A 71733-nucleotide genomic window follows, 5' to 3' on the forward strand; every position below is an offset into this window, starting at 1 on the left:
TCTGGGAGGCCGAGGCGGGTGGATCGCTCAAGGTCAGGAGTTCGAGACCAGCCTGAGCAAGAGTGAGACCCCGTCTCTACTAAAAATAGAAAGAAATTATATGGACAACTAAAATATATATATACAAAAAAATTAGCCAGGCATGGTGGCGCATGCCTGTAGTCCCAGCTACTCGGGAGGCTGAGGCAGGAGGATCGCTTGAGCCCAGGAGTTGGAGGTTGCTGTGAGCTAGGCTGATGCCATGGCACTCACTCTAGCCTGGGCAACAGAGTGAGACTCTGTCTCAACAAAAAAAAAAAAAATAGAAGGAGCAGGAGGCAAAGGCCTGGTTGGTTTTCCTCAGCTTTGGGTCTGCTTGCTAGCTTCCAAAGGGTGGAAGCCTCATACCCACCCAAAGTCAATGGGATTTTCTGGGCTGACTGACTTAAGAGCAGACTCCAAGAAGTTCCTTCTGGAACTTCAAACTTGATGTGGTCTGCAAACCTAATCCTCCTCAGCTGGGAAGATGCTGACCTGGGCAGATGGAAGTTTCCAGAAGCCCAGCTGTCAGACTCTCACCCAACAGGCAGACCCAATCCTGCACAGATAAGGTCTCTGCCTTGGCAGATGGCGTTTACTTGGGATTACAGATGAATTTTCTTCTGGTCATGATCTCAATTCCTAACTCACGTTCAACAGCTGAGTTAATGTCCTTCTTTGCCTCATCTTGGGCATTTTGTGGGTTCACTTGTGCCTTCGTTCAACACGTACACGCTGAGTTCCCACTATGTGTCGGTCTACTCTGGGCTGGAGCTATAACCATGGGCAGCACCGGCAGTGTCCCTATGTGAGTGAGGCCGTGGCACATGCACACACAGGTATGACCAGAGGTGTGCTGGTACACCAGCCCTATACGCAGGGGTGGGGGAGAGGGAGCCCTGCTCTGTACCACTGACAACTCCTATGGTGTAAATGGTCAACAGCCAATTTCAAGTTATCAATCTGGGGTTGGAAGAGGCGTGTATGCTCATCTCTCGGGAGCCTATGTGACCTACTCCAGCACAATTAATTTAACTGTTTATTTTGTAACCTTTACGCTTTGTTATTTTTTTTTTTGAGACAGAGTCTCACTCTGTTGCCCAGGCTAGCATGAGTGCCGTGGCGTCAGCCTAGCTCACAGCAACCTCCAACTCCTGGGCTCAAGCAATCCTCCTGCCTCAGCCTCCCGAGTAGCTGGGACTACAGGCATGCGCCACCATGCCCGGCTAATTTTTTCTATATATATATTTAGCTGTCTGTATAATTTCTTTCTATTTTTAGTAGAGACGGGGTCTCGCTCTTGTTCAGGCTGGTCTCGAACTCCTGAGCTCAAACGATCCGCCCACCTCGGCCTCCCAAAGTGCTAGGATTACAGGCGTGAGCCACCGCGCCCGGCCAACCTTTATGCTTTGATTCATGCCTATAAAAGATTTTTATGGCCCTCCAAAGTCAGAGCTGAAGTCATCTCAGTTTCAGGAGCTGATAAGCTGAGGATTGCCCTTCAGGTCCCTCTTCCCCTGACACTGGGACATCTAGGTGGAGGCCCGGCACCAGGTGGACATGGAAGAGCAGAGGCCAGAGCACAAGAGAGATGACACATGGGCCCCCACTGGAACTGGAGATTGTTTAGCAGTAAATACATGCTGACTTTCTATTGCACACCTGACGGCCCACCCAGGCTCTGCAGATGCTGCCATGAATGAGTCACGGCCTCTGCCTTCAAGGTGCATGCAGCCTAATGGGGAAATGGGTGATGACCATGCAGGGTGGGGAAGCGTGTGCCAGACACGGGAATTAGCAAGAAAGGTTTTCCAAAGAGGGCAAGTCTGAAAGAGTGGACGGAGGCAGCTGGATGGAAAAGATGAGAAGGAGGCAGTATCATTTCAAAAGTGAAAACAAGACCACAGTGCATTCGGGGAGCTGTGAGCGGCCCAGTGCAGTGGGGATATGGGCATGTATGGTCCCTGGGCCACACTGTGGTACAGGGAAGAGGAGAGCACTGAAGGGTGCTAGGAAGGCAAATGTCACGATCAGCCTCGAGTTTCAGAGATGACTCTAGTTTCCAGGGGAGGGTGGGCTGCAGGCAGCCACTGCCGCAGGAGTGGTGAGGACAGGAAGCTGGGGAAGGCTAAGCCCTTCCCAGGGGGGTGCTGGAGTCCCCACGGTCCCTTCCACCGCGGGACATCTCGTATCTCTTCTCTAGCCTGTGCGGCATCACTTAGCTTGACAGATTCGGGCAAATTGGTGCTTACTGTCACTTGGCCCTATCTCACAGAATCATTTATTTTGGGGGGCAGAATCTATTTCACTAACTTTATTTTGTAATGTAGTCATTTTTGTTGTTTTTTCTTTTCGATAAAATAAACACTTGCTACATAGTCTCTCCTGAAATTATGAATTATCTAGGGTTAACAAGACATGTATTATTTTATTAAGCTTATAAAACATTTAGCTTTGTTAGAAATAAGTTTTTATTTTTTTCCTCATTTTTCCTTATTATAGAGCATTTAAGGATAGTGAAACTGTCTTAAGCTTTCAAATTTGAGACATCTAGGTATGGCAAGTTGTGAAAAGTACATGGGTTAAGGTAGAATTTTAAATGTTAATATACACATATTCCATCATCTGAATCTACTTAACACGAACATTAGCCTTTCTCGCTGTTATTTTTTTCCCCTATGATTTGACCTGACTTTGTAGAACAGTGGTTCTACACCCCAGGATTCACTTGGCAGTAACTGGTATACTTTTGCTTGTCATGGGGGCAGGGGTGCTGATGGCATTTAGTGTCTAGAGCCCAGGGATGCTGCTAAACATCCCACAATGCACAGGATGTACTCCCAAAACAAAGAAATAACCAGCTCAAATGTTAGTCGTGCCAAGGTTAAGAAACTCTGTTGTAGAATACAACTCACTTCCTATTTTATAAATAGCTTCTCTGTCCACTGTAATTCTGAAAGCATAGAATTTGCTAGTTTGCAAATACTATTTTAAAAGAATATTTAACCTAACCATTATAATTACCAAAAGCAATGTTTGACTTTAAGTATCAAATGATAATTCCAGAAAATCAACTTAGAATGACAGCAATTAGCACATACACTATTTAATTTCCCTTGAACCTGCTCTACCAGTCTAATCTGTTTATATGTAAAGTTAATTAAGACTGTTTTGAAGTAGCTAAGCAAATATTTTCCTTGGCAATTTTTTCAGGACTACGATAGAAATTAAATGATACATAAAGCACCTAGTCAAAGTGCTTTATAAGCTTTCTGAAAATGTTTCTCACAACATACCAAAAACGATGAGCTTCACTTATTTGTTGAAATTTGTCATGACCATATGTTCAGTTTAAATTAAGTTTTACTTGTTCTCTCTCTTTTTACAATAATCTCTCATATCTCTTACAAACAGCAGTGCATATATATGGATGTATGATACAAAATTAAGAAGTCAGTTTTTTTTCCACACAAATTTTTGTTGTAAAGTATCAATGTATCATACAAAGATTTCTCCTAATAGGGAATTAAATTTTTTTAAATCATTCTAAGTTTACTAAGTGAAGAAATTTTTCAATACTTTACTAATCATTCATTTCCACATTCTATATATTTTCTCATGGTCAACAAACTGATTCAAATGATTTTTTAAGTTATCCCAGCCAGGCATGGTGGTTCATGCCTGTAATCCCAGTACTTTGGGAGGTCAAGGATCGCTTGAGGCCAGGAGTTTGAGACCAGCCTGGACAACATAGCAATACCCCATTTCTAGTTCTAAAAATTTAAAAATTAGCCTGGCATGGTAGAGTGTGCCTGTAGTCTCAACTACTCGGGAGGCTGAGACAGGATAATTGCCCAAGCCCAGGAGTTTGAGGCTGCAGTGAGCTGTGGTCGCATCACTGTATTCCAGGCTGGACAACAGAGTGAGATCCTGTCTCAACAACAACAAAAAAGTTATGCCACCATTTAAAGAGAAAAATCTCTACAATAATTTGAAACCATAGAGTTATCTTAATTTCACCACTGGCTGTGCTTTCTGGAAGTTCTAGTTCTTCCTTTGGCACATGACAATAGCTTTTAATCTTACTGGGATCTGGATTAAAAATTACATTCTTCCTCACCAACAAAATGTAATCCATTTCACGTTCACTCCAGATGCCGTCAGATTGACCCTTGTCATGAATTTGTGTCAGGAAATACATTTCTTCTGGAGGAACCTCTTCCGTGGGCCTTCCTCATTCAGCTTTTAAATGCCTCTGTGCCATTCACCCAAGGCCAATGGCATCATTTTCTTAAAGCTCACCTGGATTACTTAATGGATAATTCTTGCGAGGATTAGCAAAACAACCTGGAGAGGTGATTTTAGCATCTGATCTCTACTGGGGGTAGGGAGCTTATTTTCAGTGTTGAATGAGAAGATACTAAAAGCTGAACACAATAGTCATTTCTCAATGTTTTCGTTCAGGTGACAATTCTTCTGAGTCTCAGCCCCAATTTTATTGTCATTTTCAGCAATAAGAATACACATCTCTCCCAGGAGTTGAACCTGTTGTTCATCAAGATGGTCAATATCTGTCTCAGGTATCATTACAAGATGTCCTGATCCGTCCTAGAAGACAGGCCTGAGATGAGGGTGGCATCAGCGGTGGGCTCTGGTGTGTCTCAATAACTATAAATAAATGGCTCTCCCTCAAGTATATATTCAAGACTTAAAGAGTTGGCTTGAACCATCTTTGTGTCCCATGCCCAGTTGGATTCTTCTTTTACCCTTCGTTTCTATTAAATTAAAAAATCTCAATTCACTTACTGACTTGTTTGGAAAGGCAGCGAGCTCTGCCAGATAGTTCTGAATAATTGCATCCAGTATGGGCCAGAAATTATGGATCCATCTTGCAATGCTATCAGATCTGAGTCAACAAGACTGTCACATGCAAAAGTAGGAACATTGAATATTTTAAGCTGGGAAATAAAGACAAGTGGGTTTCTAATCCTCTGTGATGCCTCCGTTCTAGAAAGTACTTCTTGGTATTCTCTTGGAACATTTGTGTCTTTTAAACATATGCTTTTTTTTATTTTTCATTTTTTTTTTCCCCAAGAGATGGAATCTCACTATGTTGCCCAGGCTGGAGTGCAGAGGCTATTCACAGGTGAGATCATAGCACACGACAGCCTCAAACTCGTGGGCTCAAGTGATCCTCCTGAGTAGCTGGGACTACAGGCACATGCCACTGTGCCTGGCCTTGCACATGTGTTTAAATGTGTCATAGATTTCCTTTCTCTGATGAATGAAAAGAATTATTTAATGTTGGGAAAAAGTCAAATCCCGCACGTTTAAAAACTTGCACTGCAGTGCAGATTTCTTAAGGAATTCTGTTATTGAATCCACAGATTTTAACACCATGATATTTTGGCCCGAAAGTCTTAACTTCAAGCCATTCTGGATAGTGAATGTGTTGCTGACATGCACGTAAGTGTCACTCAGAAGCATACACACTTTATTGCATTATCAAGTCTATGAAGAAACATTTCTATCTCATTTCAAGAATGTGTGAGCGCACTTTCTTCCTGATACACATATGATTCCTTGGCTCAGGGAGCCAAGGCATGAGCTTACTGAGGGGTCTTTTGTGCCCACTGGTCACGTAGCTAAAATCAGTCTGGGTAAACATGTAAACCAAATGCAAACCAGCAATCTATACATTGTAATATCTATACATTTTACAGAAATAATGTAGACATGCTGATACAGGATTCCTCCAGGAGAGTTTTGAGCTTTAGACAGCACCTTATAAATCACCAGCAAGAACAGTTAATCCATATTTTGGCTGACGGTCTTTGCCAGACTTCCAGACCCTGCTGGAGTTAAGCACGGAACCTCCTCAGACCAGCTCTGTAAGCCCCACCCTTGCCCAGTCACCAAGGCCTTCTGCATCATCTGCAATTTGCACTTGACTCTGGTTGATAAAATTGTTTCCCACGGGGGTATGGGTTAATAATTCTAATACATGCATATTGGGATTGAAAGTTAATTGAGGCCGGGCGCGGTGGCTCACGCCTGTAATCCTAGCACTCTGGGAGGCCGAGGCGGGTGGATTGCTCAAGGTCAAGAGTTCGAGACCAGCCTGAGCGAGACCCTGTCTCTACTAAAAATAGAAAGACATTATATGGACACCTAAAAATCTATATAGAAAAAATTAGCCGGGCATAGTGGCGCATGCCTGTAGTCCCAGCTACTCGGGAGGCTGAGGCAGTAGGATCGCTTAAGCCCAGGAGTTTGAGGTTGCTGTGAGCTAAGCTGACGCCACGGCACTCACTCTAGCCTGGGCAACAAAGTGAGACTCTGTCTCAACAACAACAACAACAACAACAAAAAAAAAAAAAAAAAAGAAAGTTAATTGAATGGGTAGTGGATGGTAGGAGCCAGCCGTCTCACTGTTGGGATGGGAATTTACAGATAATCAAGGGAGGAGGCTAGAATGACCCATGTGGTAACGAAGCAGAGTTGGAGACATCAGTATGAACTCATGTCTAGCTTAATACAGGTGCAGCAGGTTACATATGGAAACATTTATACACATGTGTAGATACACTGGCTGGCACACACACATATATTTCTTTGCTCTGACTGTCTAAAAGAAACACCACCCAGGTAGCAACAAGCACACCCAGCACCCAAATTTTCTCCAGTAAAAGGCACCAGGGCTCTTTGCAGAAATGACCAATTCTATGACCAGGGCAGAAATACACAAGATGAGCTTGGAGCATTTTGTAATGCCAGAAAATAAGGAAGTGCTCAAAAGCAAACAAAAAACAATCCAACCCATATTATGGGGTGTGTTAAAGAGACACGAGAGCCAACTAAAAGAGCTCCCAGTGGCCAAAACTGGAACAATGTGAGCAACAAAATTAAGTAGTGCTGGATTATCACCCAAAGTACAAAACAGATACCCCAGGAGTCCATACTAAAATGAATAAATGATTGAATAAATTAATAAATGGGGAAGAGACAAATCTCCTGGGCAGAGAAATGTCAAATAATGTATGTGGCTACTCTGCCCTCAAGGGAGTGGAGCGTAACTCCCCGTTCCCCGAGTGTGGAGTACACATGGCGACTTCCTTCAAAGAGCGCAGTATGGAATGGGGGAAAGGGTAACTTCACAGTGGAGACTTGACAAGCACAGCCTCAGCCAGGTGAGCAAGGTCAACATCAACAGAAACAAACCATGTCTATAATATGTACTTGTGATGTGCAGAAAATAGCACTTTACCTCTACAGTCTTCCACCCAAAAACTTCTAACCTAGTCTCATGATAAGAAAAACATCAGACAAATCCAATAAAGGGACATTCTACAAAAAATCTGACTATCGCTCCTCAAAACTGTCAAGGTCATCAAAAACAAGGCACGTCTGAGAACCTATCGCAGCCATGAGAAGGCTAAGAAGACATTAAGACGAGATAACGTATCAGTATCAGCCCATTAATGGTAACAAATGTACTGTACTCATGTAAGATGTTAATAAAAGAAGAACACTGGATATGGGTATATGGGAATGCTCTGTACTATCTTCTCAGTTTTTTTGTAAATTTAAAACTGCTCTAAGCAAAAACACCTTTAAAAAATACAATCAGCAAAAGAAGAGAAAGTATTTGCAATATACAACAGATAGCAGATTCCTGTAGAGACTGTATAAAAAACTTTCAAAAATCAATGAGGAAGAGATAACAACACAATTTTTTAAAACTGACAAAGGCAATACATAAAAGAAATACAAGTGTCCAATAAACATAAGAAAAAATGGCTAATCTCACTAATAATCAAAGAAATGCATATTATGTTGAAATATCAATAAGATTATTTTCTCTCATCAGCTTAAAAGGCTGCTAATATCCAGTATTAGCAAGGATGTGGGGAAACAATGAAAACATATAATGCTTTTGTGATTAAATATAAATTAACAAGGGTGGATTTTGAAGAAAACTCAGAGGAGGAGAAAGGCATGATCCCTTTGACATACTGCAAAGGACAGTATGACTCAAGAGTGATGAGTGGATACCTAAATGGCCAGGAAGCACACGGGAGGGTGCCCAATATCATACATCATCAGTGAAAAGCAAATCAAAACTACACTGAGAAGGCCGGGTGAGGTGGCTCATGCCTGTAATCCTAGCACTATGGGAGGCCGAGGCGGGAGGATTGCTCAAGGTCGGGAGTTTGAGACCAGCCTGAGCAAGAGCCAGACCCCCGTCTCTACTAAAAAAGAGAAAGAAATTATATGGACAGCTAAAAATATATATATATATATAAAAATTAGCCGGGCATGGTGGCGCATGCCTGTAGTACCAGCTACTCGGGAGGCTGAGGCAGAAGAATCTCTTAAGCCCAGGAATTTGAGGTTGCTGTGAGCAAGGCTGACACCGTGGCACTTTAGCCCAGGTGACAGAGGGAGACTCTGTTTCAAACCAAAAAAAAAGAAAAACTACACTGAGATACTACTGCAGACCAGCGAGACTGGCGCAGATGTTGGTGAGGATGTGGAGCAACCAGAACGGCCCTACCCCCTTAGTGGGGCTGGCACGACCCACTTTGGAAAACTCTTGGGCAATATCTACTCAGACTAAACCTGTGCTTGTTTTAAGGCTCAACAAGTCCAATTCTCAGTAAATAACCATCACGTGTGAGGGCTTATGGCTACCAAAAGATTCTATTATTAATATTATTATTATTGTTATTATTATTCTATTATATTCCGCACGTGGGTGGTGGTTATTCAGATACAGACATGTGAAAGCTTACCCAACCACACACTTAAGATGTGTACACTTTGCTCTACATTAGTAAACGCGTAAGTTAAAAAGAGGAAATAGATGAGTCTTTGAAAATGGGAGAATTACTATAAAATGAGAGTCATTGGCTATACCTGCTGCATGGTGTGGAGATCATAATTCAAAAGGAAACATTAAAACAGGGAAGTAATGAACAAAATGTGGCCTATCTGTACAACGGGATACTATACAGGCAGGAAAGGAAATGAAAAATGGATGAGTTTTGAAAACATTATAAGTGGTAAAACAAACAAACAAACAAAACAACAACACACAAGGCACATACTGGATGATTCCACCTATAGGTTCTGCGTAGGGCTCTGAGGGCCACCTTTCCATTCCTGAGGCGGCTCAGGAGCAAAGACATAGGAGCCAGAAGAGCTGTTCTTGGTGCTGTTTGTCCTGGTCCTGGGAGAAAGAAGTCCCCGTGCTGCCCCAGAGGGCACATCTGGGATCTGCTGGGGATAGGGGAAAGGGCCACATGGGGGCAAAGAAGTGGCTCAGACACAGAAAGAAGGCCAGAGTACCCCCTTTGGCAGAGAGTCACCCTCAAACACGTAGCTCCCACTGATACCGTCTCTGCCTCCATCAGGGTGCACTAGAGGGGACTCCTGCGGCAGGGGCTGGGGGACCACTAGATGAGCCCAAGTCCCTCCAACTCCAAATTCTATGAGAACGGAAATACTGAGGGGCCAGGACTTAGGCACTGATTGATTCCTCCTAGTGGGTTTACAAGTAGCAGCCAAACTTGGAGGTGGAGACCCAAGGGAGAGGGTCTGAGAAGTCCCCAGGTTGTTCCTCTGAGATTAGCGTCTCCTTGTCGGGCGATGCTGTTGACGCTGGTGAGGGTGAGGCTGTGGGGCCCAGGAAGAAGGGGCAGCCCTCAGAGAAAGGGTCTGAAAGAAACCCAGTTGGTGCGGCTTATGAGGGCAAGCTCAGGATCTCGGGCTGCCGTCCCTGCCTTGCCCACTTAGGAGCTCGGGGAGCAGACTGCTCTTTGGCTCTAGGCCTTAATTAAATTTCACCATCTCTCTTGTACTTGTCCATCCTCTTATGCACCTGACTCTCTTATGGACCCTGTGATGATTTTAATAAAAAGTTTAAAATGGAAAATGAAGACACATATAAATTAAAATATTTAACAACTACAGGTGCTGATTATTACTTTCAAAGTTCCAAAAGTAGCAGCCAGCATTTATTGAGTGCTTACTATGCACTGAGCCCTGTGCTAAGAGTCAACACGTAGCTTGCTTAACCCTCACAACATTTTATCACGTAGCCCCTACTACAATTACCCCCACTTTACAGAAGGGGAGACAGAGGGCTTGGTGACTTACTCTTAACCACCACATCTTGTTGCCTCCTTTTAATAAATTTTAGTATTTTTATCATTTCCATCAAGAACGTTCAAAAATCAGTGCTTACAGCTGAAGTCTTCACCTGAAGGTCATGGTGCTTGTATTGGGGTGGGGAGGAACAGGTGAGTCCACTTGCCTCTGCATCTTCCTACTCTCTACCCAAAGCAAGGCCACGTGAGGATGGCTTTCCTGGTCCCAGGTGCCCACCAGAAGGTTTGGAAATCCTGGGTCTGCAATCATGTTTCCTGCTTACTTTTCTGCTTACTAGTCATGTATCTGGTCCTGCTACTTTCTCAGTCTCCTGGTTTTCCTCCCTATTTATCATACCCTCTCAGGGAAAAGAACACCTAGGGCACCTTCTTCTCTCATTTAGGCACCGCAGGCTTCCATGAGTCCTCAGCCAGGCTTGGCTGGGGAGTGGCCTGAGCCGTCTCTACTGAGAAGGGCTTGCCTGCTGAAGCTCGGGGGTGTCCCTCTTTATTATTATTATTATTATTATTATTATTTGAGACAGAGTCTCACTCTGTTGCCTGGGCTAGAGTGCTGTGGCGTCAGCCTAGCTCACAGCAACCTCAAACTCCTGGGCTCAAGCGATCCTCCTGCCTCAGCCTCCCGAGTAGCTGGGACTATAGGAGCGCATCACCACACTCTGCTAATTTTTTCTATTTTGCTCTTGCTCAGGCTGTTCTCGAACTCCTGCCCTCAAGCGATCCTCCCGCCTCTGCCTCCCAGAGTGCTAGGATTACAGGCGTCAGCCACCGTGCCAGGCTCTTTATTTGTCCTTGAAGGGAATCTGCATGATGTTCTACTTGTTCTTGTCACTCAAAATGACCATCCACTGCCCTTTATAAATACAATGAAAAACCAAAGACCTCTAGCAGCACTTTCCAAGGTTGGATACCCCAGAAGCAGAGCCTGAGACAAGATTTTGAATGCAAGTACTTTACATGGGAGCACGTCGGGAGGGGAGAAGGGAGACAGGAAGTATGGCAAGGAGCACTTTGCTGCCATGGGGACCCTCTGAGAGACATGGAACACACCTCAGGATCCACCACGGAGCGAGGCAGCCGGAGCCTCCCAGGGTAAGGCAGCTCTGCAGTGTTAGCCCGGGCCGAGCACACCAGAGGAAGGACTCTGGCAGGGAGAAGCAGGAGCCTCTGCAGTGGTCTCCAGGCTGGGCTGAGGGCAGATGGCCGGGGACCTTAGTCTCTAGACACAAGTAGAGAGAAAAGCAAGAGCCGATTGGCCTTGAGCTCTGCCCTCTTGTTTGGGAGAACAAGGAACCAGGGATCGGAATACACTGAGAAATTCAAGTCCACAGACTTGCCTCCCCATTTTTATAGCACATAGAGTCCCTCTCTGTACTCAGGGGAGCCCCATGCCCCAAGGCACAACTCCCAACGGGCCCCTTTCCATGAGGACAAAGCAAAACAACTTCAGCAAAAACAGCGGGTGAAGGTGAAGACCGGCGGGCGGAAACAGACCCCAGCTTCCCCGGGCTCCATTGTTCTCTGCGATTCTCGGAGCTTCGAGCTCAGCGCTGTCGGGCATGGTGGGGCCCGGCCCAGCCCAGCCGAAGGAGGCTTGGGCTCCGGGTTTTGTCATCTCTTCCTGCAGGTGGGAAGAATGGGAGCTGGTAGGAAAGGAAACCAGCTGAACAAAGAGACAGAGGAAACTCACAGGCCCCCCGGGGAGAAAACACAGCTCATTGTACTTAGGTGCGGGGAAGCCCTGTGAGAACAAGCTATTGCCTGGGAATGTGCCTAAATGCTGCAAGAGACCCCCTGCCTGTCACCACCAAACCAGGCACTGGCCCCAGAATTTGACTTTCCAGATCCCAAAGGGGACTTAAAACTTTGGGTTCAAAAGACTAGACTTTTTCCATATGCATTTAAAATTCTCATTAAAAAGCAAATATTAAATCTGGGAAAACACATGTGTTAACCTTATTGGTCAAGAAAGCAGTTTCCCAGGTAATGTAGCTGCTTTCCACAGCTGGGAGCAAGCTAAGTTAGCAAGTTGGGGGTGGGAATGGGTAGACTTTGCCAAAAGGTTTAAGCCACGAGCCTACACATGAGAGGTGCTCAGGGGCCTTGACTGTCCAGGTATTGAAGCTGTGACGCCACAGGGCTGGGGGGGGGGGGCATTGCTCAGATCTGAAAGCCTTTCAAAGGCAAACTCCAGCACCATTTTCCTGGGGTCCTCCCCTGGGGCATGACCAAGACAGAGACTGTGACAACCCCCAGAACACTGTGCTCCTCTTAGTATCTACATGAGACTTTGAGCAAGTCACTTATCTTCGTGCTCTCTCCGTTTCCCCGCCTGCAAAGTGGGGATAATGACCTGCTCGGGGGTTGCTGCGGGAATGCCAGGTGCCTGGTGCAGTGCCTAGAGCACAGTCAGTGCTCCACAAATATGAGCCGTGGCACTGCTGCTCTGACTTCCACACTCGCTGTCAAATGCCCATGCACACCCGCCATCCACCTCCCTTTCTCTCCTCTGAATTTCTAAGGATGGTTTTTGGGGGGAAAGGAATTGGTAGCTGATAGTAGTTTTCCATCATACTCCAAAGCAGAAGTCTTGAAGTCCTGCGATTTCTCTCTAAAATACATTATTAATCCAATTCTCGGCACCTCCACTCCCTGCCCTCATCTTTCATCCGGACGTCTGCAACAACCTCCTAAAATGTTCCTGCTTCTATTCAACAGGAGCAATGATGAACTATTAAAAGCCTATGACTCTCTCTCTCATTCTTTCTTCTTAAAACCTTTTAAAAGCTTTCCATTGTACCTAAATAGAATCCAAACTCCCTACACTGGCCTCAAAAGCCCTGTGCCTCCTCTCTCCAACTTCCTCCAGAGCCCTCTTTCCCTGACAAACTCCATTTCAGCCATGCAGGTTGTCAGTTCCGGAAACACATCGTGGTCTCTCTGGACTCAGGCCCTTTGCTTCAACTCTTTTCCCTTCATCACATGACAAGCTCCTTCTCAAACTTCAGGTCTCAGCCCAGGTGTCAGCTCCTCCCCAGACCTTCCCAGGCTACAGGTTCCATCTGCTGCTGCGTCATTTTCTGTCTTAGCTTCCTGTTCTCTTCTTGTATCAGTCAGCTACTGCTACATAACAAACCACCCCCAAAGACTCCACGTCTTAAAACAACAATCCTTTATTGTCACTCGCAACTGCATGGTGACTGGACACCCGTGCTCCTCATGGAAGGGCTGTGAGTGAGGTGGGGGCAGTTAAGTTCCCCCTCCTTGCTGGCGAGGAGCTGTATCTGCAGTACCTAGAACAGCACCTGGCATGTGACAGATGTTCAACCAGTCCCTTACTATGCATTGAACAGACTCGTAGACTGGGAGTCCAGGTTTTACCTCTAGGTGGCAATTTTTCTGAAAAACTAGCATGACAGCCCAGCAGTTGACTTTTCAGAAACAGCTTTTCTTCAGTATTGACTCAGACACAGACAAAAGTTCATAATGGAGTCTTTTATTAATCATGTGCAACTTCATACCTACTTGCTAGCAATTATTTGGATATCGCCCTGAGAATGACAACAGCCACCCCCTGGTCCAAATGGCTGGAAAAAAACCTATTAAAGTGGTCTTGACCAGGACAAGAACTGTGCAAGGCATTCTCTACCCTAGACACAGCAGAACTGATAAGGTTCAGAGCAGGACCTGGCTCCAAATTCCCCTGGTCCCAAACCTGCTATCCTTTAGGGAAGGGAGTGATGGGGGAAATGGGTAGCCAAAGAATAAGATGCAAAGGTTGTTGGGCCCCCTTCCTCGTACCTCCAATGGGGCACACAAGAGGTTAGCTTTCCTGGGGAGCCACTGAGAGCATGTGAGGACCAGCCACCTTTGGCGTGAAGAGTCCTGGCCGAGCCAGTGACCACCCCTGTAACTGGACAACACTGCTGATCTCTCTATGCCTCAGTGTCCCCACATGGAACATGACATTGAGGTCATCACCAACCCAAAGGGCATGTGAGTAAATCAAAGGAGATGAGCACAATAAAGCCCACACCTCTGTTGGGGATCACTCTTCCCCACCCAGGCTCAGAACCAGTGGTCCCCAAAGCTTTCAGATTGGATGCCCACTCAGCAAGCATTCCTAGTATGTGCTGATACTTACTTATACGTTATATACATGTACTTTTAAATATCATTAATGTTAGTGGTCCATTTTTTCACCCTCTTACATTTGTGTTATAGTATTATCTTGATCTGTATTTTTTGCAGTAATTTTTAATCCTCTTAGAATTTCTGTGATTGTTTTAGTCTAAGTAAAACTAAAAAATAATAGTTGCTTCCACTTGTATAGTCCTCACCAAGGTACTTTTCCATTAACCCATGTTTTAAATGCACCTAATGTTTTGAAGGCATCTAATTCCTGCAGCATGGGTTGGGTACTAATACTATACCCATTAAACAGATGAACAAATGGAGGCGGGCAGAGTGTAATTCAAGATCCCACAACGGGGGAGCCAGGGCGTGAACCTGAGAAGTCTGGCTCAGGAAGCTGATGCACACACACTGGGCATGTGTCAAAAGCTTTATGTCCCAAACCACCGAGCCCATGGAAGGTGTCTCATGATACGGGGGTGATACACAAACAAGGTAAGGACACCAAAGCCAAGATGTCACTATTTTTAAGATTTAGAGATTTTGTTTGTATCAAAATAGAAGTTGTAGTCTTTTCCCACCCACTTTGGCGGTCACTGCTCAGAAGGGCAGGGCAGTGGGCGCTGCACCGCTCCTTGACCACCAGGGGGCGCCATCACCCCGCCCACCCCGACGGGCAAAGGGCGAACCCCCAGCCGCGCCCCCAGCCTTCTGCAGGGCGCTTTTCATCCTCAGGAGCGCTCCGGCCCGCCCAGGCCGAAGGATGGGACTGTCCTCGGCCGCCAATCGCTCCCCGGGACGGGCGGGCCTGGCTGTTCCATTCAGCTAACACCCGAGCGGGCAAGGACAGTGAGGCCCTCCTGCGGCCACGGAGGCAGACGGTGCCGGTAGGGGGCGTCGCTCTCGTCCTCTGCCCCCGCAGGTGCACTTCCCGGAGATGCGTTCTCAAAGTCCTGCCTTGATGACTTCCGGGGAACACCTGCCAGGAGAGTCCGCCTAAACGGGCACGCAGACTGCTGCGTGCTCCGAGCGTTCCAAAGGCGCCGCGAACGGCGTCCGGCTGTCCCCGGAGCTTCCTCGCCTGGCCGTGACACTCCTGGGGGCGCTCGGGCCGGGTGGGTGCGGCAGGCTGACGCGGTGGAGCGGGGTCGAAAGAGTTCAGACATCCCCTTCCCCAGAGGCCAAGGGACCAGGTGTGGCACTGCACCCCGGGGCAGCCTGCGTCTTCAATTCCCTTCCCCCAAGGGCAGGGCGACGGGGGAGTCGGAGGCCTCATGCTCGTGCCCGTGGGAAAGGCTGTTCCTTCACTCCAACCAAGAGGGGTGTCTAGAGCATGAGGAAGAAAGCAGTGAACGAGACACAGTCCTGTTTCGTGGGAGCTTCCACTGTAGAGGGGAAGAGAGAAAAACAGATAAACAAGACAGTGCCCTACAGAGCTAAGTGACGTCAATGAAACAGGCCTTGCCCTAAGAAGGGGCTGGGGAAAGGCCATACAGCAGTTCCCCTTATCCGCGGTTTCGCTTTCTGTGGTTTTAGTTACCTGCAGTCAACTGTGGTTCAAAAAATATTAAATGTAAAATTCCAGAAATAAACAGTTCCTAGATTTTAAAGTTTGTGTCTTTCAGAGTAGTGTGATGAAATAGTGCACCAACTCTCATTGTCTTGCTTGGGACGTGAATTGTCCCCTTGTCCGGTGGATCCAGGCTGTATAACCGTTAGTCACTTAGCAGACCTCACCATTATCATATCAACTTGGTGTCACAGTGTTTGTGTTAAAGTCGCCCTTATTTCACTTAATAATGTCTCCAAAATGCAAACGTGGTGAAGCCAGCAATTTAGATGTGTGAAAGAGAAGCTGCAAAATGCTCCCTTTAAGTGAAAAGGTGAAAGTTCTTGACTTAATAAGAGAAAAAAAAAAATCACATGCTACGGTTGCTAAGATCTATGGTAGGAAGGAATCTTCTATCCATGAAAGTGTGAGGAAAGAAAAAGAAATTTGTGCTAGTTTTGCTGTCACCCTTCAAACTGCAAAGTTACAGCCACAGTGCATGAGAAGTGCTTAGTTAAGATGGAAAAGGCATTAAATTTGTGGGTAGAAGACAAGAACAGAAATGTGTTCCGATTGACGGCAATCTAGATCAGTACTGTCCGGGTTTCAGGCATCCACTGGGCGTCTTGGAATGTATTCTCCATGGATAAGTGGGGACTATTGAATCTTGATTGGGGTGTTGCTACATGGATGTATACATTTGTCAAAATTCTTCACACTGGACGCTTAAAGTAGGTGTTTCGTCATTGTATGTAAATTTTATCTCAATAAGAATCCTTTCTATATAATGAAAATAGTAACTGAGGAAGAAGACGTTAGCTAGGGTGGTCAGGATGGCCTCTTTGCAGGAGGGACATTTGAGCTGAGACCTGAAAAATGAGAATGAACTAGTTAGCCATGCCGAGATCTGGTGTCTCTTCCGGCCAAGATGTCATAGGAAGAGAAAACCATGCATTCAAAGGGCCCACGCTGTGAGTGTGGTACGGGCGTGGGGAGACAGGTGTGAGGCGGAGGGAGCAGGAGGGCAGGCATGTGAGAGGAAGTTGGGGAGTAGCCAGGGGCCGGTGGTGAGGGTCTTGACGACTGTGTAGGAGTTCTAAGTGCAATTGCAAGCCATTGGGAGACCAGATGGAGGAAAGTTAGAGGTGCCCGACCTGATTAACCCAGGGGTCACCTCCAGGCAAAGTCCAAATGAGGAAGCAGCCAAATTGAGCAGCCACCAGGAGATGGTGATAGCAGTGGCCCGGGAGGCAAGTGGGCAACTTGGCTCCAAGCTGTCCAGGAGGACATTCTAGCCACAGGTAGGAAACACCACAGGGAATGGGCAGGGCCTAGAAAAGTCAGGGAGAGCCTGGCTCACTGGAAGGGCCCCAAGATCTGAGGTGTTCAGCAAGTAGGCACCAGTGCATGCCCCCCAAAACGAGCCCCAAGAATACAGCTGAGAAGTGAGATGGAAGAAAAGGGACAAGGCCATGTGCCACCAGCAGGAAGGGCACTGCCAGGTCACTGGCTGAGGTCTGTAAATGGCCCCTCCTAGGAGTCCACAGGGTGGGCGTAGGGAGTCCTGGTGCTCCAGGGGGCAGACACACCTGCTTGGTCCGGGAGGTGCAAGTTAAGGTTGAAAGGTTCTGCGATGTGGGCAGGTGGCCGAAAATTCCACAGTGTGTCCGCAAAATGCCTTCACTCACTATTTCTGTCTGGCGGGTACCTTCGGGTTGACAGCCGTGTGCTCAGAGGAGAATGAAATGAACCAACTCAAAGCTGACCCCAGACATTCAATATTTGCTATGCGTGGGAGTTCTCATTGGCAGTTTGTTCCCCAAATTATACCCCAGACATCTCTGAGACATAATTACTTTCCATTAGCAAGACGTACCCATGCTGTCCTGTTTCTTCTGCCCTAATATTTGGCACCAGCTACCCTCTCAGAAGCCCGGGGCTCTCTCAGTGGAGAATATCGTAAAATTCCCAAATCTGGGTGCTGCTGGCCTTGGAGATGGTTGCTCAGGCGTGAGTAGGGGGCACCAGGGGCAGCTTCAAGGGGCTCAGCAACCAGCAGGAACATTCAAAGTCACGAATTACTGAGTTGTAGGGGTTCCTTATATAGTTTGCATTTTAACTGCTTATCAGATATATAGTTTGCAAATATTTTCTCCATTTTCATAGATTGTCTTTTGATATTGCTGATTGCTTCCTTTGATGTGTAGAAGGTTTTTAGTTTGATGTAGTCCCACTTGTTTGTTTTCACTTTTGTTGCCTGTGTTTTTGGTGTCATATCCAAAAAAACAGGGTACAAACCTTTAGTTATATGATGAATAAGTCCTAGGGATCTAATGTACAGCGTGGTAACTATAGTTAATAGTACTATATTGGCCGGGCGCGGTGGCTCACGCCTGTAATCCTAGCACTCTGGGAGGCCGAGGTGGTCGGATCGTTTGAGCTCAGGAGTTCGAGACCAGCCTGAGCAAGAGCGAGACCCCACCTCTACTAAAAATAGAAAGAAATTATATGGACAGCTAAAAATATATATAGAAAAAATTAGCCGGGCATGGTGGCGCATGCCTGTAGTCCCAGCTACTCGGGAGGCTGAGAAAGGAGGATCGCTTGAGCTCAGGAGTTTGAGGTTGCTGTGAGCTAGGCTAACGCCACGGCACTCACCCTAGCCTGGGCAACAGAGTGAGACTCTGTCTCAAAAAAAAAAAAAAAAAAAAAAAATAGTACTATATTGTTTGCTTGAAATTTGTAAAGAGAGTGGATCTTAAATGTTATTACACAAACACACACACACACACACAAAATGGCAACTGTGTGGTAAAAATGTGTTAAATAATGTGATGCTGGTAATCATTTCACAATGAATATGTATATCAAATCATCGGGTTGTACACCTTGAATATATACCATTTTATTTGCTAATTATACCACAATAAAACTGGAAAATTAAATAATTTTTAAATTCAAAAATAAAAACCAAAGTCATGAGTTAATGGCAATGGGTCCAATTTTAAAACTCTAGTAAGAAAAATGGATCTTGCTCTAATGCAAGAATAATTAAATTAATGTTAGCAAAATATTGGTATATAAAATATCCATATTATATTTTGCCTTCTGCCAAAATTTGTGTTTAGATTTCACTTCTATCCTAACAACATTTAAATTCCAACTTATGTCCAGTCCTGAGTTTGTGATAGCAAAAAAAAAAAAGGAAAGAAAGAAAAATCCAACTTATGGCCGCTGCTTAAAAACTTCTCATTAAAATTATGATAAAATTGCTTTTTAGGCAACATGTAGGGTGATCATATTTATCATCCACACTGGGACATTTTGAGAGTGGAAGAAAATACTGTTAACAATTACAGTAGAACAACAGAAAAAACTGGAAGTGTCCCAAGCAAACCAAGACTTACGGTCCCTACCAATGGGCCTACAGCTTTAAAACTTTTAAATTTAATTTACATACTTGTAAAATATATATTTATAATTCATTACTTATATAAAGTTAATTTACATACTTACAAAACTTACAAATCATAAGTCGTAATTCTTCTTTTGCATGGTTTTACAATGAAAATAGTTATGTCAATTTTACTCAAGTTCAATTTTCAGTAGAGTTTGCTTACATTTAAACATTCCAGCAAACTATTAGAATGCATTCAAAACTTCACAGTAAAGTCTTGTACTCACAGCAAACTCCATTCGGTAATTACTTTATTACCTAAAATAGTCAATATCAAATTATTTCATGAAATCTGTTTCCATTAAGCAAGCCAAGAACTGCTGGCTCCTTTAGCAGATGGCAATTATTAGAATTTTTTGGGTGATTTTAGATACTCTAGTTTCTCTAAGGCTTACTGCCTGATTGGGGGTCTTGGTCAGACTCCCAAAGGAACCATTTATGTTCTGTCTGTATCACCTACATCCACGTGATGGGCAGTACAAAAGTCTCACTGCCTTGAAGGGTTAACTGACTGATCATCTACTATCTCACAGCCTTGGAAGGGTTAACTGACTGATTATCTATTTCCCCCAACATAGTTAAGGCAGCAACCAAAGAGCTATCATTTTCGACTGCAAACACTAAATATAGGAAGTGGAAGCAACACTCAAAGGGAAATGTGATTTATTCAAACTTTCTCTCTTTCTTCTTCTGTATCTATATGCGTTGTTTGGGAAGGCATCATTAAAAATCTTGTCTTGGCTGTTAGCTTCCTCTAGAGGCCAAATTATTATGGTCATTATTCATGCTTCATGCCAGGTTTCCTAGGACGACAACTGTCAATCACATATTAGACTTTATGAACCAACCACATCACCTCTGTGTATTAGTCAGGGTTCTCCAGAGACGCAGAAACAGAACAAATAGGATGTGTGTGTATGTGTGTTTGTGTGTATATGTAGAAAGAGAAAGAGAGAATTTGTTTTAAGGAATTGGCTCACATGATTAAAGTTGCAGTTCGAGCCCACAGGCAGGCTGGAGGCAGAATTCCCTGTTCCTTGGGAACCCATCTTTTCTCTTAATGACTTCAACTGATTGGATGAGGCCCACCCACATCACGGAGGGTCATCTGCTCAATGTCTATTGATTTAAATGTTAATTTCATCTCAAAAATAACTTCACAGCGACATCTAGGCTAGTATTTGACCAAATATCCGGGTACCGTGGCCTAGCCAAATTGACAAAGAAAATCAACCTTCCCCACACTATAGGGTGGAACTGAAAGTCTGATACTGGGGGCCGTGGGGAGGCTGCCTCCAACAGAGGCAAGCCCAGGTCCCCAGACCCCGCAGCGTGTGGCTTGGCCATTTTACAAGTGAGAAAACCAAGACCTAGAAAAAGGTTCATTGAGTAGGCCCCAGGTCCTAAAGAGCCAGGGGTGGAGTCGCTGTGAAAATCCAGCCTCAGCGAATAGTAGTTTCCAGCTCTTTCCACAACACCTGGCTCCCCCGGGGCCTGAATAGAGACTCCTCACAGGGCGTTCTCATCTCACTTCCCATTGGGAGCATGACGGCCGGGCTCAAGCAGTTCAAACCAGAAACTCTGGGGGAAGAAAATTCACTTGTCTCCTGGGGGCACCGTCACATGCTTGTCTCCAAACTTCTGGCCACCCTGTCACAACTCAGAGCTCCCCACCCAGCAGACACACACAGACCCATCCACGAGGGGACTTCTCTTTGAAAAGTGCTTTATTTCAATAAGAGCTAAGTCAGGTGCATTAAAACATATCAAAATGTTACAAAAAATGTACGGCTCCCTACCGAGGCCTTGTCAAATTATGTTAAGATGCCTAAACGCATAGGTTTTTAAGTCCAGAATCCAACATTGAACCAGGTCACGTACCATCACTGAAAAGACAAGTTAGGATTAAGAAAAGAACACTCCACGAGGCTAAAACGAGTGGGGGAACCCTTAGGAAACACTAGCGATTACACACCAAAAACATCAGCCTGGAACAGGTCTGCGACGTGCAGGGAGGACTCCCAGGGTCTGGACTCCGTCTAGGAGGCTCTCCCCTCATAGCTTGTGCGGCTTTTGTGCTCAGTTAAAACACAAGGGGTGCTCTAACCTCCCCTTGCAATAAGGTAAAGCTTTCAGTTCCGTCTGAAAGAAGGGTACCACATTCGTTTTTATATGTACCTCTCCAGGACATCATATCTGCTCCCATCTGACCGAAGCAAGACTTCGTGTAAAGCAGTTTAAGTAGAAACTTAAAGGATGCTTAGGGTGATCTCCTGTCAGCCCTCGTATCAGGGTTTGGTCACCAGGAGACACTGAAATTCCCCCGTTCACATAGAAATGTCTCTCTTGGAGGTGTAACTATGACGCCATGTTCTCTGTGCTACAGAGCTTTGAAATAAAATGTGGTTTTTTGTTGTTCCGGCGGCGGTGTTGTTTGAAAGAGAACTGCTCTTTTCTTAAGAGAGTTCCTTGCCCCTCTGTGGCTCATTTCCCCTTCCGCTCTCCTGACGCTCCGAAATAGCCACCTGACGGCACAGAGAAGGATTCCTGTGAAGACATTTTTGCGTGGAGAACCGATTTTGGGGGGGTCATCATAGGCCACTGATATGATGATAAAATGTCTTTATCTGGAGGTTTCTAGGAGAGAGGATTGTTTCTTTTCCGGGGCGAGGAGGGAAGGGTGAAAATATTCCTCCTTGAAGCATCAGCACGTCTCAGACCCAAACCTGGACCTCGAGCCTCAGCATCTTTTGCATGGATGGGTGGCTGATCTGAGATCCTCTCGCCTCAGCCTCAACTCGAAGTTCAAGTCTGTCCAGCCTGGAGACGCGTGTGCTCCCTGCCAACATGCCCGGGCAAGCCTCCCGTGTGTGCTTCTCAGCCCCTCCCCAAGGTAACCCTTCCCAGTTAAGCCCTCACCTCCCCACTCATGTGATCCAGGATGTGATCTTCTGCTTAATCCCACCATCCCAGCCAGATGGGCTCAAGGTTTTCTTTCACTTGATCGCCTTGTAACATAAGCCCCAGGTGGGGAAGCCAGATGCGGCTAAACTGCTTTTCCCAAGTTGGGAAAAAAAACCCCACAGAACCCTATAAATTGGCCTTTTGTTCTTTACACCATTTCAGGTTCATTGCACACAATTACATAAACCCACACAGATCGGTGGAGGAGTTCAAAGCTGCAAGGCCATGTGATACCAGTGAGAAAATCCTATCCATACCGGGAAGAAATGTCTCTGTTTCAACCGCTGCTATTTCAAAGAACTTTTCCAAAAATTTCTAATCGGGTTATCAGGATGAGAGAAATGATCTCTAAACAGGGCGGGCCAAAATGGAAAAGTGGAAGTGCATTGTGTAAGATGTGATTGATTTCTCCTCGCTTCCCTGCCCTGACCAGCCCCTACCCCCCAATCTTTGAAAAGCTGAGTCTACCTAGCATCATTTTCTTAGAAAGTGATCTGGCAAAGGGGGCATTTTGCAACATTTCCATATTTAACACTATCGCAGTGCTAGTGCAAATTAAGAGAACTTTTACAAACTAGGAATAGCTGTCCAATAAGAGTTAGTGGTTAGTAATTTGCTTTGTGGAAATTCTCCCCAACCCCGAGGCCCCAAGGAGAATTATTGGGGCCAACGAAGGCTTTGAACATGAACATTCAAAATAAAAAGTACTGGAAGAGCTGCTCTCCAAATCATCTTCTCAAATGCAAAACTCAGGAGGTATGTTTGCATTCACAAAGCTGCTCTTTCCCATCTGTAACACAGGGAGCCTCTCCTTGTCTTTTTTGTCCCCAATTCTGTGCATTTTTCAGGAGCCTACTGAGATGTATGATTGAGACTAAGCCCCTCTGGGTTTCCACTCCATGCCCCAAGGGGCCGGTGGTAGTGTCCCCATGGAGGAGGGAGGCTTGCTGAGAGACCCCACAAAATGCCAGGTAGCAGCATGCCTTCTTTTTGCAGTCTACAATGAGACCACAGCTGTGGGCCTTCTACAAAAGCCATAGTAGGGGGCAGAAGGGTGCCCGGGGCAGGAACGGCTCTGCCGAAAGGGTCCACTTTCCTTTGGAGGCACCGGCCAGTGGCTCTCCTTTCCTCAACTGCCCAGCTCTGCAAACCTTCCTTGGATAGGGGGCGGAGAAGAGAAGGGGAGGGCCCCTACCCCAGCAAGGCTCAGAGACGCTGCTGTTAGGAGCTCCTGGTCTTGCCCGGTTGATCTCCTCAGCCAGGCACCCAGCTCCAAGCATCTGTCTGTCCCTCCTCAAACTGTATCAGCCACACTGCTGCACCCAGCTGCCTGGCAATCTTCCTGATGTGGGCCACAGTGGACAGACCATCTCTGCCTTTCCCCTCATTGGGATTGGCCCTAAAGATCACCTGCATGGCTGCTCAGAGAAGCCAACAGAGACATTCTGTCCTCCCTCTGCACCTTCACCTAAAGAGCTTCCCTGAGCCCCACCCTCGATCAGTAGCAGGTCGAGTCCTCACTCTTGGAGTCCATCTCTGCACACGAGGTGAGGGCAACTTGCAAGAACCCAAGAGGCTGGAAAGAATAAACCTCGACTTCAAACACACAGCCCCAGTCCAAGTGCAGGAAGACCCTTGATGATACGGAGATGGGCTGGGCTCAAGGCACCTGTCGTCTCTGCCGGTAGCCACCGCCGCCCTTCAGCACGAAGGAGGGAACTCGGAAACTTCCCGGCCACCACCCCAGAAGGAGGGAGCCATGCTCTGGCCACACTCGCTGCTCAGCATCACGTGCACACCTGGCAAGATCTTTGCTTCATGAGACCTTTGCTTCAACTTGAGGGAGCAGCAGAGAGGTGTGCCAGCAGCTTGGCACGCAGAGACACGCAGGCTGCCCTGTCTCCTAGAGGTGGCCATGGAGGTGGGACGGAGGCAGAATCCATTCTTTACAGGGGTCCACACAGAACATCACATACATCTTTGTTATTCAAAACAATCAAAGTTTCCAGTGTAAAAACTTGTGGGCTTATTGCAACGACCCCACTGATGGGTTGTCTGTTTCTTTCCATCAGACTTGCCCTAAGGGTATAGGGGCTGTTATTTTGTTAATTTCCAAGGTTCTCATATTCACTGATCCTTCTAGGCATATGGGGAGAATTTAACTAACATATAAATACCCCAAATGGTAAGACTGGAGAACCTCCTGCCCCTTCTAAACATCTGTGGCTGCTCCGTGGCACTTGAGGTTTTCTTTGACTTAAAACCCTTCAGATCAGCATCTCCTCTGATTTTCCTGCCCATGGGCAGCACTTCTGCCAGCCTCATGGCACTTGTGCTTGTTGCTTGGAATTTAATTACATGTGAAAATGTCAGGTAGGCACATAGACACGTATCGCGTGCGTGTTGCACGCAAGTGTAAAAACACACACACACGTTTGGGGTCCTCCTTAAATCAAAAGTCTTTGTGAGTGAATGAAAGGAGAGCAGAGATTCAGGGACGGGGGGCTGTCTGCTGACGTCTTCATCCTGCTCCGGGTAGCAAACGGTGGCTTGTCCGGAGCTGGAGAGGTTTACATTTAAACGTTTCCATGGAAAGAAGGCGCTTGGCCTCCTGTGGGTCTGCTCAGGTCAATGGTGGCTCCTGGGGTGTCTGGATCCCCTCACTCCTGTGGCTCAGATTGTTGCGGGGGTCTCTGCTATCTCCTCCAGCCTCTGCCGAATCATCAGCCGTAGCACGGTGTACCTGGGGACAAGAAACAGGCCCCAGTGGAGAGCAGGCAGCAACACGGCCCTCCTCACGACCTTCCTGACCACCCAGGTGACACCAAGGTGACTCTAGGTAACACCAGGTAATGGGGTGGGCCAAGTGTCCTGCCCCTTTACTTCCATTTTTGGCCGACTCTTTAGCCACTGTATTGCTTATGTTCATTTCCACAACAGGATGAGAGGGGATAAAGAGGCCAAGTCCAAATTAGACTATTTTACTATGATTAGAACATCTGGCAAAAGGAGGATGAAAAGGTAAAAATAACAATAATAAGCATTCCATTAACTGAGTGTTTACTATGCCCAAGACACTATACATAAGATTTTCTATACACAGTAGCTCTTTGACCCTCACGTAGGCAGGATTATATGAAATTGCCAATATTTGACCTTTTTAGAGGATCTACAAAAATGGCAACTGCATGTGCTTCAACCCTATACCAGAACCTGCATTTTGCAGAAGAGGCCATAGCAATGACGAGGCATGGAAGTCCACGGCTGGTGGGTGACTTCAGTTTTCCCTGAGCCGTGGCGCCACAGCCGTTGCAGTGGGCACTGTCGTTCAGGGTTACATGGGCATATTCCTCATGCTTAGGGCTTTGCACTGCACAGCAAAAGCTATTTTTATACTTTAGGACATAGTAAGTGTTCAATAAATGTTAACTGATAACATTCTAGTTATTGTTGATATAGCAAGTATAGCATTGGCTTTATTCTCCAGTGGCAAAAATCAATCACTTACTCTATCATATCTATGAGATGCAGTCTATTCTATGACTAAACATGGCAAAGTAATCATAAAATCCTCCCCAGAAAGAAGCTTTACTGGATTTTTTAATCCAAATGAAATTTCCAGAAAAGAAATGTTTAAAAGGGAGGAAGGGTGGGAAGAAAGGATTTTTGAGGTAGGCAGCTCAGACTATTTCCACTAAGACAACCTTCCTGGAATCCCAGAACCTCTGGGTCTTGGTTAGCGCTCCTTGCCCTCAATCAAAGTTAGGCAAGGGGTGGTGACACTAGCTAGCCCCAGGACTGCACCATCCCTTGCAGTCACCCCAGCCTCTGCCCAAGTCTCTGTAAAGAGTCCATTCATCAAACACCCCTCAAAGACCCTCCCGGGAGTGGGCATCTGTGTCCTGCTGGGAGCCTGATCATACACTTGGGAAACAAGGATAAAGTCACCTCCCCCATTTCTGAATCTAGACCCCAAAGAAATTTGAAACCAACACCTTCTTTTCAGGGTTCTTCCATAGAAGGGGGGAGACAAAAGACATTTTGATATTCCACATTGAAATGAGAAGCTGACACGAGAAGCAGAGAGACGAATACACTTAAGTTTCGTGTCCCCATCTGAGGTCCATATTGGTCAGCGGTCAGCCCCCCAGAGAAAGCCCATAAGACCTAGGCCCATGCAGCAGCTCAGCACAGTCCCTGCGAGGCACCAGAACAGAGAGGTCCCTGTGGTTGAGGCCCCAGCGGAAACCCACCCAGCACCCGGGAGGCCACACTCACTTGCGCATCAGCTTCTTTACTTCCCGATCTTCTTCCTCTTGGAGCTTCTGAATGAAGCTTTTAAGAACAGGCATCTCAAACTTTATATACTGGGCCACCTGGGGAGAACAAAGTAAAGTTCTGGGGTGCAAGCCCCTCCCAGTGTTATTCCAGTTATTTTTGGCATCACTCACAGGCAAGGCACAAAGCCTTGGGAGATCTATTTTTCCACTAACCCAGGATTTCCTTAAAGGTGGGGACCAAGCCTCATTCTTCTCAAAGCTGGCAGAGGGTCTGCGATGAAGATCGCTTCATGTACATGACACCACCCCATAGCTTCTCATTTTTCATCTCACGTATCCAGTCCATGATGGGGGGATGTCAAACACAGAAAAGCACTTTCTCTTGATACATCAATGTAGAGAAAGAACTGATCCCATGATATTTAACAAACCTCTTTGTTCTCCACTAAGAGCACTTAAGAAACCATGGTGCAGAGGGACGATTGGGGTCTCAAGGCTCAAACAGGCATCCAAATGTGAACTTGCTTCAGAGAGGCTGTGGGTGGCTCCCAGGTGAGTTAATGTTTAAAATCAGCTTCCTCCCCCCGGCACCACAATCCACCCCTCTTCTTCTATCAACCCTCCTCCACGGGAGAAGTGTATTTCTCCACCCCATGAAAACTGAACTCAGCTATGTGACTTGCTTTGGCCAATGGAATGTGTGTGGACATGACATACGCCAAATCTGAGTGGAGTTTTCAAGTGCACTCCGTGGTTTGGCATGGTTTCTTGTGCTCCATCGTCCCCCAGGAGGAGCATATAGAGGAGGAGGAGTATGCCCTGGAGCCTGAACCTCTGAATGAGATACACATTGCAGACTGAACTTAACCCACAGCCTGGAGCAGAGCCCCTGCTACCAGCCTACAGAATCACAAGCAAAAAAGTAAATGTCTGCTGTTTATAAGCTACTAAGATTTGGGGATGTTTGTTACTGCAGCAAAAGCTGACTAATACACTGTTAACTTCTTGATGTTGCTAAGAGAGTGTCCATAGGAAGTTCTCAGGCCACTTATAGTACCCTAGAAAGGCTCAAGAAATTTATGCCTTCTATGGAAATCACTTTCTGCCTGAGAATTCCTCCAACAACTCCCACAGGGCACACCCTCAACCTGCCTTCATGAACAGTTGGTATTGAACAATGGCAGTGAAAGGGGACACGGTCCTTGGTCAAAAAGTCATGCTATACCCCAGTTGCAGGTAACATCACCAAATCCCCCTCCTCCTGAGGGCAGACCACCCAAGCAAAAGGGGACTCACGTCATAGGTGACTTCTTCCACCTGGTCCTTCTCCATAAGGAACACTTTGGAGACCTGCTCACATGGGCCCTGGAGAATTCGGGCAATCAGGGGGTAATCGGTGGTCTTCAGCTTCTGTTTCTCTGGAACCACACACAACCAGAAGCAGCCATGAGTTTGGCTAGAGGCCTTTCTCATCTTGAGTAGTGGTCAACTCAGGGGCCCAAAGGGACAGACACCTTAGGAGACTGATTTGTCAAATGAACCACTTAACAGGTGCTGTTAAACACAACCTCCTCCTTCCCCCAACAATACTATGGTGCTTCAAACCCTTCAGAGGAATTGGGTTTATGTGTCTCTTGAGAAAATCTAGTTCCTTTTTTAATAGGCAGTTAGGTTTTAGAGTTTGTTTACTGACCATATATGGCATTCCCAGTGGGTTCATCCAGCAAGCCCATCAGCCTTGGAGGCAAACAACATTTGGAAGTTTCCAAAACCCAAACAACAAGCAAGGCAGAGGTATGTTTTTTAACTTGCTATTTTGAGTTAATTAGAAGTTTTAAAGTACACTGCGGTCGTCTGACTTACCACCACTGGTATGGACCACGTACAAAGCAAACTCCTCCGCCGAATTCTCAATCTGAATCAGGAGCAAAAGGTACTAGTTGAAAGCACATATTTAAACATCCTCACTTTGAGCTTTTCCCTCTTCTATAACACTGTGAAGCTAAATTGATTTTAGGCTCTTTTGAAGGGAAAGCTATATATCAACAGCTCTCGGAAGTGATGAGGAGATGGGACAGGTGGATAACTTTATCAATAATACAGCCACGTGTCACTTAACGACGGGGAGACGTTCTGAGAAATTTGTTAGGTGATTTCGTCGTGTGAACATCCTAGAGTGTACTTACATAAACCCAGATGGTACAACCTACTGCTCCTAGGCTACAAACCCGTACAGCAGGTTACTGTACTGGATACTGCAGGCAATCGTAACACAATGGCAAGTATTTGTGTATTTAAACATATTAGACATAGAAAAGGTATAGTAAAAATACGGTATTATAATCTTATGGGACCACCAGCGTATATTCAGTTCATCATTGACCAGAACGTCGTCGTACGAGGCGTGACTATGACAGATAAAAATAGCTAAAATTTATTGCAATGTGCCAGGCCTAGTTCTACACACTTCACATGTTCTAACTCATCCCACACTCATGACAGCACCGTGACAAGGTACCATCGTCCTCATTTTATGAATAAGGAAGGAGAAGCAGAGGCAGGTTAAGGAACTTCTCCAGTTCATTCAACTAGCAGGTGACAGGTGGGGACTGGAACCCAGAGATCAGGCTCTTAGGCAGCTAGGCTACACTGGCTTCTAGTAAAAATAAGATTACCTGGTCTCCAAAAGAATGATAAGGAGATTATGGAAAACAGAGTAACAGGATGTTAAAAGCATTCATGCACCATAATTTGCACATCTATTTAAGTATCATTTTTCAAAGTAGGTTCCCCAACTGTGTCCTAGAAGTCAATCTGTGCGCTGAGCCCAAAACCAGTCAGCAGGTCCCAGGGCCCTTCCTAGCAGCCCATAAAGGACCCGAGGGCTGATGCCTCTCAGACTTCAGCAGGCACCAGAATCCCACGCAGGGCTCGTTAAACAGGTGCCCTGGCTTCACCCTCAGGATTTCCAACAAGCTCCCAGGTGATGCTGGTGCTGTGGACCTTCCTTGAACAGTGAGAGTCTAAAGAACCCAAACCCACTGCCCAGTGCCCCCCAAACCATACACTCTCCACAGCTCCCCCCACTACCCCTCTAGGGGTCCCCAAAGCACATGTGTAACCCTGTCTGCAGCCACCTAGCAAAGGGAACTTGCCTTAAATTTGTTGAGTAGCAGCTTCAGAACCTGCGGGGTGGTCATGGTGCTGTTGATGCGGACGTTGGTGACAGAGCCATAGGCCGGCGTGAACACTGATGTCTGTCGATAGAGGAGTCCAGCTCAGGGTGGGACAAGGACGAAATACTAAAACCCACATGCAGTATAGGGCACAGTGACATTGGTTCTCAAAAATGGTACTCGAAATGTACTCCCGGAAAGCCCCCTGGCAGCCGGGCAAGCAGCAGGCTTTATAGACAAAGCAGCCCTTGGGGTTCGCCTAATTCAGTTCATGCTCTAGCAGGGAGCTCAAGTCTGAGCTCCCCAAATGGCAGAACTGGGGAGGGGGACCCAGACTCGATAAGTGAGGTCCTCTCCACATAAAACATTCACAAAGACCCTTCCACGGGGACTTCTACACGAGGAGGGCTCTGACCACTCTGCCACCAGGCACTTGCCTCAGGGCATAGGATGTGAACCAAGCAGCACGAGGGGAAGGAGGTGTCAGCTAACTTGGGGTGGGGTGGGTGGTGCACTGGCACCCCCAGATCTGAGGCCTGCAGCTCTGCCTGGGAGGCAGCCCTTAGCTCAGGGGACGGTCAGACCGTGCACCAGCCAGCAGGCACAGTGTGCAGGAAGAACAGAACACATAGATTGACCTGGGAGGGGTTAAAGAGGTGTGTTTGTGGGGTCTTCAAGGCTACAGCAGGGGCTGCTTCCTACAGCCCCCCTGAATTCACCCACCACCCTAGGGAGGTCTCAGAGCCTCTGACTAGGCACCCTTATCCCTCAAGAAGCCAGCAGAGCTTGCAGCCCACCTGCCACCCAAAGCCTAAACAGCACCACTTGGCTTCCCAGGGGTCCCACCTCAGACCACGTGGCTGCAGCCCTGAGGTGACAGCGGCCCAGGAAGGGGACTTGGCCCCGTCTCCCACCCCCTGTCCACTCTACCTTATGGTTGTAGTAATGGCCATTGATGGAGAAGCGGTGGCGTCTGATTCGCCGCTGATCACTGGGGGTCCTCACATTGCCCCGACGACGCACCCCAACATCACTGCGTGTGCGCATCAGCTGTGGGGTGTCTTCCTGCAGGGGCTTCAGACCCCTGGCGTCTGAGAGGAAAGAGGAAAATGAGCTGTCTGTCTGGACCCTGGACAGCTTGCACATGGTTCCCTCTTTGTGGCCAACGCTACAGCACCCTCTGCCTCAAAATATATATATTTTATACAAATAGTCTTTCTGCTGGAGGAAAAACATAATGCACAATTGATTGAGAAGTTATGCAGTGAAAAGGTTCAGAGCATAGACTTTGAGCCAGACTCCCTGGGTTCAAATCCCAGCTCCCCTAGTGCCTCATATTACTAACCTCCCCAAGCCTCGGTTTTTTCATCTATAAAATGGGGATGATGATAACACCCACCTCATGGGATTGTCATGGGAGTTTAAGTGACTTAATATACATAAAGCACTTAGAACAGTATCTGTCACAGGACAAGCACAATATCAGGGCTTGCAAGATACTGCAAACAAATTCTGACACATTACAACACGGATGAACCTTTTGGACATTATGCCAGGTGAAATAAGCCAGTCACAAAAGGCAAATACTGAATGATTCCACTTATATGAGGTACTCAGAGTACTCAAAATCATAAGAGACAGAGAAGAGAATGGTGGTTGCCAGGGGCTGGAGGGAAGGAAGGAAAGGGAAGGGAAATGGGGAGTTACTGTCTAACAGATATAGAATTTCAGTTTTACAAGACGAGAAGATTCTAGAGACAGACAGTGGTGATGGTTGCACAACATTATGAATGTATGTAATACCATTGAACTGCACACGAAAAAATGATTAAGAAGGTAAATTTTATGTTATGTGTATTTTACCACAATAACAAATTGGAAATAAAATGCTTAATAGGGCACATAAATATACAAAACTATGACATATTTCTGTCCTTGTGTGTACAAGTATAAAATATTGACATTAATCAAATAGTGAAGCACAAGTAGGTTAATCTGTTTTATTAAAATAGTTTTAATCTATGTTATATTAAAAAAGATATTGCAAATTGATAATATCTATTAAAATTACAAAGGCTCATAGCCTCAAACCCTGCAATTCCACTTGAAAGAATCCTTCAGACACGCTGATAAATATGCAAAAGGACACGTGTATAAGGCTACCCACTGCAAGCTTGTTTGTCACGGCAGAGACTGAACATGACTTAACTACCTATCAATAGAATGTGATTACATAAATTATCATTTTTCCGTAGAATGGAATAATGCAGTGCTGTGAAGGAGGAAGTTCTTTACAGATTTGTATGGAACAATCCCTAAGATAAACTGATAAGTGAAAAAAGCCATGTGCAAAATGCTACCACTTACATATTAATAAAAAGGAGAAAAAAAGAAATCACATCCAACCATAAAGGTATGTTGGTGTGTATTTGCTTATATGTGCATGGAATACCCTGGGGAGGATGTTCTTGGTTGGCTTCTAGGTGGGCAGATGAGGTGGGTAACTTTTAATTCTTTCTTTGTAATACCTTTAGTTTTTCTTTTTCTTTTTCTTTTTTTTATTTTTATTTTTTTATTTTTTTTGAGACAGAGTCTCACTCCCCATAGAGTGCAGTGGCGTTATCACAACTCACTGCAACCTCAAACTCCTGGGCTTAAGTAGTCCTCCTGCCTCAGCCTCCTGAGTAGCTGGGACTACAGGCACACACCACTGAGCCCAGATTACTTTTCTATTTTTAATAGAGATGGTGTCTCGCTTTTGCTCCGGTTGGCCTCAAACTCCTGAGCTCAAGCAATCCTCCTCCTGCCTCCACCTTCCAGAGTTCTAGGATTCCAGGGGTGAGCCCCTGTGCCCAGCCTAGAATCTTGAACCATACAAATTTTATATTTTCAAAAATAAATATCTGTTTATAACAGCTATCACAGCGGTCTTCACGCAGTTGGCCCCTAACCTGAAGCTCCTTCTACGAGGCGTGTACCTGTGGGACTCAGCGTCTGGTCACTCTCAGGCGGTGCATCCACCTCTGAGATCTGAATGCTGGGCGTGGTGAGGGGCTTCAGGATGCTGCTGTTGGGGGGGAGGCCAGCAGAGACAAACAAAAGGGAGACTGGTTTAGCCCCTGCAGGGAGACCCCCCCTCCTGCCCCAACCCACCCCACCCCATTCCTGCAAGGGGAGCACTTTGCTTGTGCCAGGCTGGGTACCAGCACCCATCAGGCGAGGAAGGGTGCACGTGGGCTGCCCTGAGCATCCCACCAGGCTGGCCCAGCTCCCAGGCTGAGCGGCGCCTGGAGAGGGGGGAGTTCTGCAGAGAGATGTTCTTTCCAAGCATCTGCAGCAACACAAGCACCCAATTCATCAATCCCAGGATGAAGAACACCAAAGAACAAAACCCGTGTGTTGCTGGCACTGAGTTTCTAAGCACATATGGGTTATTTGGAAAATCCTGACAATGGCTGTTTGTTTCACAGGACAGAATTCCAGTTCAGATCCATCTCTGTCAGAGGAATCACTCATAAATTGCTTCTGCCATCTGAAGGGAATGAAAGGTAATATTTGATGGCTACAAGGGTCGGGGTGGCTTTGGAAGGGGCGCTGATGACAGTGTTCTCAGGGTTACAAGGACAGAGTCCTCCGCCAAGCTGGAGAAAGGGCCACAAGTAGACAGTCCAAGCTAACAGCTGGGTTTGCTGTGATAACTAGCAAATAACTTCTCAAGGTGAAAATGAACAATGGGAGTAGCATAGAGAGAAACATCAGAAATCCACAGAGGATTTGGTGGTAAAGTTGAATCATATTTGACCAGTTAGGACCATCCCATGGTGAGAAGACCATGGCCTCCCTGGGACCCAGTAGAGACAGGCTTCATGTTCCAGGGATGGTAGTGTTCAGAAAAGACAACTGAAACTGGAAATCTGAAAGAACTTCCTATCGTGATAGAACTCAAAGATTTCTGAGCTGCAGAATGGGTCTGGTCAGAGCCTCTCTGGATGGAATGTAATAGGAATAGAATGGAATGGAATGGTCTGGGGCTCAGGGCTGGGCTGTGAAAAGGGTTTGGCCCATTGGAAATCCAATACAGTGATTGTGCCGAATCAAACTCCAGCAAAGTTAGATGAAACCAAAGAACCTTGACCAGACGTCCCAGTGGCCAATGGGATGGGCAACAACTTTCCTCCTTAAATTCCTTGGAAAGAAACCAGAGCAGCTCCAGGGTTTGGCCACATCCTAGGTTTCTCTCAATTGTACAGAGAGATAGATTTGGCTGTGGAGTTGAACAAAATGTTCGATGTGGCCAAGAGAGAGGGCTTGGTTCTCATTTAAACCAGAAATAACATCACTGTGGTTTTGGCTGGGGGGCCGGCGCGCTCCACCCAGGCTCTGGCCTGAAGGCCGTCGGCGTCAGCAAGTTCCAGGATGGAGCAAGGCTAGTCACTCGATCCCGAAAACTGAAGACACAGAAAGACAATAAAAGGGTGTGCCAAAGGGCTACTCATTTGGCTGTGGAGGATGGGGAGGAACAGGCTAGGTTCACAGACCTTCCAGTGGGGACCCAGAGGAGGAGACTTCCCAAACTGCTGGCCATCACCTGGCGACTCAGTCCAGGTGTAGCATGGAGGGATCAGGGCCCTGGCAGGCCTCGCTGGCTGGCTCAGACAGGTCTGACATTCCTTTACCCCTTGCAGGTTCCCCGAGACTCAGAGTGCCTTGGTCAGAAGGTTCTAGTCCTAAATGTCTCTGGAGCGGGGCCATTCTACAAGAAGCAAGCTCAGCGGAGAGGATGCTGGGGCCCTGGGCATCCGGTCAGAAGTCTGCAGGCTGGGCCTAGCCAGCCCCTAGCAACACCCCTCAGAGACTCCAGAATTCTCCACGAGGGAGGGGACGCTATCACCCTGGCCTTGGCATGGGGCTCCCCCTCTGTCTCAACAGCTCCTCTCCTCCCTGTGACCTCACTCAGTGATTGTGGTGACAGGACAGAGACCCCATCACATCAGTGTCTGCCCCTTCTCTCCTCACCCCAAGCCCAAAGCGGGGACGAGGCAGGGGAAGTGGTGGGACAGGAGCCAGGATGAAGGGTGGCTGGGACAAGGTGGCCCTGACCTGCTGAGAACACAAAGAGTCCCCAGGCACCACCGTCTCCCGGCCCCATCTCGCCTCACTCACCTCTGGGCCCCCAAGTTACAGCCGGAGTGCCAGGAGGAAGAGGACGGAGGGGGGCGGATGCGCTCGTTGTCATCCTGCATCTGCAGACGAATGGGCCGGCGCAGGCCCCAGGAGATGTTCAGCAGTCCCTCCACGATGAACTCGTCTTCTTCCTGCCCACAGAGCAATCGCACAGTGAGCCCAGAAAAGTCCCACGGAAGCCAGGACCACGCTGGGGAACAAACGGCAGCATCTTTCATGTGTCCTTGCTGGGTGTACCCAGATTGAATTCACAGGATGCGGGCAGCAGCCCAGTCCACACTCCAGCTCCAAGACACTCTCTACTGCAAACTACCCCAGACCTTGAAGCTGACCTCACAGGTCAGCACGAAAGTTGCCGTGAAATTCAAATATACATGTGCAAATTATAAAACTTTTTTTTGCTTTGGTACTAATGACTTTTTTTTAAGGCAAGCACGAAAATGAGGTTCATAGAGGAAAGATAGGATTATAGAGCAAGAGCAGAGCAAGAGCAAGATACAGGCTTACAGAGCGTGATGCATACGCCACAGATGACAACTGGACCCATCGTCACAGCAAAGGGAGAGCAAAAGAAAGAGCCAAAAAAAAAAAAAAAAAGGTACTAATGACTTTTAAAGATAGCAGAATACATCTCTTAAAATAAATGAGACTAGTTTTGCTAACAGAAGCAAGAATTGGATTGTCCGGTTAGCTACTCCCCCTCCCCTCCTATCAGAAATGATGTCTTTAGCTAAAACACATGTTTAGCAACCTGACCCGCTAGATCAGGGATCCCCAACCTATGGTGAGTTGCGTAATTATTTCATTATATATTACAATGTAATACTAATAGAAATAAAGTGCACAATAAATGTTATGTGCTTGAATCATCCAGAAACCATCCCCACCTTCCCCAGTCTGTGGAAAAATTGTCTTCCATGAAGACAGGCCCTGGTGCCAAAAAGGTTGGGCGTTGGAGACCGCTGCACTAGATGAAGGAGATTTAAAGCAACATTTCCTCAAGTTCATTCTCTGCCTGATGAACTGTTGCCTTCAAAAGAGTATCAAGTGATTGTGAGCTGGGAGGGGCTGTGTTAATCAGATTTCCTAACAGCAGAATGTCCCAGAGCCTATAATAAGTTAATGTGTTACATGACAACTCTTTAAGAGATGAATAAATCCTGCAGGAGTTCCCAGTTTATATACTCAGAAGTTGCTGACTAATAAGCTAAATGTAAAACCCACCCAAGGGCATTTTTATGTTCTATCCCAAAGAAGTGGATCTCATGTATGACCATGACACCCTTTAATCGTGGAGCACTTTGAGGATTTATTCTATAGGACAGACCCCAGGAAAGCTATTTAAGAACCAAAATCTTGCTCATGGCCCAGCCACTAATTAGTAGAAGCTCTGAGGACAATGCCTAGAAGAGTCAGGCCTCTCTTCCCCAGTCTCAGAATAACCTTTCTGAACCCATGTTTTACAGGCAGGGCCCACAAGTGTCAGACTTGGGTCGTGGCCACATCTTCAGGACTAGCCTCATAGGTGAAAATGACATCTGCCCCATGAGCAACTAACCTGGGCCATGTCTTAGAGAGGGAAGGGGACATAGAAGAAGGTAGGAGAGGGATGGAACAACTTCACGGCATTTGGGGATTTGGGGGAAAAAGACCTTATGTATGCATAGCTATATATATATATATATATATGGCCTCCCAGCTGGTCTAGGTGGGTACCATTACTTTACATTGCACAATTATAGAACAGAGTTTAGCCTGAAACAGGACTTTGCCTAAGTGAAGTGGTTTGAGGGACACAGAAAAGGTCACTGCATCCACATACTGTCCCCAAACAGGCTGCCTTCGTAGCTGAAATTCCATCAGCTGCTATCTGTTTCTATGGATTAAATCACCATGGCTTGCTGACCTGAAAATGTGTTTCGAAGGGTATGACACATATGTACCTTCTTATCAGTCAAGAACACTTGAGCATAAATTACTCTATCAGACTCCTTTATAACTCATCTTCTATCTGATAACAGGCTTTCCCGAAATGTATACAGGATGAGTAAGCTTAGATTCAGGCTGGGGGTGGGGAACATCAGATGGATAACAAAGGGCGTTTCAGGAAGGCAGCCGAGAAAACGCACTGCAGTTGTGGGGCAAAGCCAACTACTCAGAGCTTGTGTGACTCGCCCAGGTCCCTGGAGCGAACTGGGCCCAGACATGTAAACCTAGAGGACTGGGTAAAGTTCCTAAATTGCCCAACAAGAGGAAGCCTGCTTGGGAGACTTCTGAAAGAGTGATTTCATGAAAGCTTCCCTCTGAAAAATCTCCCCTCTGAAGCTGTGTTAGCCCAGCCACACACGGGCAGGAATGGAACCGAAAAACTCATCCTTTTTAGAACAAAACTGGGCATGGGGTCTCCTTCCAAAGAACCCCAAGGACTCTTGAAGTTCTTTGGATGGAACATCCTAAATGAGAGGCCACTCACTGTGGCAGGAGAGGTTATGACCTCTTGGGACCTCAGGAACCCTTAGACCGAGGAAACACGTTGACAAAGACTGGGCCGGCCATCCAGGGCAGGAGACTCACAGGCCTTCCCTGAGGACTCCTTACCTCTCGGTGCCGGAGCTGCAAATTCTGGCCTTCGTAGTATAAGTTATAGGTCTTCAGATGCAAGAGAAGTTCATTCCTTAGGGGAAAAAGGTACAAGAGGTGTAACATTTTCAGCCGAAGCCACATAATGCAGTTGTTCCTTCTTTATCTCACCTCTAACCTGGTTTCCAGTCACCCCGCTTTGTCCACATGTGTGTACCCACAGACACAGGCACACGCAGAAATCTACCACCGCCACCCCATCACTCTCCTCCCCAGAATCAAGGTCAAGAGTAAACACCACCCAAGAGCAGGCTGAAGGTAGGGGGCAACTCCAGAACACAGGGCAGGCCTTGTCTGCGGACAGCACCCCGCAAACCCACGCTGAATAATCAGGTGTTAATGAGCTACAGATTCACAGAGACAAACACACCTGGAAGCCCACAGACAGGGTTTCTCCCGTCCCTGCACGGCCTTTCCCGCCTCAAGCATGCTGAGTGAGGATAGGACAATTACTGCAGGCCTTCTCAAGACCCAGAAACTTCTAGGCTTTTTAGCAGATTAAAAGGGACAGGTCTGGGCCTCACTGACTTATGCTTCCTAGACACGATCTTATCATGTGTTTAAAGACTTACAAACTCCCAGCAACAGTGGAATACACAAATCTAGTTTTACCTAAAAGTGCAAGTGTTATTGCGCTCCATGAGGGGGCTGCTGGGCGCTTTTGCCTATTCTCAGGCAAGAGGTGACAGAGTTCAGTCCCCCTAAACACAGCCGTGCAATGGAGAGGTATTTGGACCACACCAGAAGTCAAAACCTGCTGGAAATTCCAAGAAACTCCTGACAAGTTAAACCTAGATAAACTGGAATCATTCTATGCCAGCTGAAATGAATTAGTGAAAAATGTGATTCCAAGTAACCTAAGACAAAAAGCTATTTGGTACTTTTGAACACAACGGATCTGAAGCCAGGATTTAAAATTTCTGGTTGGTAGAAAGTCCCTGGGGAAATCTTTCAAGAAAGAGATAAGAATGATCCGGATCTCACACAACTGGTGTCTGTGCATGACTGAGTGTGTCTACAGACTTAAAGCAATTTAGTCTCAGATCAGTTAAACATTTAATTAAGATATAGAGAGCATCCAGTATATAAAATCCCTGTGCTAGACATAAAAATATATCCTCAAACTTACAGTTCAAAAAAGTCCATTTTGGCACAACCTGTCAGATTAGCAAAAAGACTGAGTTCAAGAGACTTTAGTGCACAGAAAGCAATGAAACTGTCCCCTTCTACTCGGAGGGCACCTGTGCCAACTGTAGCCAGAACCACAGCAGCCCGGGGAGACACTACCCCAGCCAAGAGTCCCCTGTGGAACACCACAGACAGAACAGTGAGTAGTGTCTTAGTCCATTTAGGCTGCAATACCACAGGCTGGGTGGCTTATAAACAACAGAGATTTATTGCTCATGGTTCTGGTGGACGGGAAGTCCAAGATCAAGGTAGATTCAGTATCTGGTGAGAGCCCTGTCTTCACAGACAGCGCCTGCTCACTGCATGCTCACATGATGGAAGGGCAGACAAGTGCCCTCAGCCTCTAGTATAAGGGCACTCAGATCTAATCACCTCCCAAAGGCTCCACCTCTTAATACCAGCACCTTGGGGGTAGGTTTCAACATATAAATTTGGGAGAGGACACAAACATTCAGACCATAGCAAACAGCCACTAGCCAACTCCTCTCCTGGACACCACTTCTCTCCAGCCCCTGAAGGTCCCATGTCTTGACCCCCCTTTACTTCAACCTCCAGGCTCAGGGTGGGGGGGGCGTGTCTTTAGCTGTGGCAGCCGCCTTGATGATGCTCTCGCTAGGTCCAAGTTCAGCTGCTCTGCTCCTTCTTACACACAGGAGCCCTGGCTGTCTGATGTACAGGGGAGATCCCTCTGCCAGCGGCTGCCGTCCACCCACAGCGTCCCAACACAGGACTGGCCACTGGGGACAGAGCACTGTAGCAAAACATCTTACTTGGAAATGTATTTATCTTGTCCACAGGGGACCAGGGAAGTTTGGTGACTGTAGTCCATTCTTCCTTTCTCTTTTCATCAGAAGGAGAGGCCTGTATTTGAAAGGAGAAGACAGAGGTTAATGTCAGGTTGTGTCCTTGGAAACTCAGCAGAACTTGGGCAGCAGGGAGGATGGGGTGGGGCGTGGGAGTGGAGGACACAAAATGGGATGACATAGCTTTTGTTCCCCCCAGCTCCACACAGCTCTAACAGTGGCCCAGGACGAGTGAGATGCCACATTGCTGGCTGTTGCCTCTGCTTGCCACAGCCTCTGGGGAAAACACCCAAAGGAAAGACGACAACCCTTTACAGTCTGAGAACAAATGCCCCAGCTGCAGAGAACGCTGACACTCAAGTTGATTTCAAGGACGACCGATGAGTCCTCCTCTCTGAAGGGACCTTCACAAGACAGAATAGAGACCTATCTGTCAGATTCTACTGAGGTATACTGAGATGGGTAAACTACCTAAAAATGCCCAAATATAGCTGGGTGCAATAAATCATAGCATATATGCCTACAATCGCCATTAAAATATGACAGTGTGAAAGGCAATTTAATTATTTGAGAAAATAATACATTATGAAAATGCAGGTTACAGAACTATGAGTTCAATTTTGTTTAAAATACACATAAATGTATAATATGCACATGTATAAACATATATACACATTTATACACGAATATGTATATTCAGAGATGTGTGTGTATGTATGCCAGGGCTTTTCAACCTCTGCACTATTGACATTTGGAACTGGGTCATTCTTTGTTGTGGGGGCTGTCCTGTGCATTGGATGATGTTTAGCAGCATCCCTGGGTTCTACCCACTAGATGCCACCAACACTGCCCCAGATATGACAATCAAAAATGTCTCCAGGCATTACTATGTGTCCCTGGGGGCAAAATCACCTCTGGTTAAGAACGCTGGCACATATATATATATATAGATATAGATATAGATATAGATATATAAATGAATGAAAGGATGGCTCTATCTGCAATGTTTCATAAATATTTTATTATGAAAAACTTCAAACATAAAGACATATGACAGCTGGAGGCTGTGGCTAATGCCTGTAATCCCAGCACTTTGGAAAGCCAAGTCAGGATGACTGCTTGAGGCCAGGAGTTTGAGACCAGCCTGGGAAATATAGCAAGACCCCACGTCTATGAAAAATTTAAAAATTAGCTGGGTGTGGTGGCATGCACCTGTAGTTCCAGCTACTTAGGAGGCTGGGCCCAGGAATTTGAGGTTACAGTCAGCTATGATCAGGCCACTGGGCCACTGCACTCCAGCCTATGCAACAGAGAAAGATGAAAGAAAATAGAAAAGGAAAGGAAAGAAAAGAAAAGAAAGGAAAAGAAAGAAAGAAAAGAAATATGACAGTGAATAGCCATGTGTCTGTGGCTATTCTATCCTTAACACTATACTATGCTCACTCCACCATATATCTGTTCATCTATGTATCCTTTTATCCAGTCACCAATCCATGTTATTTTTGATGCATTTCAAGGTAAATTACAGACATCAGTAACTTTCCCTTAAATACTTCAGTATGCCTATCATTAAATTGAGCTCAACATTTGTTTATAGTACTGGTGAATTTTTTTAATTTTCCCTTTTACTTTATTATACCTTTCTGGACTGTTGACAATTATGTAATATATATAACTGGAGCAAAAAGGGTTAGACACTGGGTGGCTCCAAGGAAGGCAGGGAAGAGCCAGAGGCACACATCTGTCAGGGGTGGGGAGACATGTTAAGAGCAAACGGAAGCCCTTTCCTGCCGCCACCCACTGCCAGGGGCTCCAGGTGGTCACAGGGAACTGGGGACTCAGATGCAGGCGAAGGTGCCCACTATCCACCCACCAGCTGCCAATCTCTCCATTCTTTCAGTCTAGGCAAAAACTGAGATGGAAGGAGATATCTCAAGTTAACATGGAAGAGGCCAGGTACTTATGAGCTCACCGGGAAGACATGTGTTCTCTTCCTTTTAGCTGCTGGTGAAGGAGGCAGAGAAATGGATCCTAGCAGAGGCTAGAGCAGGGAGTTGAGGCCTGTGGTGGGCAGAATAAGGGCCCCCCAAAAGTCAAAAGGTAATGCTGGATTGTCTAGGTGAGCCCAATGTAATAATAAGGGTTCTTAAAAGTGAATCAGTAAAGTGAAAAGGCAACCCAAAGAATGGGAGAAAATATTTGCAAATCATGTATCTGATGAAGGGTTAATATCTAGAATATATAAAGAACTCTTAGAATTCAACAACCAAAAAATAAAGAACCCAATTCAAAAATTGGCCTAGGTCTTCAACAGACATTTCTCCAAAGATGATATACAAATAGCCAATAAGCATATAAAAAGATATTTAACATCATTAATCATCAGGGAAATGCAAATCAAAACTACAATGAGATACCACCTCATACCCATTAGGATGCCTACTATTTAAAAAAAAACAGAAGGCCGGGCGCGGTGGCTCACGCCTGTAATCCTAGCACTCTGGGAGGCCGAGGTGGGCGGATCGTTTGAGCTCAGGAGTTCGAGACCAGCCTGAGCAAGAGCGAGACCCCATCTCTACTAAAAATAGAAAGAAATCATATGGACAGCTAAAAATATATATATCGAAAAAATTAGCCGGGCATGGTGGTGCATGCCTGTAGTCCCAACTACTCGGGAGGCTGCGACAGGAGGATCCCTTGAGCTCAGGAGTTTGAGGTTGCTGTGAGCTAGGCTGACGCCACGGCACTCACTCTAGCCTGGGCAACAAAGTGAGACTCTGTCTCAAAAAAAAAAAAAAAAAAAAAAAAAAAAACAGAAAATAGGAGTTGGCAAGGATGTGAAGAAACTGGAATCCTTGTGCACTGTTCTTGGGAATATAAAATGGTGCCGTTCATTGTTATGAAAAACAGCATGGCAATTCCTCAAAAAATTAAAAACAGAATTACCATATGATGCAGCTTCTGGGTATACACCTAAAAGAACTGAAATCAGGGAACTGGGGAGATATTCACACACCATGTTCACAGCAGCATTATTCACAATAGCCAAAAGGCGGAAGCAACCCAAGTGTCCACTGATGGATGAATGGGTAGTACACACATACAATGGAATAGTATTCAGCCTTCAAAAGGCAGGAAATTCGGACACATGCTACAACATGCATGAATGATGAGGACATTATGCTAAGTAAAATAAGCTAGACACAGAAGACACTGATTCCACTTTTATGAGGTGCCTAGAGAGGTCAAAATCAGAGACAGGAAGTAGATTCGTGGTTGCCATGGGTCAGGAGGAAGGGGAGATGGAAAGTTAGCGTTTCATGGGTACAGAGTTTGCAAGATGAAAGAGTTCTGGAGTTGGATGGGGGTGATGGCTGCACAATAACATGAATGTATCTAATGCCACTGAGCTCTACACTTAAAAATGGTTAAGATGGTAAATTTTATACGTACTTTGCCACAATTTCTTTTTTAAGTGGAAGACGAAGGCAGAAGAGTCAGTGTTATTGGACTGGACCTGCTGTTGCTGGCTTTGAAGCTGGAAGAAGGATCCATGACCCAAGGAACAAGCCTCTAGAAGCTGGAAACGGACCCTCTTCTAGAGCCTTCAGAAAAGAACACAGCCTGCTGATACCCTGATATTAGTAACCTGGTGAGACCTGTGGCAGACCTTTAACCTACAGAGCTGTAAGATAAGAAATCTGTGTTACTTCAAGCCACTAAGTGTTGGTAATTTGCTATGGCAACCACACAGGAAACTAATATTAATACAAAGACATGCTAAGGAAGGGCCATGCGTGGGGGGAGGGGAGCAGAGTGAGTTCCACTCTGAAGACGCAGACTCCACCCACGTACCCAAAGGTGGCACCCTACAAACACAGCTAGTCTCTCTAAAGTTTAAATTTTTTTTATTTTTCCAAAAAGGAAAAATAATCTAATCATACAAACGAGCGTACATACATACTGTAAAAAAAGTTAAAAAGGAAAGTCAGATTAGTGAGAATGGTTTTATTTTTTAAGTGACAATTATCCATAACTCTTGAGTATTTATTTTAAAAAAATGTACCTCTTCTCTGCATGTGTAAATGTGCCCATTCAGGAAACATTTATGATGCTTCCTGATGGTGTTTCAACAGCAAAATAACCAGGTACAAGCCTGTCCTCAGGGCTACATGGTCCAGGAGGAGGGGGACAGAGGGTTCTATCCAGGGAGGGTAGGGGCTATGGTAACACACAGGAAGGTCACCTAATCTGGATTGGGGCGAGTCCTCCAAACTGAGACCTCAGTGATAAGACAGTGTTGCAGGTGAGGGTGGAGAGGTCCAGGCAGAAAGACGAAGTATACACCACAGAATTGCGCAAGATGGGGTGGCAAGAGGAGGACCACGACATGTTGAGGAGTTTGGATTTCATCTGGCAGGCAAGGACATGCCCTGGCGGGTGTGGTAGGACAAATCCGATATCCCGATCCCAATTCCTGAAATCTGTGACTGTTACCTTATACGGTAACAGGGACTTTGCCGATGTGATTAAATGGAGGATCTTGAAATGGGGACACTACCCTGGATTATCTGGTGGGCCCTAAATGTCATCAGAAGTGTCCTAGAGCTAAGGCGACAGGACAACCTCAGCAGAGAGAGAGATGTGAAGATGCTCCACTGTGGATAAAGATAGTGGCCACAAGTGGCTCCCCACGCTGAGAAAGGAAAGCACACGGATTCCCCCCAGAGCCTCTGGAGGGAGCGCAGCTCTGCCCACACCTTGGTTTTGGCTCAGGGAACCTGATTTCAAGACTTCTGGACTTCAGAATGGGAGAGTGTACATTTGTATTGTTTTAAACCGCCAGGTCTGTTGTAATGTTTTACAGCCGCAAGAGGGAAACGGGGGCACGCGGACGGGAGGGATGTGATCTGACGGCACTCTGGAAAGATCACCCCACCCCGCTACCTGCTTGGTGGAGAAGGGATCCAGCAGGTGACCAGGTGAGCAGCCTGAGCCAGGGAAGGGGGATGAAACGAGAGAATCTGAAGGTTTTGAAGAGGTAGAGGAAAAAGTCGGAAAAAGTCATGATGTGTCAATAAAAAGCCCAGGACAAGGGGATGCCGCTAGACTGGGGGTGGGGTGCGGGCAGAGGCACTGGCTGCTGGGGAGGGCAGCCAGGTGGAGGTGCCACGGGCTGAGTTTGAGGCAGGCCCGTGGAACCCTCTGGTGCAGACAGTGAGAAGCACAGCCAGGTCTGGGGTGCAGGAGGGTGGGTCCTGGCACGTGAGGTCAGGAGAGCGGATGAGGTCATCCGAGGAGAAGGAGGAGGGCAAAGAGGGCAGGGCTGAGGGCAGGGGCCCCACGAATTCAGGCCATCAGCGTGGGCAGAGGAAGAGGGGTCTCTGGGGGAGGGGGAGGAGACACAGGAAGCAGGATACCCTGGAAGCCCAGAGGACAGTGTGCTTTGAGAAGGAGGCCGCGGTCAGCACAGCCAGGAGCTGGGGGCAAGAGCCCAAGGAGGGGAAGACCCAGAGCAGCCCCTGATTTAAACCACACAAAGGTCCCCGGGGACCTCAGCCAGAGCCACTTGCACAGCCCACGTAGCATGGAAATCAGCTGACCAGTCCCCGCCATCGCCAGCCCTTCTCCCCCGAGCACTGGAGTCTTTCTTCAGCCAGGGGAAATGTCATTCTATTCCTTCTTTCATTACTTTTCCTCTTCCTCCCATTCTTGGTTCTTCTGCAATCTCTGTCTCCTCTCTCTAGCGCTATCCATCTATCCATCCATCAACCCATCCACCCACCCCGCAGCTGTCCTCCAAGTCTCAGATCAGTTTTACTCATCATCTCTCCATCTCCTTATTTTTCATCAGAATGCTCCGGCTAATCTTCTAATTCACTGAATTTTCTGCAACATCCTCTTTCGTTCACTGCCTCCATCGTAACCTATAATTTGGTAATTTTGTTTTGCATCTGTCCTGCTCTTTAGACAATTCCCTTTTGATACCATGTCCTCCTAAATCCACTGAGAATACCAATTCTCAGAAAATGTATGTCTTCTCTAAAGTTATTAAAACTATTTTATTCTAGAGAAAAACAGGCAGATCAATGAAACGATACAGCATACAGAGAAACAGGTCCAGATATATCTGGGGACAGAACATCAACACCATTTCTAAATAGCAGGGAAAAGTAGATTAATACAGAAAAGTCACCAGAGAATTGGCCTTTGGAAAAGGGAATCTTGGGAAGCTGAATCCCTACCTTACCCCTTCCACCATAAGAAATCATAATTGAATAGAAAAGTTAAACATTAAGAAATAAAATGCCGAAGGAAATGCTCATATTCAAGATCCAAAATCCAGAGGCATAATTTTAAAATATTGATATCAGTTTGTAAAAATTTTAAACTTCTGTTTAGAAAAAAAAAAAAATACCCTATACAAAGTCAAAAGTCAAATAAAACACCAGGGAAGAATATTTACAATACATATGACAAAGGGCTAATGTCCTTAATCTCTAAAGGGATATTAATATTAATAAATTAATAAATCAATAAGAAAAATGTCCTACCCTCATTTAATAAAATAAGCAAAGGAAATGTTTACTAGTTTATGGAAAAATAAATACAAATAGTTAATAGAGATACCAAAAACCTCCTTCATGACTATCTTTTACTTACCAGATTGATATTATACAAATCAAGTAGTCTACGGCCCCAAATGTGGGACATCTCCAGGACTCAGTCGCTCTCTACCTGTTGGGCGATCTCACCAAGGCCATAGCTATTTATGCGACCTATGGGCTCCTGTTGCCCCGTCTTTGTCTCTGGCCTGATTTCTCCCCACCTTTTTTCTTAATGTTACATTTCTTGGAGAAGGGGTGTTAGGAAAATACATAAATCGCCCCCACTTGGTTGAACTGAGATTACAGGTGAGTGATTCCAGGCCCCAACCCCTCCTCTGTCTGCCTTAAAGACATCTGCACTTCTCTTCACCAACTTTCCAACCATCACCACACAGCACCGCTACCCCCAGCCCGCTGAAAAAAGCCAAGCTAAATCTACATACGCTTTAAGGCAAACACAAGAGCAGTGCTAACAAAGGGCCGGAAATTTACAGTTAAGTCTGATGTTTTTTAAACAGAGCATTGTTCCTCACACAAGGAAGGGTCAGAGGAAGATGGTTTACGGAGCTGGAATGTGGATTCAATTGGACACTTCCTCCAAGGGTGCCTGCCAGTAGCTGCAGCCTTGGAGAGAGGGATTTTCTTCACTGAGTGGTTACAACTCTTCTGGCTTCCCTGTTATTATCTAGAAGTTATGGAGCTCTCCTGGCCTCCAAAATGCCTTGTTAGAGCCATTTACAAGCATCATTTCCTTGGAATATGGCCCGATGGTCACCATGTCTTTGTAGAGGGGAGAGCAAGGAAGGGAGGAGAGAGGGCTTCCCTCATCAGCCAGCATCTCAGGCACAGGACTGAAACACCTCCTAGCTTACCACACCGGGAAAAGAGAATAAGAAGGAGTGGATTTTACACAAATAATTTTTAATGTGGAGCTGCTCTTTGGATGTCTAAAACATTTAAATCTACTGAACTCCCTCTATGGACACAGCTATGTAACTTCTCAAGAATTCTAAATTAGTACTGCTCCTTAGAAAAACCACTTTAGAAAATTATGTTCCCTGGAGCCTGCTCAAAACACAGAAATCATCTGCCTGGTGTTGTTTCTTTCCCCTCCTGGGCCTGCAGCTTCCTCTCTCCCGGCCTTCAGCCCAAGGACGCTAACCTGCTGCCTTGGGTCAGGGGATTCGAGAAGCAGAGCCCGAGAGGAGGATGCTTGTGTACGTGATTAACTCAGGAAGTGTCTGCAGGAGAAACCTGTGAGGGAGTGAGGGAAGCAAGACAGGGCGGGGGGCAGCTAAGGGTTCAGCTGGGGTCCAGCCACAGCCTGATCCCAGGGGGAGCTCTGCGGTGTGGGGGGCACCATAGGGTCATCTGGCCGGGCCTCTGGAGCCCCGTCAATCATCAGCTGAGAGCCACCCCTGGGAGGAGGGGGCGACCCCCCCAGGCACTTCCCTGAAAGAGCCATTATCAGGATAAGGAGGCAGTCAACACTCACAACACACGGCACAGATTGAGAGGACTTGGGTGGGCACAGTGTCCACGACACCTGCCCCATGTTTGGGACTGAAGCAGCTGCTCGTTCTGTCACCTTCCCCCACCCCCATCCCCAAGCTGGGAGGCCACAGCTGCCCACTCAGGACCTGCCTGGCGCTGCGTGAGCCTCGGCTGCAGGAACAGTGCAGACTCGCCCAAGCTCTGGCCCAGCCAAAGCCCTGCAGCAGTTGCACAAAGGATCTTTTCCTCTTCCTTTCCACAGACCCCCACTCACAGGTGTTTCCAGCCTTCCCAAGAATACATGAAGGGCTGTGCAAGCCCTTGGAATTCACAGGCTCAGCTTCCTGTGAGGAGAGCAAACGCCAAGTCCCGTAGAAGCTCTGGGAGGTGGGAAAGGCATTGGAGCTCCCTCCAAAGGTGGCAGAATCCCCTCTTCTGAGCTCTTGGTTCCCCCAAATGCCCCGCAGTCAGGGAACCTGGAGGATTCACTGTGGTTAATCTGGTCTCTGAGCATCCCCAAGGCGCTGGCTCATCCCTACAGTTTCTGTCCAGCCTGCGGACCAAGCATCTCTCCTCCTATTTATCAGCTGGAAAGCCCCCGGAGGGAGAGCAGCAAATGCGGAACAGAAAGGCCGGCAACCCTGGCAGGAAAGTCCAGAGCAAGAGAGATGAAGAACACCCCTCTGGTGGCTGCTTTTTGTTTTTCCTTTCTCTAAACTGTCTTGCCGGTTGTAGAGCAGGGGCCAGGCCCCACCCCACCCCCACCTCTGCTCATGGAGGGATGGGGGAGGGGAGGGCAGAGGTCGATTTTTAGGACCCAGGCAGCCCCAGCTGTGAGAAATTACACCTGGGAGATGGGAGAGACAGGTACGGGGAGGAAAGGGCTTTCCCACGGAGAATTCCCAGGGCGGCAAACCCACAGAGCCACGCCTGACCAGTGGGAGGGCCGGGCAAGGACGGGGGGCGGGGGGGGGGGGGCGGAGGTGGTGGGGGGAGGCGCAGCTGTGCCTAGGGACACATGACATCTCTGGGGTGCCAGCTCTCCGTGCTGATCAGACTCTTCCGGAGCAGAGCCAGGGCAGGGGCTGGAGGGAGGGGTTGCTTTTAAAACCCTGATGTCCAGACTTCAGCCCAGACCAGTTACATCAGACCCGCTGGGAGGCGCCCAGGCATGAGCATTTTTAAAGCTGGTCACGCCAGTGTACCACCAGGGCTGAGAACTGCTGGGAAATCTGGTGGGGATAGAGCTGTATAGACTGAGGCCACCGCCAAATGTATTTCAAAGCGCCCTTTCAAGAAAGGAAGAAATGGAATTTTCTAAAAGCAAACTGAGTTGGGTATTTAGTGCCCTCTCCCCATTACTAATATTTCTGAGAAGGAAGGGGACAGTGTAGAGCCCCTCCCAAAGGTCCGTGTGTGCAGGCACAGAGCTGACGCAAAGGGACCCTGCTTGTGCACCATGTCACAGAAGCCAGGAAGCCAGCACCAGCCCCAGGCCCGATGCAAAGGAAACCCTGGCTGGAGGACCGCAGCTTCCCCTTTTGGGGCCTGTCCCCACCTCCTCTCTGAGCCCTGCCCCTCCCTCTGAGGACAGTCGGGACGGAGTGCAGATGAAAGTCATCTGACCCAGTGCTTCATACTATAGTGTTAAAGACTAACTCGGCCAGGTCTCCTGAGGAAATGTGCGGTGTGACCAAGCAGCCCGAGAGGAGACAGTGCTGAGCCCTCTGCGTGCACTTCAGCGCCATCTCTGAGCCTCAGCCCCCTGGGAGCGGGGCAGGAAGACGTTTCGATGGCAAACAGGAAACCCCAGCGCTATTGTGCCACACGAGGAAGGAGACCCTGCCAAGACCTAGAGACGACAAGAGATTCCACACGATGCTTCCTAAACCTGAAGCTGTCCTGGGCATCGCAAAATTCGGGCTGCTTCGGGAGGAAATGGAAGGCCTGCTCACCAGCCAGGCCCGTGTGCTCTCTGGGACCTGTGCCTCCTCCGTCCCCTTTCCCACCACACTCCGCCTCCTGGGGTTCTCCCAGCCACTCTGCTCAGGAAGGGACCCGGCACCCAACACCACCTCAGGGAGAACTGAAGCTGCTGGCTCTAGATGCTTTATCTCTGCCCCTCCACGAACTCCCGGGGGAAAGTTTTATTTTCGCCATATTACAGATGAGAAAACAGAAGGTCCCCGGACTTGGGTGACTTGTCCCTGCTTACACAGCCAACATGAAGCCCAGTGCCCCTTCTGTGGTGCCCGGGCTGAGCTGGGTGTGGACTGCTGGCTACGGGGCAGGCAGGTGCAGGCTGGCTTCAGTTCCCAGCCCGCAGCGGTCCGCCTGTCCTGGGGAAGGGAGGGGAGTGACCAGCCCAGAGGACAAGCTGGGGGAAAAGCAGACCCTGCAGAGGGCAGGGAGGGAGACCCAGAGCAAGACCTGGGCACTGTGTGCACAGAGCCATGACTCTCACCCCATGTCACTCTCTGTCCAGGCAATGACCTAACCCTCACACTCATGGGCCCCTCAAACTGTCCCCACCCTGCTCTCAGAGAAAGCCTCGATGCCTGATGAGCGACAGGCACAGGCCCTTCCAGAGGCCACCCTGGCTGCCCACCCCATACAGGAGGGACTGAGGTGCAGCAGGGCAGAGCTGGGGTCCCCCAAGCCTGCAAAGCCCCCTCTCTTCTTGCTCCCGGCTGGGGTCCCAGCCCGGCCCTCCCTGCTCAGGCCTTGCACACTGGTCTGAATTCCCCAGCACGACAGCGGAAGATTCGAGGAAGTGGTTCTGGACTCCTCCGCACCATGCCAGCGGGCGGGTGGCCAGGTGAGTGACCTGGAAGGCCACCAATGGGGGCCCCCAAACAATAGCCTCGCAGGCCATAGGAGCAGCCACATGTTTATAGGGAAGTCTCTCCAGCGTCCGCAAGCTTTGACCTTCTGGATGGATGTTTAGAAGGAAACCCAAAGGCCCTCAGCTCTTATCAGAGAAGCAGGGTGTCGGAGGAGGACAAAAAAAGAGGTTCAGAGGAAATAAAAACTCCAGACAGAAAAAGCTGTATGTGTGAATGGGTGTGAATGTATAGGTATGGGTGTGTGTGTCCATGTGTATGTGTGTGTGTCCATGTGTATAGGAGTGGATGTGTGTGTCCATGTGTATGGGAGTGTGTGTGTCCATGTGTATGGATGTGTGTGTGGTACACATGTATGGGTGTGTGGGGGTGTGTCCATATATATGGGTGTGTGTGTTCATGTGTTTGGATATATGTGTTCATATGTGTGGAGGTGTGGCATATGTCCATGTATATGGGTGTGTGTGTGTCCATGTGTATGTATGGAGATGTGGCATGTGTTCATGTGTATGGGTGTGTGTGTGTCCATGTGTGTATGCATATGTGTCCATGTGTATGTGTGGAGATGTGGTGTGTGTCCATGTGTATGGGTGTGTGTGTGTGTGTGTGTGTGGTCAGTACGTGTAGAATTTAGACTCTGGCTCAGAGAAACCAGAGACCTAGAACGCTAACCCCCAATATCTACTGACGGGCAGGAAAGAGCCTGGTCACATGTGCCTCCCTGAAGCAGCACTTCTATGACCTTCAGCCAGAGGGACCCAGCCAAGACAGACGCTCGTGGGCTCAGATTCAGACAAGTGAGAAATTCCATGTGACAGGTTTGGCCCGAGAGGAGAGTGGGAAGTTGGTGGAGAAACCACTGGCCCCAATAAAGCAAAGAGGACTAACCCCCCCCCACCTGCATTTCTCAAAATGGAGGGCTATTCTATAGGGTGGCTTTAATGTCCTACCTGGGGCCGCAGGGAGGCCACTCCGCAGGCAGGAAGGGCCTGAGGCCTGTGTCACTTGGTGCTCCCACTCACCCGTGTGCGGGTTGGTCCCTCAGCTCTGCAGAGACACGCTGACCGACCCCGGCAGGTGAGGAGGGGCTGCCTCCGGTTCCCCACTTCCTACAAGCGCAGGTTTCTTTGATAGCCACACTTCCTGTTTACCGGGTGGTTTCCAAGTCACAGGTCTCTCTGAGACTCATCTCTGAGCTCACATCCCCTTCCTAAAGGGAACCCCAGCAGTTCTTCCTTTTTTGGTGCTATAGGCTGAGACTCTGAGCTCTGCGTGCAGAGACCTTGGAGTCTCCTTTGCTTGCCACCTGGCGACAGGATTGGAAGCCTAAGAGCCAGGCTGGCTGGTCTCCTCCACCCCGAGATGGGCAGGTTCCTTGGACACGAGGGACAGTGAGGGGGAGAGCGAGGAAAGGGGCAGCCATCGTGGGGGCATCTTGCATCCACCCTCCTTGTCTACACCAACATCACATGCGGGGAAATCCACCCTCCCCCGGCAGACGGCGGGCCCTGTGCCTGGCCAGGAGAGATGGCACATCTGGGGGTTTCCAGAGCATTTCCAGGAGGCCGAGGGGAAGTTTGCCACAATACCACAGTCACAGCCTCCCCAGCCTGCCCTGCCCTGTGACCAGCTGACTAACCCTGAAGGAAAGTCAGCACCATGAAAAACAGAACTGCTCCTCAAAGTGGCCTTCAAAGGCGTCTCTCTGAAATCTTTGCGCTTCCCTAACTGCTGGCGCTTAAAAGGGGCAGCTGCCCACTGGGCAGATGGAAAACAGGCAGAGCCAGGTACACCTGAGAGCCCTTCTGGACCTACAGGGCAAGCACTTTGGGGGAACTCACTTACCAAGGAACTTAAAGCATTTGCCGCAGAACAAGGCATCCCAGAGAAAAGCCGCCTGACCCACTCGCGTGAGCCCTGAATAGACTCACGCGACCCCTGAATAGACTCACGCGACCTAGTTTCCCAGTTCTGGGTCCCGCAGCCTCCCCATGAGATCTGAAGTGCCCCGACCCCGTGCACCACGGCCCCAGCTACGCACCGGAGAGCAACAGCTGCGTTCGACAGCCACAGCCACAACCACCTGATGGGTGTTTAGCAGGTCGAGTCCAGCCGCAGGGTTTGGAGCACCCAAAGGATGCTTGAAATCAAAAAATTGAGACTCTCTCAAGCTTCAAGGCAGCTGGTGTGGACAACCCCACCTCCACCTGGTTTGGAATCTCACTCACTGCAGGGCAGCTGCCCCGTGAACAGCAAGCCCACCCTTCCAAACCCACCAGCACACACGGAAGACCCTGGGGTGAGATGACTCAGCAGCAGGCAACCAGCAAAAGCCACACTGTGGTCAGCTCCCAGGCCAGCGGGGCCATACTGCACAACCCCTGGCTGCCTGCCTTTGTCCTGCCAGGCTGAGACGGAGGTCACAGCCCGACACCTGCCCCAGGGCAGGAAGGATGCCCAGGCCCCCTGTGGTCCAGCCTGAAATGGAACCACCAGAGCCAAATACCACAGCTCTCTCCCAGGGCTTGCCTTTCCTTTCTACTACACAAGTAAAATAAACATTTCTTACTTGTTTTATTTTAAAAATACAGATAAGCAAAAAGATTAATATCCACAAAAGGACAAATATTGTAGAATTCCATTTATACGGGGTACCTAGAGTAGTCAAACTCATGCAGACAATAAGTAGGTTAATAAGAGGTTACCAGGAGCTGGGGGTGGGAGGGAATGAGGGGTTATTGTTTAATGGGCACAGAGTTTGTTTGGAATGATGGAAAAGTTCTAGAAATGGGCAAGGGTGATGGTCACACAACACCGTGAATGTACTTACCACCACTAAATTTTACACTTAAAAATGATTAAAAGGGTAAATTTTATGATATCTATATTTTACCATAATTAAAAATAAAAAATAAAAGTAATTACATGTAAAAAAAGATGACGATCAAAATCTCCCAAAATTCCACCACCCAGAGACAATCACTATTAACATTTTCCCATATATCCTTCCAGATGTAAATATAAATGGGTGGTATATTTTACAAAAATACCACACTGTTAATCTGCTTCTTAGAAATATATCATATTTTTCCATGTTAATAGATAACACACCTACATCTTATATTTTTGCAGCCACATGGTATTCCAATGTATAGATATACTATAATTAATTTATGACTGTTGGGCATTTAGTCTCCTTTTTTTTTGCTGCTGTTGTCATTATAAATAATGCAGCAAGGGGCATCCCTATATACTTATTTGTCTGCACTTGCCCAATTATATCCCTAGGATAAGAATTCCTATGGGTAGAATTGCTGAGTCAAGGACTCCCTCGGGAGGGTTTTCAATAGAGCATTAAGACTAAAACTAAACCCTTTGTAGTCCCAGCTCCTCAGACTCAGGAGGCTGAGGCAGGAGGATTCCTTGAGCCCAGGAGTTTGAGTTCAGCCTGGGCAACATAGCAAGACCCCAACATTAAAAAAAAAGGGTAAAAGTACACAAGGATGTTGAATTCTGTCACGTAAAAGTCTCTTTCTCCACGTGTACTTTCTTTGGATTCCACTTGGATGTTTATGACATTGCATAGTGGACCAGAAAGGGACTGTCCTTTTAGTAAGAAACCAGCCCCTGCCACCCTGGGCCTCTTGTGGGGACACACCATGCCTATGCCATGAAGTGAAACTGGTATACAAGAAAGCCTGGGTTATACTGGGTTAATGTCTACTGAATTCTCTTGTCCAGCAAGAAAGACTCTAGGATGGCCCAGTGCTGGGTGCCCCATGTTGGGCAAACATGGAAGGTTTTCTGTGGTTGAAGGTTTTGTTCTTGTATAAACAGGACAAGGCACCAGATTCTTCCTAAAGAGATCAAGGGCTAGAAGGGACCTGTGGAATCCTCCACTCCCTTGCCTTGGAGATAGAGAAACTGAGGGTCAGAAAGACTCACAGTGTAAACATTTCAGTCTTCTTTAAATGTAGCCCAGAAGTGTCTCACTCACAGCGAACCAACCTGTTCAGGGCAGAGCTGGAACATATGCCAAGTTTTTGACACCAAATACAACTCTTACCCTCCCCTCCCCCATGTACAAAATTGGAAGTTGAGATCACTGGGGTCACCTGCTGTCTCAGTCACGGCTAGATGTGTGCCGGAGCTGGCTCGTACTGGCTCTCAAGGGCTGGAGGTGCTCACCTCTTCCCAAGTCAGCAACTCAGTGCTCAGTGACACCATGTGGCAGCTTGAAATCAGCCATGGTGGGAATATTTACACCACAGAAATTGGCAAACACCGCCAAGCAGGGCTCCTTCCACTCCACCCTTCCAAGAGCCAGTTGGTTAAACATTGGTTGCAACCAAGGAATCACTGGGTACAACCTAGGAAGGCAATCTCTGAGCAGGCGACCTTAGTTTCCTCACCTAACATAAGGACAGCCTCTCTCCAAAGTACTGAATTCTCCTTGTTCCACCATGTTCTGCTCTCAACTCCACCATAACCCCCCCATATTCACCAATGAGTGCCCCATGGTGGGCACAAATGCTTTCCTGAATGCTTGCTATATGCCAGGCCACCACCTGAACACATACAATAGATCATTTGATCTTCACAATATTACTGTGAGATACTTATTGAAATTTCCATCTTACAGTTGGGGAAATGGAGACTTTCAATGACTTTTTCACCACATACTAATGCCTGTCTTAGGTTGGTTTCCTCCAGAAGTAGACCCTGAGACAAGGATTCAAGTGCAAGTGCAAGGGGAGCGGGGGAGTGAGATGGGGCAGGGAAGGCAGCCAATGAAGGGAGCGACTTACTGCCATGAGTGATTGGGACTCGGGCCTGCTAGGGAACTCTCAGAGAGGCAGAGAACGTCCCTCAAGGTTATCCCAACAGAGAGGTGAAGGGGCTGGAGTATTTATACACCTTCTCCCTTCAGTCATTGGTAGAAGCCAAGGGAACACGGGCAGGAGGCTGACAGCATCTGTGACACTGCCCAATATCCTGCAGCTAGAATATGGTAGAAAGCAATTCGAACATCCAAATCCAATCCTCTTTTCATTACATTTACAGAAATGAGCAGTTAATCACGCGCAAACACTTAACTGAGCACTAAGTACGGGTAAATCGTCACACTGATGAAGGAAACCCACTTTGCCAAATCACGTTGGGTTGATGTCTAAAGAAAGCACAAGGTATCTCTCCACCAACTTTTATCAATAGAAGGAATAGGAAAAGCCCCTGTAAGTCACTTTGCCCATCCCACAGAAATTAGTCAAATACCCTTTCAGGCTTCCTTATGTGAGAGGTTCCTTTCTCTGGTGCAGCCACAGCTGCCTTGGGCAGGAGTTCGCCAAACCCAAGCTGTCACCCCAAATAGCCACGTCAACCTGTGATTACAGGATCTAGAGTCTGCCATCCCAGAGGTGATCAAAAAAAATGACCCGCTGGCTGCCCAACCTGCTGAGACTGAGACTGTGCCATTTACTATGCCCTCCTTCCCCAGAGTCTCCTGTCCCACACTAACCACCCCCTCACATGGCCACGTCCCCCATGGGAGCCCGAAAGCAGGCCACATAAATGAAACCAGCAGTTTCATTCATCCCATGCCTGTAGGAGCTCATCCCACCTTCAGGACTTTTTTTTTTTTTTTTTTTTTTTTTGAGACAGAGTCTCACTCTGTTGCCCAGGCTAGAGTGAGTGCCGTGGCGTCAGCCTAGCTCACAGCAACCTCAAACTCCTGAGCTCAAGCGATCCTCCTGTCTCAGCCTCCCGAGTAGCTGGGACTACAGGCATGAGCCACCATGCCCGGCTAATTTTTTCTATATATATTTTTAGCTGTCCATATAATTTCTTTCTATTTTTAGTAGAGATGGGGTCTCGCTCTTGCTCAGGCTGGTCTCGAACTCCTGAGCTCAAACGATCCGCCCACCTCGGCCTCCCAGAGTGCTAGGATTACAGGCGTGAGCCACCATGCCCGGCCCCACCTTCAGGACTTTTTAAAAATTTTTCTGGGAGTCAGGAAGGTATTTAAATAGGACAGTATGTCACTGGGGCAAACAACTGAACTATATTGTGAAGAGTGGCAGGAGGGGCAGGAAGGTGGCAGGAGGGGACTGCTACCCTACTTTTATAAACCCAGCTGTGGCAGCTCTCGGCAGCTACATGTTGAAGACAGAGACTGGACATCTTGTTCCCTTCCAAGTACATTGCTGAGACCTGCCCGGTGGCTCACTCTGGGGGAGCGGAGGAAACTGAAGCAAGTCCTGAGACTGCCCTTGGGATCACCCAGTCCGCCTCCCAGCCTCTCCTCGGGCCTCTCTGGTGACCTGGCCCTGCCTCTGTGCCCCCACCTCCCACTCGGTGAGGATACTTCCTGCCAAAGTATCCCAAAGAGGACTGAGAGCAGTAATCAGGCCAAGGTTCTTTTGTGCTTTGATGACGGGTCGCCTTTCTGGCAAGCAAGCGGCGAGGCCCAGCCCTCTGAGGCAGCAGATGCACAGCCCCGGGCACCTCTCCAGCGGCTCTCAGTCATTCCTAAGCAGCTCACGCACAGAGCGCAGACACGGAGCCTGGCTCCCAAGCACCAGGAAAAAGACCAAGAAGTAAAAGCAAAGCCAGCGGGTGACGGAGCCGTCCCAGAACACTCAAGAGTGAGGGACTAAAAAGAAGGCATAGGGTTGTCTACCACCCCAAGTGACTCCTAAGATAGCACAAACTGGGGAGAAGGCCTGAACCTCCAAACAGAAGCCACACAGAGAAGTGGAGTGGTGGATTGTGGAGCCCCAGGGACAGAGTGAGACCACTCTCAGGAAGGTGAGGATGATGCTGGCTGGAGATACAGCAGGTGCAGGCGCACTTGGCCTGATGCAGAGGGCACCCCGCCCCCTTCTCCTGGAGGAAGGCATGGCTGGGGCCCCAGATCCCTGGCCTCCTCTCAGCCAAGTTCCTCAAAGGGGTCCTCATCATCCTAACTGAATTTCAACAGCCCTCCATCCGAATGAGGGTAGTGGAGTACTTGGGATATGTCTAGGCTGAACCCCAAGGACTTTCCTGTGTCTCCCCAATATTCCACCTCTGCTCTCCCATCTGCTGAATGAGGGGCAGGACTTACCTCCCAGCCTCCCCAGCACTGGGAACCCCAGACTGGAGCAGCCCACCCCCCGGGGTGCCCAGGCAGCCTGCTCATTTTGCCTCTGTCTTCTCCCAGGGCAAGAGCTACCCCTGTCTCCAAAACTACTCCAAGCTCAGCCATCATTTGAGACTCTCTTCTGTCCCCCTGAGGCCGGCTGGACTGCCACAGCTCCCAGGCATCAGGCTGGCCTGTCCAGAAAAGAACATACAGCTGCTTCCCCGCTACCGACTCTCTGGTCCCAAATGGGCACCACCCAGGTAGATGTCACAGTCCCTGGGACACTGCATTTGAATACAAGTTGTTGAGTTTTTTTAATTAACTCTTCTCAAACCGATTTATCTTAGCGGTTTCCTTAGCCTGAAGGTTTCCTTAATTCTTCAGACTACCTGCAGAAAAAGTTCCTAGTAAGTACATGTATTTTGATTAATAAGATAAGTCCAACCTCAGATTCCTCACCAGATGCTCCTAAAGAAGGTCCCTGGCTCTGTCTCCCGGATGTTTAAAAGAATCAGGGTTTCTAATTCTTTCTTCCCATTGTGCCAGGATCAGCGGGAGGAACCAAGGAACCTAGTCCCCCTCCAGGACAAATTGTTATTTGTCAGCTCGTTCGTTCATATATTCATTCATCACACGTAAGGTACTTACTATAACCCCAGCCGGCCGTAGACACAGCCTCTGCTCTCCAGGAGGACACGCTCTAGGCACCGGGGTTCCAGACACCTGGGAGGAAAGTGCGTGCAGCGTTGAGCAGCCTCGCGCTCAGCCCCTGCTGTCACTGAGGCGCAGAGGTGCAGTGGACAGTCCGGGACTCACACAGCGCCCCAGAGGTGAAACAGAACCCTCGTTCTCCCTGCCAGGCCACCGCCACTCTGTTGTCCCCAGAACGCTCCAGCTTAGCGCTGAGTGCACGGCAAGCGCTCGAAATGAGAAGTGGCGGGTAGCTACCGAGGGCACCTGCAAAGAGAGGATGCAAAGCAGAGGTCTCCAGCGACCTCTGCTCAGGCACCAGTTCCGGAGGTGGGGACAGGAGACCACAAAGGGGAAGTGCCCCAAGGACCACGGGCCCCCGCGTATTCTGCGCCCTTCTGAAGGCAGAGGGAACCCTGAGTGCGCCGCCTTCCCGCGCCGGGGACTAGGACCCGCCCCTGGGAAACTGTCCACCGCGCGCGAAGGCGGCGGATTGGGGTCGGACACCCTCCGGGGCTGTCCCGGCCTGCCCAGCCATGCACCTGCCACGCCTCCCCACCTCCCAGAGAGTTCCGGAGCCCCCGGGATGGGGTGGGGGCACCTTCCCGCCGCCACCCTCGGCACGGAGAGAAGGAAGGACCCCCTAGGGGTCGGAGAAGGAGGACGAGCTCAGAGCCACAACTTTCTTCAGCCAGAAGGCGGATGGGCTGCGGCTGCGCGCCTACGCGGCCCCTGAGAGGGTCTGCACGCCCAGGGGGAGTATAGGAGAGATCAGAGGCGCGCAAGCACCGAGGGGCTGACCAGGACCCGCAAGGGCCATCGTGGGAAAACTTTCGGCGAGATGGAGGGACGCGCGCGAGAGAGGACAGCCTCGTGTCCTGCACCTTACGCCCGGCATCCCGCGCAGGTGCCTGGCCCCCAGCGCCCCACGCCCCGCACCCGCGCCTTGCCTGCATCCCGGGGCAGCTGCATCGCGCGCGCGCCTCGGGAACCGTGGACTTGGAAAGTGGGGGCGCCGCGGCCGGGGGGCTGCTCCAGCTGCGCCTCGGCCAGCAATCGGCGGCCCGGCTCAAATGCAGCCGGGCTGGGCAAGCGGCCGCCGCGCGATGGGAAATAAGGCGCCCCGTCCTCCTCGCTCCCCTTCGCCCCTCCTCGAACTCCCTCCCTCCCTCCCCTAGGCCTTCGTCCGCCCCTACCGGGTGCGATCGTCCTCTCTCCCCCCTTTCCTCTCGCTCTCCATCTCTCTCTCCACCCCTCAGCCTTCGCCTTTCTTCCTCCCCTCCTCTCCCGCCCTCCCTGCCCTTCTCCCCTCCCCTCTCGGGGGCGGAGCTTCTCCCCTCCCTCCCAGACAATGCTGTGGCTGCGCGTCCCCTTCCCCGCCCGCGAGTCAGGGCTCCCGCTGCCAGCGTGTCTTCCGCGCTGGGGGTGGGGGTGGGGGTGGGGGCGGGTAGAGTGCGGGGGTGGGGAGGATGAGCTGACTCCCCTGGCCCCACGGCTGCAGCTCTCTCCAAGCGGGATGGAGACTTGACCCAGGCTCCTCCGCTACCCGGGCGCCGTGACAGCCACTCCCAGGGAACAGTCGCGCTGCCCCACCTCGAGCGCCCCGGCTTCCCCGGGCAGCTATTGTGGGATTTGTTTCCAACGCCCCAGTTCATTCTCAAAAGGGTTTGAGCTGGACAGGGGATAAGCAGGCCCCTTGGACTTGGCGGGCTGGCAGACGTGACAGCAATGTGAAGGAGGCCAAGTTTCTTTGTCCATCTCTCACCTCCCCCCCTTCTCCGTTCCTGGACCTCCGGGGGCTCCCGTGCACAGGAGGCCGTTGAGCTGCCGGGCCGCGGGTTCCCTATCTGCTCCCTTCCTCTTATCGGAGTTCTCCTCCTCCCTCCCTTGCCTACCCCAGCCCTGCGGAGTCGTTCCCGAGCCAAAGGGGAAGGGAGCCTAATGGTTCATGGGTGGCCAACTCCCAAGGTACAGCCGGACCAGCTCGTCCAGCCTGGAAGCCAAACATTCTTCACTAAATTCATTGTTTGGATCTTGGAATGTGTCTCCCTTAGAAACAATGTTATAAATGGTGATCTGCTTCCCAGGCCAGCCACAAAAGTCTGTTGAACCCAAAATGCAGCTGTAGGGTGGTGCTGAGAACTGTGTCAGCTACCCTGGAACAAGGAGGCCACTGATCTGCTTTTATGGGGGGGGGGGGGAGGAATATGTATATATATGTATATTTATATGTCTATCTTCTGGTTCTTTCCCCTTGAGCTATAAACACTATAAATTAAATAAATTAAAGCTCTCCCATTAAGTTTCCCCCCACTAGAGCCACCATTCTGTAAGTTAAGCTTCTTTCCTTTGCAGGTAACAGGAACACCCTGGGGGGGGGGTATATTTTGAGGACACAGGGGTTTCTAGAGAATCTCAGGGTCAGAACGGCAGGGAGAGATCAGTAAGAGGCAAATCCAGAGCCTGAAGGGCTTCCAGTAACCCAGGAAGTCTTTTCTGAGAGGCCCTTTCTTCTCTTTCATCATAGACTGGCCTTTCCTGCACGCTGGATACCTTACAGAGGGTGGCCGTGGCTTCCATCACTGGGGCTGGGAGCCCTGCTGTTCAGGAAAGCAGCCAGCCAGATGCTGGTAGAATCCTTTAGTTTCTACTTTAGTCTCCTAGGAAAGCAGTTCATTGGGTCAGGTGACAATCCTATGACCAATCATCTGGGGTCAGGGGAGGGCTTGGGTTGTCCAATCTAGACTCCAGAAACCCTGACCCTAGGCCCTGTTTAAAAGAAAACCCATTTCTGACAACTTATAGTCTCCATCTGGTGAATTGATTGATTGTTTGATTGATTAGTTCAAGACACCAGAAAACATTTTTCTATTCATCAATTTCCCCATACCGAAGCCACAGGAGAGAAATAGCCCCTCATCCTTCATCCATCAAGGCAGAATAGAGGCAATAGATCTGTAACAGAGATAACATTTTGTATACATTAAACTAATGTATTAAAATCCACCCTTAAACTGTTTTCTTTTAAGCTTTGGCTGCTGGACCAGGAGCTCATAATCCAGGAAGCAACAGGTGAGCATTGTCTAGAATTCTCTGATAGAAATACAACTCAAGCCACAATACAATTTTAAACTTTCTAGTAGCTACATTAAAAAAGGTAAAAAGAAACAGGTGAGATTAATTTCAGTAAGATATTTTATTAACTCATTATCTAAAATACTGTCTTTTCAACATACAATCAATATAAAAAATTATTCTTGAAATATTTTATATTCTGCTTTCACACTGAGGCTGCAATCCTGTGTGTTTCATGCTTCAGCCCATCTCAACTTGTACATTAAATTTTCATCCAAAATACTTGATCTGTATTTAGGTTTTATAAAACTTCTAGTTGAAAAAGTAAATTTACATACCCAAGTTATTCCAAACATCCTTAAAAGCTTCCTGATAACTGAATCAAGGATCAATGTGTAAATTATAATTTTAGTTAATAATGAATAAGTAAACTTAAAATTCAGTTCCTCAGGGCCACTGGCCCCATTGCAAGTACTTGGCAGCCATGGGTGATTAGTGGCTACCAGACTGGGATGGCGCAAGATTAGAGCACGAGGAGGCCACTGGTGAGCTTGGAGTCCCAGAGCTGACTTCCTTTTTTTCTTTAACAAAACAGTGGTGGGAGTATCAAGCATGGCCAAGAGAAAGCAATTTTCTACATTTCTTTATCTCCTCCCTGTGATATCTCTAGAGGCAGGCCTGGCCACCAGATTGGAGTTCTATCCTGTGGAGGAGGCTACACAGAGAAGAACTGGGAGGCCCAAAGCCCATTTCTTCAGTTCCCAGAGGATTCTGGGAGAAGGGAGGGATGATGGGGGCGACAGGGAGTCCCGGATGCTGCCTCTTCCCTGCTTGTGACCTTTGGCCATAGAGTGGAGGTATGTTGGTGGGACATTACCACACTGGCTGCCTGCTTCCTTCTCCCCTGTTTTGGGCACTACCTGAGGCTAAGGGACAGCCTCATTCAAGTCAACTTAGTGGGTCACCATGGCCACATGAAGGGAGGGCCTGGGTTTAGCATCCTGGGGCCACCGCAATGCCCCTGTGGCATAGGCATGATGCCGGAGCCCCTCCCTGCCCCCGAGGACCAGGGGCTTCAGACGGAAGCCAAGTTGTGTGAGCCACAGGCCTTCCTCAGGGCCAGGCCTGGTTTGAGTTCCCTCAGGGGCAGAACCTAAGGCAAGGACTTGGGTACAGGTTGTTTAGTGAGGACCCAGGAAGCAGGAAGGAGGGAGGCAGGAAGGGAAGAGGGAGACAGGGAAGGAGGAGAAACTGATAAAGGTGGATTATCGGGCAGGCAACTGCCGTGGGCAACTGGGGCTCGTGTCCTCTGGGCACCCTCCGAGGAGCTGTGTAAAACATGCCTCAGAATTGTCCTATCCAAAGTGGGTGCTGGGGCGTTTACCCAGTGACTCTCGTCCCCCGCTAGCTGAGGTGACTCCTGGGAGGGCTTGTGTCCTCTCACTTCCTGGTGTGTGTGAACTCACCTGGCCTGAAGGAAACATCCGAGGCAGAGAAGCAGGGGCCACTGCCACCATCCCCCGCTTGAAGTGGGATGAGTCAGGGTTCATGGAGCGTACACCGCAGTTTTGCTGGGCTAAGGGGCCTGAGAGGGTGTGACACAGAACACGCAAGTCTTCTGCTCTGAGCCCCATTGTGGAGGCTAGGTCAGGGGCCGGCCGGAGGATGTGATGGAGATCCAGAGAGGGCACTGATGAAGGCCAAGTTAAGGTCGGGGATGCAGAAGGATCCTGGAGCACCCAGACCCTGAGTTACACAAGCTGCAGGCGTCAGCAGTGGACTCCAGCCAAACACTCAGGGGTGGGACCATTGCCCCTGAGCATTCTGGTTTTAAGGGAAGGTCCAGAGCAGGCCCCTGCAGTGGTCTCCCTGGACTCTGAGCACCAGCCTTACGTGCCACCACAAGACAAGTAGGTATAACCTCTCCCAAAGATGCATCTTCCAAAGGTGCTGGGAAGGAAGGGAGAACTCTGAGTTTTTACATAAGGAGAACAGAGGGACTGTTTGTTTATTTGTTTGTTTGTTTATTTATAGAGAGAGGGTTCCACTCTCTTGCCCAGGCTGGAGTGCAAGTGGCCTGATTATAGCTCACTGTAACCTCAAACTCCTATGCTCAAGTTGTCCTCCCACCTCAGCCTCCCCAGTAGCTGGGACTACAGACGCACACCACCATACCAACTAATCTTTTAATTTTTTGTAGAGAGGAGGGTCTTGCTATGTTTCCCAGGCTGGTCTCGAACTCCTGGCCTCAAGTGATCCTCCCGTCTTGGCCTCCCAAAGTGCTGGGATTACAGGTGTGAGCCACCATGCCCAGCAGAGATGGACTATTTAAATTATCACATTAAACTACATTTACGAGACTATCATTAGGGGTTGTTTGTTTGTTTTTCCTCTACTATCCAGGAAGTGAGAATTTATAGAGGAAGATCCAGTGAGATATAGAGAAATAAGGAGTGTAAGCGAGGTGGGATGCAGCCACCTGTGGGCACGTCTGGCACACTAGTGTAGTGGGCATGGTGGAACTCCGTTTACTTGGTAGGTGAAAAAGGCCCTTTTCAGAGATAATTTTCGTTCTAAGAAAAGAAGAAAAGAAGTTTGTCCTGGTCCAAAGCTTTAGTTGACAAAAGGGTGATGAGATTGTCACTCAGCTCTACCCCCAGCCTGGTCCACTGGACACGTGGGAGGGGGTTCCTGGGAAGATGGAAGCGGCTCTATACTACAACTCAAAGTGCTATTTCATAAGCCTTGGGGTACTCAGGGGCCCAAGCAACCATGCTTTGGGGAACCTCCTGCTGAGTAACATTTAAGGAACCAACACTCCATTGCTCAGCTTCTCTATTTCAAGGGCTGGGTGTGTTGACAACACTACCTCAAAAGAGATAGATGGATTGCCAAAATGGTCACAATTATACTCCTCCCAGCACACATACCCTTTGCAACATGACTCTGCAGTTCCTCCAATAAAGAGGTGGAGTCTGCTTCTCCACCTCGAACCTGGGTTGACATTGTGACAATGCTTTTTTTGGCCAGGAGAATGTGGCAGAAGTCATGTTGTGCCTTTTCAGAGCCTGGGCCTCAGGAAGCCTTGCATTCTCCCACTCTCTCTATTGGAACATTGCCTCTGCCATATGAACGAGCCTGCGCTAGCCTGCTGGAGGATGAGAGACCACCCAGCCCAGAGCCAGATCATCCCAGGCATGTGAGAGAGCCCAGCTAAGATCAGTTAAGTCCCATACCCAACCCAGAGCCGACCACCAAGGCACGTGGGAGCCCAGCTGAACCCAGACCAAACAGCCAACCAATGAAAGCACAAGCTAAATAGATGGCTGTCATTTTTAACCAATAAGGCTTGGGGTGGTTTGTTTTATAGCAATAGCTGACTGTTAAAGAGCTTAACAGGATACTGCAGTCATGACCAGGGTACTCAGTGGACATAGCCCAGAGGTGCCCTAGATTTGTTTATGAGCTCGTGTGAATTTTTACCTCTGGGAACTCTGCCCCGACTGCCCGCCCCATGTCCCCTCTCCCCCAGCAAAGCAGCACAGAGGTGTTTTCAAATGACTCAAGTCTAAGTGAGCTGGTGAAATGTGAGTTTATGGCCAGTAGTGAGACCCCATTTGTTCTCACAAACCGGAGAAACCTAGGGAAATTTGAGTAACAAAGATTTTGTCACTGAACTCCACAAGTTTATCTTTCATGGGGAAGGACTATCTTAATTAAACAAGGCCATGTAATCCACCACTAAGAAGTTTCCATAGCTTCTAAAATATTTATATGAGAGTGTCTAGATTCATCCTTGCAGGTGGGAGGGTAGATCACAGCCGTCACACAGCTGGTATCTAAGTAGACTCAGGTGCAGGAGTCTCGGGCTGCAGACAGGAGACCGATCTTACTAGATTTTCCTTCCTCCAGTTAAAATGCAGACATGAGGCAGGTAAGAGAATAAAAGGTAAGCAAAGGATCCAGAGTACATGAACTAACTTGTTCATTTCCACCCAATATGCCTCTTGTCACAAAAAGTATTTGGTGGAGAGCCTCAGGGCCTAACTCTCTCTCTCGGCAGCCTTCCTGCTACACAGAGTGCTTATAAACTGTTTGGTAACTGACCTGTTTCAAATCGATGGGATATTTCTTATAATTTTCCTGGGAATCTATTCAAGTTCTATTAACTCCAGGGTTACATTCCACCAAAGTTCCCTTTACCTGTTTGGAAGGAAATACCAATTACTTGGTGTGAAAACATTACTCTGCCATAATACAAATTCAATACACATTCAACATAGTATCAGTAGACATTTACTAGACACCTATGGTGTGCACGGTGCCACGCTAGGCATGGTATACGAGCCAAAAGTAGTAGTAGGCAGCATTTTGTCCAACAATATATTTAGTGGGCTCAGAAATTGGGACTTAGAGAAATCAAGTCACCACACCATTTGGTTGCAAGAAACAGAAGCCATTTGAGCCAGCTTAAGTAAAGACAGATTAATTTTAAAGAATATCTTGCAGGACTAAAAGGAAAGCAGTGAGCCAGGTCTACAGACAGAGCTTTGACCATGACCTATAGCATTTCCCTCTCTTTCTCTCTCCCTCTCTTGCTCCCTTCCTGCTTCTTGTATTGCCTTTCTCTTATCTGCTCCAACTTCTGCACAGATGCCAGTCTTGATCCATACTCTTAGAGATGCTGCACCTACCAATGACTCACTCAGTCTCTGGGTGCTATCAGGTGTGGCCAGCAGTGGAGTAAGGGCCAAGACATGAGATGGGTCAGTGTTCTCAGAAAAGCGAGGGGTGGGCAGAGATGGAAAGTGTTTGAAGTCCCTATCTGAGCGCTCGTATGGCCTGTTCATCTCCCACCTGTTGGAGCCCAGGTTCATGGCCAGGCTCGAGGGCCCCTCTCTGCTTCCTCCGGCCCCCGAGCATCCTGGAGAGATTCTGGATGGTGAGTTCCCTGAATGTGCCATGCTTTCTCATTCATACGTCTGTGTATTTGCCCAGGTATTTTCCTTCTCCTGGGATGCCCTTACCTCTCCTCTCTGCTGGACTGTTTCTCCCCCAGCAGTGCCAAGGGTAATGACATGGGAGGGCTTTGCCTATCGATGTAACCTCCATCCATGTCCCTACCCATCAGCTTCTCAATTTAAATGTACAATCTAACTAAAAGATTCAAACATAGCATCCCGTGCATCCCCTGAGCAACCTGGCCCAACTAGAACTGTACCCAAAGCCCCTGCCATCTTCTAGAGCTACTCGTCATGCCCACTCATTCTCCAAAACTTGATTCAAGTGCCACCTCTGCTGGAGAGCCCCCCCTGCCAGCCTTTCCCCACCCATCCCCTCATTTCCTCAGGGCTCTCACAGCTCTGTTTCAAAATGCATCTACAAGGACCACTTCCTCGGGTCAACACACCCAAGGGCCAGGATGGGGTCTTATTTACCAGTTCATCTCCTTCTCCATCTGCCACTCTGTGAGTATTCAATACATACTGGCAAATGAAAGCAATGGAAGAAGTGAATTTATCAGCTATGTGCTGAGTACTCACAATGTGGCCTATTCATGTACTCATGAGAGTATGACATATGTTATACAACATGTGTATAGTTGGCATTCAAATCCCATCACATTGCAAGCATCAACTCATTTAGTCCTCATGCAACCCTAGGAGGTAGTACTGTTATTATTCTCACTTTCACAGAGCATGAAACTGAAGCACAGCGTGGTGAGGTAACTTGCCCAAGATCACAGCCAAAAGGTACCAGAGCTGGGATCTGCGCCAAGGCAGTCTATCTCAAGTCCCTCTCTCCACCCCTGTGCTTTTTTCCTCCTGAGCAGCCAGGTCCAGTTGGGGAATGATGCCCACTGCCCCTGACTCAAACTGCTATCTTCAACTAACACCTGAAACCAAACGGGGAACCTGAGGCTGGAGGCTGGTCTAAGTCCTAGGGTGGGGGTAGAGGGAGTCAGGGTTGTTGCTTCTTTGTAGTTTCCACAGGGCCAGGCATTGGAAGCAGCAGAGCATCCCCTTAGAGCCCCTGGGGTGAGAGGGGAATGTTCATCCACACTGGGCAAGGCTGTGAGGTCAGCTGAAGTTGGCCTTGGTTTACTGCCCTCACTCCCTTGTCTTTCCCTCCTATCCCACACCTCCATTTTTTCTTTGATTATGATGTGGAAGGCTCCTTCCTTCACTGATTCATTCGACAAACACTTAATGAATATCTACCATGCCAGAATTGTTCTCGGCACACTGGAGATGAAGCCCTGTCAAGTCATTATTGTGTAATGAATGAAGTCAATACATATTACTGTGGTAAGATAATATGCTTAAGTACTAACAGATGTCATACACACACACACACACACACACACACACACGCACACACAAAAGTTCTGGCTGCAGGAGAGGAGCATTCTGGAACCCCATATTACACCAGAGACTGGCAGGAAGATGGGTGCTGAATGAAGAAACATTGCATAGATGTAAGACATCAAAACAAAGTTACAGAATGAGGGAAAATCTGTGTCTGAGTTTGTCTTAGGAAAGGCCAAATTATCCCCACCCCTCCACACATAGACCACACACAACTCCACTGGTCAGAGCTCTCCAGTTAGCCAGAAAAAGACTTCTTGTGAACATTTGAGAAAGATTTTGTCTTAGACAGATAAAAATTGAGACCAAAGATTTTCTCATGAATTCCATACTTACTTAAAAGATCACCTATAAACAATAACTCAAAGAAAAGTTATAAGTACACAAGAAAAAAAATGTAAGACAAGGGAAAGAGGGGAAATATAACCTGCCAGGGCTCCAGGAAAAAAATGAAAGAGAAAAATAAAGCCATCACAAAAGTGAAAGAGCCAATGAAGGAGCAAAACACTATGGAAATTCAGCTAGGAACCTGGAAGATAGACTTCAGAAAAATGAACATAATAACATGGAGGATAACAGTGAATTCTAAAAGACAAGAGAAGAAATAATAGATTGGAACAAATACAGAGGAAATCCAACATATGTATAATTGGCATTCAAATATATAAATTAAGAAAACTTTCCTAAACCAAAAAATTTGAATTTATAGATTGAAAATCCATACTATGTTCTGAGAAAATGGATATATGTGTTTTCCCCCTTTTTAGTTCTTCATCAGAATGTATGTTCCTTGAGGTATGAAGATAGGGATTTTTGTCTTTTTTTGTTGTTTACTGCTATATCCCCAGTGCTTAAATAATGGCTGGCACCTAGGAACCCCCAACATACATTCACTGAATGAAAAACCAACCCACACCAACATATCCTATTAATGTTACCATACTTCAAAGATAAATATTCTTTGGTGGCCCTGCAGAAAGTTCAAATTATAAACGTTCAAAGCTAGAATCCATGAAACAATCTTGTACCTCACATGTTACCAGGATGTCCTTAGAGAAAGAAAACATGACCCAAACTGTGGTCTAAATATAAAACTTGCACTTACTTTCAAAACTACAAAAACTCAGCCATCTTGAAGAAAATATTAATACTAAAAGAATAAGTTTGGTAAACAAATGAGTTGAGAAACAGAAGCAAAAGCATCAACAGTAAGCACTGAATATGTTTGGGATGAAAGTTAAAACAACTATTGGAATTATGGTTACAAAACAAAACAAAACATAAATGTTATAGACCATGGTAATGTAGAAACTGTAAAAGCCAATGAAGGTAAGAATTTGTTAACTACCCTTTTTTCCTCATTATTTATAGGAAGGGAATGATGATGTATTTAAAGTGGATTGCCCAGCTACTAGAGACATAAATAAATTTGAAGCTGTACAAGTATCCACCAGAGAGAGGTTTTTGGCCAGGGGTGGTGTCTGCATCTTTGGTGGTCTTGGAGCTTGAGCAGTGTTGATGTCATTTAGTGTGTTGGGATCAAAGCTAATGAGCAAACTGCAAAGTGCTCAACTGTCTTGGACAAAGAAGATCTGTCTCATACAAACACTCCCAGTGTCCCTAAGGAGAAACAGAGCACTAGAAGGAATAACAGCAATAACCAACCGAAACTGAGTGGAGCAGAGGAGATTGGAGCTGGGAGAAAGTGGAAGCCAACTGGTTTTGTCATCACTCGTGGTCCAAATTCAACTGATTATGTCCTACAAAATAGAGGATTAAATAAATTGCATAAATATATGAATGTTCTTTTGTACTATTGACTTATTTTTTCCATGTTCATATATTAACTAGTCAAAAAACAAAAAGCAAAGAAGATCCTATGGGTGGAGGGGAGAGGGGAACGGGGAAGACAGGAAGAGGGGAGGTGGGGATGAAGCAGGTCAGTGAGATGCTGGTGGGGGTCCTGAGAAGGTGTCCAGCACACTGCCTTCTCCCCAGTGTTATATCTGGAAGGATGGGAGTGGACAGTGAGACCCTCAGGTTGCAGATAGTGTGGGATCTGAAGGGACAGAACTGTGCATCAGTCAGCTGCAGTGACATGGCTCCCATGGGATGGAGCTGCCTAGGGCATCTCTGGCAACAGAGGGACCTCGGCACACCTAGAGAGCTTCAGGGTTATAGGATAGCAGCCAACATTTCCCATACTCCAGAGAAGGGCATGGAACCAGATGCGAAAAAACTGGGGGACCTGAGTCTATCTCACGGTTAGAACAAGAGAACACGGTTAGAACATGAGAAGACACCAATCTGGGCCATGCCAAGGACCACATGGAAGCTCAAATATCTTGGGAGAAGCCCGGCAGAAGGAGCCTGTACTGGAACCATCATGACACCCACACAGGAACCAGATGCTCCTTTTACCTCCCCAATTGCTGAGATGTTACATAAGCCCACCACCACCACCACCGCCACCCAAACAGAGATGAGACCCTAGAGAGAAAGTGGCGGTGGGACGGGCAGAAAGGAAAATTTCAGAATTAACTGAATTTTAACCTGAAATGATCAAGTTTATCAGAAACTGGCCAGTATGTTTTTTGCTGCTAGCCAAATGGGAGTTCAAAGTAGAGATTAAGTTGTATTTTTTTTTAAGATGCATGTGTAGCACATCAGAGCGTTTGGCCTGAAAATTCAAGCGAGAGAATGAGATAAATGTTTTAGATCTCTGCGGCTCAGAGGGTGGTCCATGGACCAGAAGCCTCATCATCACCTGGGAGTTGGTTACAAATTCTGAACCAGGACTCGGGCCGTGTTGGCCATGTTAAGTTGTAGCAAGACGGTCTCTGCGAGCCTGTTAAAGGTGGAGACCATGCTCTAATACAGCCGCTCCATGGAAGCACCCAGGAAGACAGGACCAGGTTTATAAGGGGAGATCTCATACAGGAAGTGACATCTGGGTCAAGTCTTAAGGGTGAGATGCAGAAGGACATTCCAGGCAAAGGCAGAGGCAAGTTCAAAGCCATGAAAAGCTTAGGTCAGCCAGAGAACAGCGTGTGGTCCAGCGTGGCTGGAACAGAAGGTGGGAAGGGAGAGGTGTTTTGTTTACAGAGTTCAACTTACACAGCCAAGAAACAAAATTCAAGACGAGTCGATTTCCCTGTTTCCTGTGGTGTTTCAGGGACAGAGCTCTCGCTTTCCCCTGTGTGTGTACGTGGTCCAAACTGCAGGTCCGGTGGGCAGCCAGCGCCACCTCCCATGGACGTGCGGAACCGGCTGAGAGGAGCCAGCTGGGGGAAGTTTCTTGGAGGACAGACACACTTCCTGGGCCAAGAAACCTCAGGAAGAAGCCAAGGAGGGGAGGACAGCCAGCGGGACAGGCCCAGTGACCCCTTCCAGCTTGTCGTGAGACACCTGAGACGCTGACCCTCCACCCAGAGCTGGCCAACTGTCTGCAGTTGCAAAGCCAACGTTCAGGGCTTTGCCACTGTGAGACCTTGACTGCCCCTCCCCCCTGTCCCTGGCCGAGCCCACCCTCCTGCGTGCTTGGAGATGGACGTTCAGCATGTTCTCTCCCACGCTTTGCCTAATCACTTTGCTATGGAGCAGCCCCACGCCTTCCTGCTGGCCCTGATTGAGAACAGGCCCGAACTATCCAGGCCTTCCAACAACCTTAACCTCTTCCTCCCCAGACCCAGGCGAGCAGGCAAGGGGTGGGGAGGAGGATCTCAAAGCAGCTACGAGACTGGACAGAGAACGCAGGTCACCAATGATCAATCAGTGCATTGGCTCTTGCTCTCAGGGGATGATGAAATAGTGCCCAGGCAAGCAGGCACTCGGGCACGCAGAGATGGGCACAGGATGAGGTGGCAGACGCCGGGTCATGCCTGGTGTGGCAGTTCATGACGAAGAGTTTGGAGTTTCGTTCTTATTGCAATTGGATGCCCTTGAATAATGGGTTTATTAGCGGGGT

General features: G+C 47.9%; 1 protein-coding gene and 1 pseudogene across 1 annotated transcript; both read right to left on the reverse strand.

The window, feature by feature from the left end:
• Nucleotides 1-4034: 4034 nt before the first annotated feature.
• On the reverse strand, nucleotides 4035-4605 carry LOC138400974 (isopentenyl-diphosphate Delta-isomerase 1-like; annotated as a pseudogene).
• Nucleotides 4606-24534: 19929 nt separating this feature from the next.
• On the reverse strand, nucleotides 24535-58346 carry RASSF2 (Ras association domain family member 2). The gene is made up of 11 exons (XM_069495547.1): nucleotides 58282-58346; nucleotides 39533-39623; nucleotides 37533-37608; nucleotides 34914-35065; nucleotides 32729-32817; nucleotides 30681-30841; nucleotides 29730-29831; nucleotides 28438-28489; nucleotides 27871-27992; nucleotides 26573-26670; nucleotides 24535-25037 (listed from the first exon to the last, which is right to left on the reverse strand). Exons 2-11 carry the CDS (start codon nucleotides 39589-39591, stop codon nucleotides 24968-24970), a joined length of 981 nt encoding a protein of 326 aa, XP_069351648.1. The 5' UTR covers nucleotides 39592-39623; nucleotides 58282-58346; the 3' UTR covers nucleotides 24535-24967.
• Nucleotides 58347-71733: the final 13387 nt, after the last annotated feature.

Source organism: Eulemur rufifrons, chromosome 20 (assembly GCF_041146395.1).
Source record: "Eulemur rufifrons isolate Redbay chromosome 20, OSU_ERuf_1, whole genome shotgun sequence".
In the NCBI taxonomy this organism is placed as follows: Eukaryota; Metazoa; Chordata; class Mammalia; order Primates; family Lemuridae; genus Eulemur; species Eulemur rufifrons.

Excerpts from the sequence above, each read along its gene's own strand:
- RASSF2 (XM_069495547.1), bottom strand. The coding sequence starts at position 39,591 with ATGGACTACAGTCACCAAACTTCCCTGGTCCCCTGTGGACAAGATAAA. Across the intron at positions 32,818-34,913 it reads TGTAACTTGGGGGCCCAGAG|CAGCATCCTGAAGCCCCTCA; the intron begins GTGAGTGAGGCG and ends CCCCCCCAACAG. Across the intron at positions 25,038-26,572 it reads GTAAAGAAGCTGATGCGCAA|GTACACCGTGCTACGGCTGA; the intron begins GTGAGTGTGGCC and ends TCTTGTCCCCAG.